At 40.9% G+C, this 72,089-nt stretch overlaps 1 long non-coding RNA gene across 1 annotated transcript; it reads right to left on the bottom strand.

The window, feature by feature from the left end:
* Nucleotides 1-18,587: 18,587 nt before the first annotated feature.
* LOC133475870 (uncharacterized) lies at nt 18,588-60,421 on the bottom strand. The gene is made up of 5 exons (XR_009787960.1): nt 60,325-60,421; nt 38,840-38,912; nt 34,236-34,314; nt 18,972-19,051; nt 18,588-18,887 (listed from the first exon to the last, which is right to left on the bottom strand). It is a non-coding gene; the product is annotated as an uncharacterized LOC133475870 (long non-coding RNA).
* Nucleotides 60,422-72,089: the final 11,668 nt, after the last annotated feature.

Genomic DNA, 72,089 nt, shown 5'->3' with positions numbered 1-72,089 from the left:
CAAGGTTGGTAGTTACTCCCAGTCATGCATATTAAAGGTTGCCGTCAGATGCAATTTAGGAGCTCACAATTAACAATAGTTTAATAGTACAGCAAACCAGGTTAGCATCAGGTGTACTGTTAGCTATAAGAAATAACCGGTTGTAACAGATTTGATGCCAACACCAGATGGCAATTCCAACTCAGATGGCGGCAACCCAAGGGCCACATTAAAGGAAAGAGGCCGAGATGACGCCCAGAGTCAGGAGTCCACAGACGAGGAAGGGGTGAAATGAGGGCCCTACTCCTTCATGTGACGAGCCAAGTCAACAATTCATCTCGACGAAAGAAGCCCCTCATCAAAAGAGGCTCTCCTGCTCACAACACACATTCCCCTCCAAACGTACGAACATGCATCGTGATTATCAGAACTGTGTGTATGTTACATCTATCCATCCATTTTCCATTGAGCTCACTTGGGTCACGGAGGTGCTGGAGCCTATCCCAGGTGGCTCTGGGCGAGAGGCAGGGTACACCCTGAACTGGTCGCCCGCCGGTGTATGTTACAGTCTTCTCATAGTGGGACACAGACGATATAAGGAATATCGTTTGGTTCACGGGTTGACTTAGCCCCAAAAGGCTGAATTATATTGCAGAATGACCTGATGTGAACTCCAACTCAGTGAGGTGAGGTCAAGAGGACCCAAGTGTATGCAACTGTTACGAAAACATGTTCATCAAGAGTTGAATTCTGGGAACGACTGCTCTTACTATTCCAGGAAAATAAAAGGTCCTTCCGTTGCTGATGTGATTGTTATTGGGCAGAAACCCTATTTGAACCGTGTGTTCAGTAAACAAGTAGCCCTTCTCACTCATAGGCAAAACGTGTCTGTATGTGTAACCATTCTTAATACATGACAAACAATACCCCTAACCATAACCCTGACATTAAACCCAAACCCCACACTTTCCCTAACACCACACATAATCCATGACACTGACCTTAAATTAAGTCTCTTAACCCTAAAAGTAACATCCGTTTGGTTCAGGGGTTGAATTAGCCCCAAAAGGCTGAATTATATTGTAGAATGACCTGATGTGAACTCCAAATCAGTGAGGTGAGGTTAAGAGGACCCAAGTGTATCCAACTGTTATGAAAACATGTTCATCAAGAGTTGAATTCCGGGAACGACTGCTCTTACTATTCCAGGAAAATAAAAGGTGCTTCCGTTGGTGATGTCATTGTTATTGGGCAGAAAGCCTATTTGAATTGTGTGTTCAGTAAACAAGTAGCCCTGCTCACTCATAGGCAAAACGTGTCTGTATGTGTCACCATTCTTAATACATGACAAACAATACCCGTAACCATAACCCTGAGATTAAACCCAAACCCCACACTTTCCCTAACACCAACCATAATCCCTGACACTGACCTTAAAATAAGTCTCTTAACCCTAAAGTAACATCCAGTCCTACATAACCCAAAAACTAACATTAAACCATTAACTTTAGCCTAACCCTAAAAGTAACTCCTAATCCTAACCTCGCTCCTAAATGTGAGCTGTTTCATTACATGCAACAATGACGCAAAAAAGGTTGGACTACAGCAGCAAAACGCAATTGACATGGAGGAACATGTTGCATTAATGCACTCTCTACAGTACTGCGAAGTCATCTTCAAAAGCATAACATGCTCTTTACTGGCAGTGCTTGGCAAGCCAACATTTGTGGATGTTCCTCTGGGTCTTAGGGGAGCTGTCCAATTCTTTACACTTCCATGGGTCCAATTTTTTCTCTCTAATGAAGGATAACATGTTTCAATGCTATGTAGTGAAGAAATATGGAGCTTCCATTCATCATAACACTTTGTAGCTATAGAGTCACATTAAACTAAAAAAATATATTAATAGATGGATTCTGTTGATTTACAATGCAGTATGCTACGAATAAATTACGATGTAATTTTCTGACATATTTTTTTCCCCCTCAGGTTTACTTTTAAACACTGTACTCTATTCAGTGTTTTCCATAAATATTTGTACTTCTATTCCTGTCATGAGGAATTGTCTTTAAATCTACATCTCCAGTGCTAGTAACCTACAGATGCCTTGCCACAGGGAGACTCTGTCCTCCTGCTCACACCTCAAAATATGACAGATTCCAACATTTGTTTTCATCCAAACTGTCCCCTCATTTTTTTACTCATGTTCTCCTGAATCCCCTCACTTGTGAGTGTGGACTGTGAAGCTAAAAGAAGAATCAAAGGGAGTGTGAGGGGTAGTTATATTTTGCCGGACGAAAACAGCGACCCAATTTATGTCATTGGTTAATTGATTGGTTAATGATTAAAATTATTGCCAAGCTATCCACACAAGCATACAGTGCACTCTCAATAGGGCAACAGAAAGCTGCAAGAAGACGTGAGCTTGTACGTGGGCTCTATTTTCACCCAATTTAATCACACTCACAAAATTATGAGTGATTGGTTTTTAAGGCCAATACAAAACAAGAGCAGCCAGACCTTCACCAAGGCAAAATTATATGTTACATGTAAAATCAAAGTGCTGGATACTATGGACATATATGAGCACACATCTGTATTTACGTGTATTCTGTTCTTTATTGTTGTCTGTGTATTGAGTGTGTCCTTGAATCTGTCAACAAAGATTCTATTCTACTATTCTAGTCTATGAACACTGTGTTTTTTTTTCTTTTTTGCATCCCAATAAACACAATTTATAGTCTCCATAAGAACCTGAATATGAACCTATTTTTTTTCCCAATCCATTGATAAGTGGGAGAAATTCATCAAGAACATCCATATCCAGGAAGTAGACACGATGACATGAGGTTCCATATCAATGAATAATAAAATACTGATATAACAAAATGAAAATAACACAACTATACATTTAAAATGCAATGTAACAGATATACGGTAGGTATATCACAATAAATTAGACTTAATTTATCTGAATACATTTTCACTCACACTTTGAATTGCACTGCTAAAATAAATGAACTTTTCTAACATATTCCAATTCATTAAGATGCAACTGTATTAAATACACCTGTTGCTTGCAAAACAGGCCTGCTTATCATCCAGTAATATTTAAATAGTATTCCTAAAATGAATTGGCAAAGCATGAGTCTGAAGCTGCTGCCCAGTATGTTGCATTTAGTTTTCCCACGAGGCTATGGTACCACAGAAATTCAGCAGTCAATTTCTAAGCAGTCAATTAGTGTTCTTTTCACATTTCATATTTTTTTCTAATGCTTTTTAATTGTATAGGTCTCAATGTGAAGCTACTTTTTATGTGCATTATACCCAACAATGATGTAACACTAACTAACTAACTAACTAACTAACACTGTAACAATAAAATTCCATCCATCCATTCATTTTCTGTACCGCTTATCCTCACTAGGCATCAAATGTCAAATACGGTATGTGGTATTTATTCACCCAAGTAAGTAATTGAGAAATTTGCAGAAAAGGAAACTGATGTTCCAGTCGAGCAACTGGCCAGTGTATGCTGCTAAGGTACTGTAACATTCAAGTAGTCAGCATTGATAGTAAAAGAGGACAATTACCAACTATCGGCGATTATAGTAGGATCCAGGGAAACTGTCAGCATTTATAATCCCGTCCTATTTTCCCTTTATCTGAGTCACAAGCTTCTCGGTGTGAGATTACAAACATCTGGCAGGTCATCTATTCTCAAGCTGTTATGGCAAACTAGGCAGAAGGGGGAGGGACAATTTACTGATGGAATATCCCACGTAATACAAGCCCAAATGCACTGCTTGCACACTGAAATTTGATCCACCACTTAATGGCCCGCTAGTGTGCAGATGTGATTAAAGAACATAATCTGAGAGGTTTGCATGGGCCGATACGCAGTGTATCACTTCCACAGCCATTCACTCTACAATTAGTAACTAATGTTTAGTGCAGGATGCTGCAGCTTGATGGCGTTTTTGTGTCTTCACGAACTAATATATTCTCCCCGTGAATGTTTTAGTCTAGGAACAGTCATGACCATCTTTAAATCAAACAGCCTGGTGAATCCCTTCCAAAACATCTGAAACACACATTTTGGAAAATGATCAGTCCAAGGGCCAATTGGAGAACAGAGGTTTGTTGGAAGGTTTTTGCAGGGCTGGGCTTTAGGAGAATGTAAAAAGATGTTTATCTGTTTTCGCTAAGCAAGTGTGCTAAATAGTTTGACCGGTATCTCAACGACCACCAAATGGCTCAACCCAATTTAAAAATACCAAATAAAATGAGAATTGCACTTTTCTGTCAAAAATTCACAAGCATACATTTACTATAGTTGGTGTGGGATAAAATATCAATATCCTGAAATACTGCTTTGCTACTCATGTGTCTCATGTTACATTATCTATGCATAAACCTTGGATAGTACTGTCACAGTCCAGGTTTATGTGGTTGTACACTTAATGAAAGTTTGACTTTTTTCAATGTGTTGTTTTATCACCACTGTGTACCACAACAACCCATGAAAATGGTTGATTTCATTAGGTTTTTAACATTTGGCTGTACTGCAACTGGCTACTTTATTATTTATTTTTTTAGACAACCAGCATACACTATCAGGAATGAATTGAGCAGATGACTAACAATATAGATCACATTTAACAACATACAGTGGTGACTGTGAAAATATAGATTTGCATGTCTGATGATCAGTCTTTTCATTGTTGCTTGTGAAAAGTGTCATCATTTCCGTTCCTACATAATATTGCGATGGTGTCCCCCACCTGTCAGTTATAACAAAATTGCTATATTTTGATTTTATAGCATTTGCATTGCATCATCATACACTTCCTCTGTTTCCCCACACCATCTACATGAGTAATAGCATTTATCTAGTGGCGCTCCGATCGATCGGCTGCCGATCATGATTGGCCGATTTCCGTGGAAAACATCAAACGGTGCGATCGGAGCTCATCTATCAATGCCTTTCCGCGCTGATTACAAAAAAAATTATCATGCGGCTCGTACTTTGCAGCCTGAAGAGAATGTGTACAGTGTAGTGCAAGGCTTGGCAATTAATCCAAATTTGAGCATGCTTTAAGATGTTTATCGACGCCCAAGTTGGAGTTTACTGAAAAACTAAACGAACAACAAAAATAATTATCTTCATTTTATATTAAAATACAAGACAGCCTTTTAGAATCGCCATCTTATGCTAAAAATGAATGGAAAACCCTATTGAGGGTCTAGCTAATATTAGCACTTGCTCACGGGAGGGATTTGCCTTCGAATCTTGAATATTCACACACAAACAAGGTAGTAACATAAAAATAGTTAATATAACATTACTCCTGCGGATATATTATTCCTAATCTGTGAAAAACGAGTGTATTTAAATTATAACGCTACTTTCTTCTTTTACTCTTTTATTTTAGCTGACAGTCAACGAGTATCTCCATGCATGCACTGCACCACACTGCCCCTGAGAGACCAAGGCGCGCACAGCAGGAACAACAGCTACAGTCCTTGACTGTATAAAAAGGACACGCGTTTTTGCCAGTGATTGTGACATGAAATCAGACAAAACATTTCCTGTTTTAGGTCATCTAGTATTACCAAAAAAAAATTGGTAAAATTTGAAAATGCCAGAATAATGAGAGGATTTTTTTTTTAGACACGTGGTAGACAATACAGTCATGGCTAAAAGCATTGGCACATTTTTAGCCATAAATATTTGTATTTTTTAAATTATTATTATTTTATTATTATTATTTTAATATATTATTATTTTACTTGCTACTAATTTGTTTACTGGTTCTTTTAAAGCTTAGTTTTTTGTAGTTAAATAGATGTCTTAAAGATGTAAAATAAATGAATAATCATGTTTATTAATTGTGATTTCAATATCAAGCAAAACAATCGTGAGTTTTACTTTTTCCCATAATCACCCAGCCCAAGTGTAGCGTCCCCGTTCACACTGCGCAGATGCACAGCACCTGCAAAGCAACCCCAAACAAACATGTCGGCTCTTATAGCCAATAGCACTCATCATAAATACATTAAAAAAATTACAGCTAATCCATATGAACAGTATCGGCAGTGATCGGCAAATCTCACTCATGGATTATCGGTGTCAGAATCGGCAGCATAAAACCCTGATTGGAGCACCCCTACATTTATCATTTTAATGAGGGACAATAACAGTAATTAGATATTCAGACATCAAGTGCAGCTTTGGGCAATTAATCACATTGTGAGTGTGAAATATGACTGTTTTAATTTAATTTCCCATCTAGAGCGTTTGGGGATTTAAAGGAACAGATGTTCAAAAACAAAGTATGCTCAGCTTCATTGAGCAACTGAAAAGCATATTATATTTTCAGACTATGACCTGACATAGCTTGCTTTATCCTTGCAAACACCGCATATTCATTTAGGCTATTTAATTTCTCCAACGCTAAATATAACTCCCGAGAGTTGCAACCTTTTAAATTATTGCACCTGGCAAGGCACCATGCAAATTTTCGTGTTAGCTCGCACTTTGCAGATGCAAGCAGAACTTCCAGAGAATTCGAAGAGAAGGGGAGGGAGGCAGGGATTAATAAATACATGGTGAATCACCCATCCTGGCATCTTTTATACACTCAGTTCTTCCCGATAATCTTGCCCAAATCTAGCAGCCGGTGGTGCACAGAGAAAGGGTGCTTGTTATGATGTTAGTGTAGAGCCGAAACAGTTTATTGGTCAGGGGTTTAGTGTATCTGAATTCATTGTGGACACCCTCCGATCCAGGAGGTTCAAGGGTTAGGGGGAAAACAAGATTGATTGTTTAGTGTCCCGTCACCTTTTAAGGCTATATATATAGTGTTAGCCATTTTCCAAACAGTTTCTATCCACTCCTTGCCGAATGGATAAGTCTAATTAATTACTTTAAGCAATAATATTACAGTGCATATAGTAAACATTACTGTTGGAACACTTGGTTCATACCTTATAAAGTCTCACAGTTCATAAAATAAGATCAGGTTGATTAATTGCTTCACTTAAAGTAAAAATAGTGATTCCCTTCAAGATGACTGTTTCTCCATGTCCCCTCATCCATCCATCCATTTTCCGTACCGCTTTATCCTCACAAGGGTCATGGGCGTGCTGGAGCCAATCGCGCACACATTCACACCTAAGGGCAATTTAGAGTCTTCAATCAACCTACTGTGCATGTTTTTGGGATGTGGGAGGAAACCGGAGTGCCTGGAGAAACCCGACGCAGCCACGGGGAGAAAATGTAAACTCTACACAGGCGGGGCCGGGATTGGAACCCCGGTCCTCAGAACTGTGAGGCAGATGTGCTAACCAATTGTTCACCATGCCGCCATGTCCCCTCATTCTAAGAAGCAAATGCACAAGTTTCCATAGAAACAATTGCTCCGTGCACTCATAAAATCAAAGACAAAGTGGCTGTTTTTGTAGACGACAGCTTAAGTTGCATCAGACCGAACATGAATTTCACAATGACTGCTGCGAGCTATGTTGCAAATCCATGGAGGGTTTTTGTGGAAGAATTTAGCAGCGAAGGAAGGTCGTCGGAGAGGCATTCACCCCACGAGCCTGTCTTGGAATAGAACACATTAAAGAAGGATGAGCCTGCACTCAGAGATGAGATTTTTTTTTCTTATTGGTGGGTTCAAATATCACAACTTGTCCATTTACCACCATCATGACTAAATTAATTTTGAGATGATGTACTAGTTAAGATAATGGAATGTTTTATTATTAGTGTCATATGTTCATTGTTATTAAAGTTACTACAACAAGGACTCTTATTTCAGGCCAATGTTTTTCTCAACCGAACTCAATCCCCAACTGTATAAATTTGTACTATATTGTGTGTTGGCGCACTGTATGAACTCTATATAGTAATATAGCCTATTTATTGATACATGTATATTTGTTCTCTCTTGCTTCATGCAATTTGGCTACTTGTTCATATATATCGCACTTGTTTCCCATTCACATGTGCATATATAGAATTTATTATTCATGTACAGTTGACACATACAGTGCTGAGCAACACATAGAAATTTCTATCAGTTTTACATCCATTACTGTACTAGCTTTAAGGTTGAGACTTGTATTCAGATCAAATAATAAATAAATTCCTCTATGCAAATTTTTATTGTGCACCAAAATGTATGGGCTCTCTCTATGGCACATGCTCTGCCTAGTCAACAAGTTTCAGAAGTCAGTCGTTTTATTTCTGCAGAATCCTTGCAAAACAACAAACTAAAACACAAACCAAATAAAAGACGTGCGACCATACAGCTCGCCTTTGCTTTTATGCCCTTGGAGGATGAAAAAATGGTGAGTTCTGCCACAAAACATGGTGGAAATGCTTCCATCATGCTGCATTGAAAAAAGATATGTAGGTTGGGAGGGTGGATGTGAGGGTCAGAGAAACCTTGAATTACTGTCAATAATTTTAGGATGACTTCTACTGGATTTTTATGAAACAGAAATTGTCAAATGAAAAGAGAAAAAAAACATTTTCTTATAATGTATTCAAAGAAGATAAACCGCGAGGCCAAATTGCCCAGTCTTTAAATGAGCCTGGGAACTTTATAAATTTGTCTAGAAATTTAAATTTGTTATAGGTGGAGTCTAAGAAGTACACATTTAGTTTTTTTTTTTTTAAAGGAATGGAATCTTATCATTTAATTGACAACTCTAAATTGCCCGTAGGTGTGAATGTGAGTGCAAATGGTTGTTTGTTTATGTGTGCACTGCGATTGACTGGCAAGCAGTTCAGGGTGTACCCCGCCTCCTGCCCGATGATAGCTGGGATAGGCTCCAGCACACCCGCGACCCTAGTGAGGAGAAGCGACTCAGAAAATGGATGGATGAATGAAATCTTATCATGTCTGGTTGGTTCCTGAATGCCCCAGCACACTTTGACGAACTGTGTTACGGTATGCAGAATTTTCAATTTTTCCACAGCTCTATAATTTATGTTACTGTGAAGGTAGTCAGGAGGATAGAATGGCGATTTCCAGAAAGATCATTTCACTAATGAAGAGCATTGGCCTGCGAAAACCTCTTTAACAGCAACTGCCCATTTTGTGGCGCACTGAAGAATAGAAGCTAAAAATATAAAATATATCAAATATAAAAACAATTCCCTTTGATGGGACAATTACAGTTGATCGAAACTGTCTTTTGTTGCAAGAAAAGCCAAAGAAAAAGCACGTATTTATGAGGTGTCGCACAGTTTGTAATTTTATAGGCATATTGTTCCTGAATCGTACAACCTTGGGGTTGTTTGACTTCAGATAGTCCATGAAAACTTTATTCTAAATCCCACTGGAGTTCTACGCAGAACACGCCCTGCTGCAATATGACTGGCAGCTACATCCAGGTAGGACACGCACTAGAATACACAGATAGAATTAAATGACCATTCCAAATATGTATCACGTTTGTGCAAAATAAAAACAATTAAATTGGTTAAGGTAAGGATTATGGTGGATTAAGGGATTCATAATAACACTGATACACTGAAATCAGATACTGGTCTTCCCACCTGGATGCAGTAGGGTATGTGCTATCTAGATCCAGCAGCCAATCATATTGCAGCACGTACGTGTCCTATAGCCAATCATATTGCAGCAGGGCGTGTCCTCCCTACAAAAGTGGGATTCATAAATAACGGCTCTCTGAATTTTTGTTGTCAGGACTCTTACTTCCTTTTTCTGAACAAGCTACAGTAACGCTAAAGGCACAAAATTAACATTACTTATGAAAAATCTCTGAGTGAAACTAACACCACAAAACAGGACATCAGAAGATATATTCCACAAAAGTAATCTGCAATATATTGGCGCTATTCTGTAGTATGTATTACAATGATGAGGCATCAGTAGATGGCTTTCATTCTGTCTCTATCCTTGCAGTGGTGAGTCACTGGGGCCTGCATCATTCATGCCAAATGAGACTCCGTCAAGCTGAAGTCGGGCCTCTCCACCTTGAGTGTCAATAAGAATGTAAACAGTGCGGCTGTCAGCTCATTACTGGAGCCTCAGCTGTTTTTGCCGTGGCCAGCGGTTGCCGCTCCCGCTCGACTCCTGCAATTCATTATGCCATGCGCCAACGCATGGCGGAAGCCGGCAGGAGCTAGCACCCCCATTACCCACAAAATCTTTTGACAAGGGCTTTAACTTGTTGAAAGACACCACTATTGATTAAGGGTGGGTGTGTTGACATGTATCGATGCATACTGCTTTTATTTGAGAAAGACTGAGTTAACTATAGATAGTATCAATAATTCCGTATTTTAAAGCGTCAATATCTGCCCTTAGACCGTGTTGCAACTCTTCTATTAAACTATGTTCGACAAGAAAAGAAAACTACTTGCTAGACAGAACATTACATGTGCTCACTAAAGGGAATGTTAAGGTATTTCTTTGGGGGGGGGGGGGGGGGTATGGGGGGGGGGGGTTTGATTCTGCTTCCATCTAAGTTTAATAATCCACTTTAACACACCAAACAAAAAGATTTTTGGTTATTGATGCCATCTGCCACTCCATTCTCCTCACTCGCCTTTACACGCACCTTGGCTTTGTCAGTACAGTTCTCTCCTGGTTTCATTCATGCATATCTGACAGATGGCAGTTTGTCTCCTTCAATGGCTCCAGCTCCCACTCAACCCCAGTAAATCATGGCATGCTTCAAGGCTCTGTACTCGGTCCCCTCCTCTGCACTATTCACATGCTTCCCGTGGGCCAGATCATTCACAGGCATGGTCTGAATTTTCATTGCTATGCTGACGACACACAACTGTATCTCAGCATTTCACCCACCACCCTCCTACCTCCTCAGTCCATTGTCAAATGCCTTCTCGTAATAAAGACCTGGATCATCGCCAACCTACTCAAATTTGACAGCAAAAAAAACTGAACTCCTGATCGTGGCTCCCAAGGACCTGCGTCATAAGGTTTTTGTCCTCGGCTCGGCTTTGTCCCCATTCCATGAGGTTCACAACCTGGCGGTCTTCCTGGATTTGTCTCTTATGAATCCCACATAAAATCTACTGTCAGATCTGTCTTATTTCAGGTAAAAAAAAAAAAAAACATCTGCCTACTCAGGATTTCAATGTCTGACCATGTTGCTGAGACCTTCACCAGCACATTCATCACCAGTTCAGGCTCCCAAGCAAAATACTGGACAGTCTGCAATATTTGCTGAACTCAGCTGCCAGGGTTCTCCCCTGGACCAAACCGTGGCAGCGCATCAGCCACACCTTGGAACATCTACACTGACTTCCAGGCAAACTCTGCATATATATAAAACACCTGCCAGACAAAGAGAGCTAGATGAAGACCTAAGTCTCAAATCTGAACTGATGTCACACTTGTTCACCTTGGCATTTTGGACCTAGTTTGGTTGTTCTGTTGTTGTTGTTTGTTTATTGACAGCGTCTTTGTTGTCTGCTTGTTGTGATTGTCTAAATGTAATGCTCCCTTGGGTTTCATGAAAGCCGCAATATAAGATATATTTATTATTATTATTATTGTTGTTGTTGTTGTTGGATATTCAAAACCCTCCAATACTACAAACACGGTTGTGATTGGACACCAACTAAACAATGTGAGGAAAACACTTCATAAACACTTTCCTAATTAGTCACAATAAACTTGCATTGTTTAAAGCTATGGTGTGCAATTTCTTAATTACATTTTACACAATTTCTCATCACCTTCATTTTTCTTCATCACGTTGTTTTTTATTGTTATCTGTTTTTTATTGTTATCTGTCCCACAGCTGACATTTTCACTGGCAATGTAAAAACAGAGAGAATAGTAATAATAAATAGCCAAAATGACAATGACAATGTAGTCACTTGCAGAAAGCCTTATAAAGCAGTTTACTGAATGTTTAATTTTGGAATTAATTCAGTTAGTTTGCTTTCTTTCAAGCCATATCATTTGCCATTTACACACATTTAAAATGTTGTTCTATTGCAGTCATAAACATCCCAAGGGCCAAACACAATTTTAAATGTTAGACAGAGTATATGGAAATGGTTGACCTTTACTTTGTCAATTTGTGTACATGCAATTCAAATCTTCATGATAATGTGTACTAAAATTATAAATTATTTTGTTCCACTGAGGAGCAAAGCAATTGTGTACTTGTACTAAACAATATCAACTGACTTAAACAAAATGCGTGTTTTTGAAACATATTTAAAAAAAATAAAAAATGAAATGGACATAATTGGAAAAGAAAATACAGCAACATTATCAGGATATAGAGCTAATTGATTTGTGTACTATACACAGTATATACATTTATTACTCCAGTCCAGGGTGTGTGCCACCTCTCGCCCAATGTCAGCTGGTATAGACGCTTTTAGTCTTGCACAACTTCAGTGAAAGATGACTTTATCAGAATCAGAATCAGAATCAGAATCATCAGAATCAGAATCAGAATCAGAATCATCTTTATTTGCCAAGTATGTCCAAAACACACAAGGAATTTGTCTCCGGTAGTTGGAGCCGCTCTAGTACAACAGACAGTCAATTTACAGAACACTTTGGAGACATAAAGACATTAACAAAAAACAACAACAAACAACAATTGTGCAAAAAGATGCAGAGTCCTCAGTTCGAATGGCTAATATCGCAATAGTCCGGTGCAATGACCATTGTGCAAAGGGCACTGAGACTTCAAGGAGTGTATGCGGTTTAAAGTGACGAGTAGTGCGATAATCTGGGACAATGGTTGTGCAAATGTTACAGATACTCCTCAATCAGTGTGCAAATGGAGCAGATACTACTCTGGCATGAGTGGCCACTATATGCAAATAGTGCAGCACGGCGAGACAACTACAGTGAGCGCACGAGTAATACATAATACAGAAATGTGACAACGAACTCAAGTCAAAAAATTGCCAGCTTGTTGTAATGGAATTGTAAGTTAGCTGTTCAAGAAGTTGATTGCAAGAGGGAAGAAGCTGTTGGAATGTCTACTAGTTCTAGTTTGCATTGATCGGTAGCGCCTACCTGAGGGAAGGAGCTGGAAGAGCTGGTGACCAGGGTGGGGAGGGTCCGAGAGGATTTTGCACGCCCTTGTCTTAGTTCTGGCAGCGTGCAAGTCCTCAAGGGTGGGTAGGGGGGTACCGACAATCCTTTCAGCAGTTTTGATTGTCCGTTGCAGTCGGAGTTTGTCCTTTTTTGTAGCAGCACCAAACCAGACTGTGATGGAAGAACACAGGACTGATTCGATGACCGCTGTGTAGAACTGTCTCAGCAGCTCCGGTGGCAGGCCATGCTTTCTCAGAAGCCGCAGGAAGTACATCCTCTGCTGGGCCTTTTTGAGGACGGAGTTGATGTTGGTCGCCCACTTCAGGTCCTGGGAGATTGTAATTCCCAGGAACTTAAAGGTCTCGACGGTTGACACAAGGCAGCTGGACAGCGTGAGGGGCAGCTGTGGCGAAGGATGCCTCCTGAAGTCCACGATCATCTCTACAGTCTTGAGCGTGTTCAGCTCCAGGTTGTGTCGGCCGCACCACAGCTCCAGCCGCTCCGCTTCCTGTCGATATGCAGACTCGTCACCGTCCTTGATGAGGCCGATGACAGTGGTGTCATCTGCAAACTTCAGGAGTTTGACAGTCGGGTTCGCTGAGGTGCAGTCGTTCGTGTAGAGAGAGAAGAGCAGCGGAGAGAGGACACAACCTTGGGGCGCCCCAGTGCTGATGCTGCGTGTGGATGAGGTGGCCTCCCCCAGCCTGACCTGCTGTGTCCTGCCCGTCAGAAAGCTGTAAATCCACTGGCAGATGGCAGGTGAGACGCTGAGCTGGAGAAGCTTGGATGAAAGGAGTTCAGGGATGATGGTGTTGAACGCTGAGCTGAAGTCCACGAACAGGATCCTCGCGTAGGTCCCTGCACTGTCGAGGTGTTCTAGGATGAAGTGCAGTCCCATGTTGACTGCATCATCCGCAGATCTGTTCGCTTGGTAGGCAAACTGCAGGGGGTCCAGCAGGGGACCTGTGACACTCTTGAGGTGGTCCAGCACAAGACGTTCAAAGGACTTCATGACCACAGATGTCAAAGCGACAGGCCTGTAGTCATTCAGACCCGAGATTGCAGGTTTCTTGGGGACTGGGATGATGGTGGAGCGTTTGAAGCAGGATGGAACTTCGCACATTTCCAGTGATCTGTTGAAGATCTGAGTGAAGACTGGCGCGAGCTGGTCCGCGCAGACTTTGAGGCAGGATGGAGACACGTGGTCCGGGCCTGCCGCTTTGTTAATCTTTTGTTGTTTGAAGATGCGTCTCACATCCTGTTCATGGATGGTTAACGCAGAGGTCAGAGGTGTGATTGTGGTCGCGGGTGCGGCCGGATTGGTGTGTGGTGTGAAACTGTCCTTTTCAAATCTGCAGTAGAAGGTATTCAAGTCGTTGGCTAGTGTGCTATTGTTCTCAGCTTGGGGGGATCGTCGCTTGTAATTAGTCAGCGACTGGAATGCATGCCAGACTGATTTAGAGTCGTTTGCGCTAAACTGTTTTTCCAACTTTGCTGTATAGATCCTCTTTGCAATGTTAATTTCTTTGGTCAGCTGGTTTCTAGCTCGATTATACAGGGCCCTGTCCCCGCTCTGATATGCGTCCTCCTTAGCTTGGCGAAGCTGCTTAAGTTTAGCAGTGAACCACGGCTTATTGTTGTTGAATGTGCGAAATGATTTTGTTGGAACACAGACCTCTTCACAGAAACTGATATAGGATGTAACAGTGTCCGTATATTCATCCAGGCTGCCAGCTGAATTTTCAAAGACACTCCAGTCTGTGCAGTCTAAGCAGCTTTGAAGTTCCATCTTGGCTTCATTTGTCCACTTTTTGACTGTTTTCACTGTAGGCTTCGCACATTTAAGTTCTTGCCTGTACGTCGGTATTAAGTGAATTAAGCAGTGATCAGACGAGCCCAAGGCTGCACGAGGTATAGCACGGTATGCGTTTTTTACCGTGGTGTAGCAGTGGTCTAAAGTATTATTTTCCCTGGTAGGACAGTCGATGTGCTGCTTGTATTTAGGGAGTTCGTGGTTGAGTTTAGCTTTGTTAAAGTCCCCAAGAATAATGAGGGGTGAGTCGGGGTGTTCTACCGTTAATACACTATAATAATTTTTACATGTTTTCATACGTTACTGTATATAACATTTTCCATAGTTTGTATACTGTGTGTGTTGTTCCACCTCCAGTTATGTCTTTATATCACTGGAAATCCATTTCCTTTTCAAAGTGTGCTTCCTGTGGAAGGTAGGACAACCTTGGTGGGCCTGTGATTCATGATCCACCTTGGAAATAAAGCTCATAAATTCTGCAAGATTGGAAAGTATATTGCCCCCCCCCCCAAAAAAAATACTTGAGCGTGTTACGCCGTGTTCTTGCAGCACAGCGAATGCTTGATGTAAATGTGTATTTGCTTTTCAAGAAACATCAATAGAAAATACTGAATGGACACTTCCTGAGGTACACCTCCACAATTGTATGATATACAATAAAAGAGGATAAAGAGGCTTAAAATTGACTGAAAGCTTGGACCTGTCAATGGTTTGTAGGTTATACCTGTATGTGTCCTGTGATTGGCTGTGCAGTCCACAGTCAGCTGGGAGGACAAGCGTTATAGAAACTTGATGGATGTATCCACCATGAATCCACGGTGAAAGCGTTCAAATTCAGCACAGTACCCTAGCTGTCTCACAGTTGAGAGGTTCAGGGTTTGGATGTTCACCCCGTGCTCGCATGAGTTTTGGTCTTCATCAATCCATCCATCCATTTTCTGAGCCGCTTCTCCTCATGAGGGCCGCGGGCGTGCTGGAGCCTATCCCAGCTATCAGGGTACACCCTGAACTGTTTGCTAGCCAATCACAGGGCACATACAAAAAAACAACCATTCGCACTCACATTCACACCTACGGGCAATTTAGGGTTGTCAATTAACCTACCATGCATGTTTTTGGGATGTGGGAGGAAACCGGAGTGCCCGGAGAAAACCCACGCAGGCACGGGGGAGAACATGCAAAATCCACACAGGCGGGGCCGGAGATTGAACCCCGGTCCTGAGAACTGTGAGGCAGACGCTCTAACCAGTCGCTCACCATGCCGCCCGTTTTGGTCTTCATGCATCCGGAAAAAAAAATGCTTGTTTGGCTAATAGAAGACTTCATTTTCCATAGGTGTGAATGAGATTGTGAATGTTTTGTTTGTTTGTTTGTTTGTTTGTTTGTTTTTAGTCTATATGTGCCCTACAATTGGCTGCACAATAGAAAATATATGGATGTAAATTTCACAAACCAATTGCAATGAGCTGTTAAATTGTTTACAAAATTAGACTGAATTGGGATGTCTTGAAAATTATATTTAAAAAAAAGATAGACAGCCCACAATTTCATCATAAATGCCGGCGGATTCAGAGTGTAATACAGCTTCGTTTACTCAAATGATACTGGATTTGATAATTTTTTTATTTTTGTGGAAGAACAGGGTCCCCACTCATTTTTTTCTTCTCCGAGGAGAGGCTTAACCACAAAGTAAAACAAAGTAGCTGCACATATTATTATTATTTTTTTTTGATAGAGAAATGTATTTTCTTTGTTTCTTTGACTGAAATGGTAGAATTCTGTCAGTGTATTCATTCCTTCAACATTTTTAAAAGTGAAGCTTCCAATCCCTTGGGAGTTTGTGGTAGGCGTAGCAGCTTGAGGGGAAAAATAAAAATACATTTAAACGTTAGGCAATGGTAAACGCACAATGGATCGATTTTAGTTGCTATGCTGAGAATGTAGACTGAGCATGGGACGAGCACAAAACCCCAGAAGATTAAAGTCGACGACAGATATTAAAAGTATTTTGAAATGATAATATGGCAACGCTTTGCATGATGAATAGTAGACCTATTGTGGTCTGTTCAAGAATTCTGTGATCTGCAATTTCACAAAAGCCTGTGAGTTTTTGCTGTTGATATTCTTTGCTTATTATTTATTTTTTAATAAAGATATTTTTGCCTTTAAAAGTTGAATACGGTCTTAAAGATATTTAGAGTGACTACCGGGAGATTCAGTATAGAATAGGTTTCTAATTAGTTTTTTTATGGGAGTAGGTGAGGCCGCAGCTGTTCTGAGTCCTGCTGTCTTAACACAATTACGATGATATACAATATTTTTTCCACTTTTGTCAAGATTAACCTTGAGGGAGGGTTGCCCTTGACTTGTGAGTACTATTCAAGTTATATTTATGAAGAGAGACTGTTAAATAGCTTCTCACTGCTCTTGTAGCGGGTGGTGTACTCAAGATGACCTACACACCACAAACATAACGATTCATCCACCGATATTTGTGAGTATCCTCCCCTAAACCACAAATCTGATGTAGTACCGAGACTCACCTGTCAGAGGCAGCATGGTGCCACAGGGCATCCAGACTGCCAAACTTGTGAGGAATGTTGTAACGAGCTCCCTTATTGACTATTGGACAATCACATAATCTTCTGCTCAGCGAAACACAGTGGTGAACACAAACATCGTAAAACCTGAACAGGTTTAACAATTACCATTTTTCTGGTCAGATTTGGTTGGAAAAAAATCACTCTGAACAAACCCCAAACCACAGGATTATCACTCAGGATAATATTTTAGAGACATCGAAAAATCGCGCTTCTGCTGTATTGTTCGGAAGGGACGAATCAGAGTCAAATTTTGCCTGATTGTCAGTATCTTTGTACCCCTCTTCACTTACCTTTGTAATGTGGCATGTACAAAATGTAAAAAAAATATATATAAATGCTTAGCTTTTAGAAGTGACAAAAGTACTCCCATTCTGTACTTGAATAAAACTGATTCTTCTTCACTAAAGTAGAACTAAAAAGTATTTGTAAATTAATAAAAATAAAAAATAATTGTAATAATTTTACTGTCTACTGTTTACTGTCTGTTTATTTGGCAAAATGGAAAAAAACATCTCTAAAAACAAAATAATTTCCCTTTTATTAACTTTCATAGTGCTCATACTGAGAAGGGAAAAAAAAGCTAGCTACCAAAAGACCCCGTTTCCATAGCTTTGCTAATACTGTGACCTGACTAATAACAACAACAACTAAAGCTAAATTAGCTAATGATAACAATAGAAAAAATAAAATAAAAATTTCAGACTGGACAGGGAATGTTTGAACGCCAAAAGCTGGCAAAAGACACAACCGAGAGAACGACTCATTATTGTAGTCGACAACATCAAACAATTCTCCATTGCATCAGCGTCGTTAATGCTCTCTTGTTCAGGTTCTTCATGTCGCTGTTGTCCTTGTTTTTTTCTCCTCAATATGTCTCTAAGATCGCAATCAATCAAAACCTAACTATGGTTGACTTTACGTTCATTTTGCATTGTTTCATCAGCCGCAGAGGTTGAAAAAAAAGCCTTTATTGACAAATTACAGTGTAAAGTACAGATATGTTCTGGAATGTAGGGAGTAAAAGTAAAAAAAAATAAAATAAATCATCCAAAAAATAAATACTCAAATAAAATATAAGATATCTGAGAAATGACTTATTTACATTAATTTCCCACCACCTCATGTATAATTTTATCAGTAAAGACAGCAATAAGAATGACAGACAATACATGCTTTTTCTTTGCCTTCTTTGACCCTTGATATCTCTGCCACTGCCTGGAATCTATCCAACATAGCGACCTTTAGGGCACTATTGTGATTAGCAGACGATAAAAGCTATAGCGGAAGTGGCTGATATGTCACAGATCATTAGATGACACTGTCTGGGGGCGTAACTGTGTCAGCACGCAGCTTTACATCCATCACTCTAGATCCTCCTGTCATCACCTCACAGGTTGGAGAATATCCTCCTCACTCCTTCGATGGTGGAGACACAATGAGTTCAATGATGCATAAGAGGTCAGCTGATGTACAGTATGTGTGTGTGTAAAACCCACGTACATTGTTAGTGTTACACATACGTGACGTGTGTTACCAAACATGACAGACATGCTTAATCTCTTGAAACATCCAGAGTCTAGCTAAAGGGAGGGGGGGAAAAAATAATTCATTGATGTTGGCAGGGTAATACATTTTTTATCATGCAAATAAAGAATGATGTTTATACATTTTGTTTGGATTATATTATTAAAACATGTTTCAGTTGGTGACCAGTGAGCCTTCAGCGTTGATATTGGTGCTCAAGCCACAAGTTGCCGCACTGATGTAGCGTCAAATTGTAATCACTAATCATGCCTTCGGGATGGGGAAAGTGTCCCAGATTTCGAGCGGCCTCTGGCTGACGGATCAATGTGACATTATATTAGTGCGAGCTGGAGCTGCAGTCACATCTAATATGTTACATGCGGAATGAAGAGGCTCAACTGCCTGTCTAAAAATAATTGTTAGTTTAAACAAGAAAGTCAGTCGCGTTATGAGCCCACGAAAGAACAGTTGATGAAAATTAAATATAAACTGACATTGAGTTTGGAGAATTGCTGCACAGTTGCAAGATCCAAAGGACTCAAAAAAAAAAATAATTAATATATCAGTGATGACCTGACCTAACCCATGCATTTGGAGTTTAATTTTTTTTTAGTATTCTTAGTTTGACATAGAATAATTGTCTTTGGAGGTTTGGTTCAAAATTGTGTACTGAAAAAGGTAGGAGGCACAAAACTCTCAGAGCAAAATTTGAATTTGGGTTGACCACTGGGTAGTTTCAGTCAATCGTGTAGTGATTTGAACATTGACCTCAGCTACTTTGGCCATCTTGTCTTGGATATGATTAAAAATGAATACGTTTCCTGAACTGTACATGTTCTGGCTTTGGAATGGGGTCATCCATCAAAGTTTTGATGAACATTGTGACTGCTAAAGCTTCTTCTTCTTTTCCTTTCGGCTTGTCCCGTTGGGGGTGGCCACGGCATGCCATCCTTTTCCAGATAAGCCTATTGTAGTATATTCAAACAGTACTGAAGTCAGAATTCTTTTGAGAGGACCAAGTGTTTTGAGCACAGTAATCAAGCCAACAATCTTTTCTTTGTATTTCTACATCAAAGGAATGCCTACAGACATTTGTGCGTTTATCAGGGTTTTCTTTCTCTTGTCAGACAATAACCTGTCTTTGGTTTACAACAGGGGTTCGGGTCTTCAAAGAGGACCGTTTTGCATCTTATGAGATAAGGGTACCATTTGTTCGCCTGGTTGGCTGTTAGACGCCAGCAGGCAGGTGTGAGTATTTCACGGACACAGAGTGCCACCTTGTAACCAGCAGAACATTCCAAATATGGTCATGCAGAGCGTCCACATTCCGGTTAAAACCTGGGGCTGGGTTAATTCCATGCCCAGATAATTAAACCTTTATAAACTGGCATCCTGGAGTTTTTTTTCTTTTTTCTTTGTTCTGGCTTTGTAAGCAGCTCCTATGACACTAAGGCTTGTTCGATAAATCTAATTAGCCCAAAAGCCAAAGTGTCTCTAAGTCTTCATTCATTCCTGCCCAGCGGAAGCCGATGTTCTCCCGGGACAGCAGTGGCTCAGAACCGCAGGCAAAAAAAATCCACATCACTATCTGCATCTTCCTCTCTAACACCAACTGCCCTCATGTCTTCCCTCACTGCATCCATCAACCTTCTCTTTGGTCTTCCTCTAGCTCTCTTGCCTGGCAGCTCTTTCCTCATCATCCTTCTACCAATATACTCACTATCTCTCCTCTGGATGTGTCCAAACCATCGAAGTCTATTCTCTCTAACTTTGTCTCCAAAACATATAACCTTGGCTGTCCTTCTGATGAGCTCATTTCCAATCCTATCCAACCTGCCTACTCCTAAAGAGAACCTCAACATCATCATTTCCGCCACCTCCAGCTCTGCTTCCTGTTGTCTCTTCAGTGCTACTGTTTCTAATCCGTACATCATGGCTGGCCTCACCACTATCTTATAAACTTTGCCCTTCATCCTAGCAGAGACTCTTCTGTCACATAGCACACCTGACACCTTCCTCCACCCATTCCAACCTGCTTGGACCAGTTTCTTAACTTCCTTAGCACACTCACCATTGCTCTGGACTGTTGACCCCAAGTATTTAAAGTCCTCCACCCTTGCTAACTCTTCAAAACCTGTAGCCTCACTCTTCCCCCACCACCCCTCTAATTCATGCACATATATTCTGTCTTACTTCGGCTAATCTTCCTTCCTCCACCTTTCTAACTGTTCCTCCACCTGATCCCTGATTTCACTGCATATCAGAATGTCATATGCAAACATCGTGGTCCACGGGGATTCCAGTCCAACCTCATCTGTCAGCCTATCCATCACCACTGCAAACAGGAAAGGGCTCCCTGATGCAGTTCCACCTCCACCTTAAATTCGTCTGTCACACCTACAGCACACCTCACCATAGTTCTGCTGCCCTCATATATGTCCTGTATTATTCTAACATACTTCTCAGCCACTCCAGACTTCCGCATGCAGTACCACAGTTCCTCTCTGGGTACTGTGTCATAGGCTTTCTCTAGATCTACAAAGATACAATGTAGCTCCGTCTGACCTTCTCTGTACTTTTCTATCAACATCCTTATGGCAAATAATGCATCTGTGGTAGTCTTTCTAGGCATGAAACCATACTGTTTCTCGCAAATACTCACTTCTGTCCCGGGTCTAGCCTCCACTACTCTTTCCCATAACTTCACTGTGTAGCTCATCAACTTTATTCCTCTATACTTCCCACAGCTCTGCACATCACCCTTGTTCTTAAAAATGGGCACCAGCACACATTTCCTCCATTCCGCAGGGATCTTCTCACCCGCTAGAATTCTGTTGAACAAGGTGGTCAAAAACTCCATGGCCACCTCTCCTAGATGCTTCCATACCTCCACAGGTATGTCATCAGGACCAACTACATTTCCATTTCTCATCCTCTTTAGTGCCTTTCTAAGTTCCCTCTTACTAATCATTGCCACTTCCTAGTCCACCACAATTGCCTCTTCTACTCTTCCTTCCCTCTCCTTTTTCTCATACAGCAACCATCTATCCAGCACCCTACTGACATCAGTGAACACATTTCCATCTCTATTGTTAATCACCCTAACGTTCTCCACATTTTTCCCATCTCTATCCCTCTGTCTGGCCAACCTGTATAGATCTTTTCTCCTTCTTTAGTGCTCAACCTGGCATGCATGTGATCATATTCCTCATTTGGCCTTTGCCACCTTTACCTTCTCCCTACGTCGCATCTCTATGTATTCCTTTCTCCTCGCCTCAGTCCTCTTAGTGTCCAACTTCTTCTTAGCTAACCTCTTTCTGTACATGGTTTCTTGTACTTTAATGTTCCACCACCAAGTCTCCTTCTCTCCTTTCCTACCAGAAGATAAACCAAGTACTCGCCTGCCTGTCTTTCTGATCATCTTGACTGTAGTGGTCCAGTTGTCTGGAAGCTCCTCCTTTCCACCGAGAGCCTGTCTCACCTCTTCTTGAAAAGCTGCACAACACTTTTCCTTTCTCAGATTCCAACACATGGTTCTTCTTAATCATCCTCCCCACCACCAAAGTTATCTCACACACCACCATCCTATGCTGTCTAGCCACATTCTCCCTACCACTACCTTACAGTAGTAACCGCCTTCAGATTACATCATCTGCACAAGATGTAATCCACCTGCGTGCTTCTACCTCCGCTCTTGTAGGTCACTTTATGTTCCTGCCTCTTCTGGAAGAAGGTTTTCACTACAGCCAATTCCATACTTTTTGCAAAGTCTACCACCATCTGTCCCTCCAAGGTCCTTTCCTGGATACCAAACTTATCCATCACTTCTTAATCAACCCTATTTCCTTCACCAACATGTCCATTACAATCTGCACCAATCACGTCTCTCTCTCCATCTGGGATGCTCAGAACTACTTCGTCTAGCTCCTTCCATAATTTCTTTTTCACCTCTAGGTTACATCCTACATGTGTGGCATAGCCACTAATCAAATTTATACATAACACCCTTAATTTCAAGTTTCAGCCTCATCACTCGATCTGATACTCTTTTCACCTCCAAGACATTCTTAGCTAACACTTCCTTTAAAATGATCATCTACACCATGGTAAAATAATTTGAATCCTGCCCCTAAACCTCTAGCCTTACTGCCTATCCACCTGCTCTCCTGGACACACAATATATCAACTTTTCTCCTAATCATCATGTCAACCAAATCCTGAGCATTTCCTGCCATATTCCAAAAAAATTCAAAGTCCCTACATTCAGTTTTAGGTTCTGTGGTTTACTTTTCTCTTTCTGCCGAAGAACCCGCTTTCCACCTCTCCTTCGTCTTCGACCCACAGTAGCTGAATTTCCACCGGCGCCCTGTAAGTGAGGCAGATGTTGTTAATCCAGGGCATGACCGATCCAGTACGGAACTCTTTTGATGAACTCTCATATTTGTTTGGAAAAGTTTTAAGCCAGATGCCTTTCCTGGCGCAACCCTCTGCATTTATCCAGGCTGGGGACCAGCCTCCAGTTTGCAGTGGCATTATTGTGACTGCTAGAGCATTAGAAATAAAAGTCACTGATATGTCATGTGACCTATGACGACTTTAAATTGGTCCTCTTGTGGTAGTAATAATACAAAATCAATTACACACTTACTTTGGTATCAGTCAAAATCCCCCCTAGAATTTGAAATGTTTAAAGCTACTCTGGTCTTGTCTTGATATGATTAAAAAATCAATAGGATTTCTGGTTTCTAGTTGGTCTTACTTTGACATGGAATATCTTGATGGCAGTTAAACTTGCTGATTTGTCCTGTTACATTTATTACTAGTGACTGTGGATTGATCATATTTTGACCAATAGGTTAACAACGCTCTTTGTCTAGTTCATCCACATGAATATTCCCATTGAATGCAGAATCTTTGTTGTGACACCACTGTCATCGGCCTCATCAAGGACGGTGACGAGTCTGCATATCGACAGGAAGCGGAGCGGCTGGAGCTGTGGTGCGGCAACACAACCTGGAGTTGAACACGCTCAAGACTGTAGAGATGATCGTGGACTTCAGGAGGCATCCTTCTCCACAGCTGCCCCTCACGTTGTCCAGCTGCCTTGTGTCAACCGTCGAGACCTTCAAGTTCCTGGGAATTACAGTCTCTCAGGACCTGAAGTGGGCGACCAACATCAACTCCGTCCTCAAAAAGGCCCAGCAGAGGATGTACTTCCTGCGGCTTCTGAGAAAGCACGGCCTGCCACAGGAGCTGCTGAGACAGTTCTACACAGCGGTCATCGAATCAGTCCTGTGTTCTTCCATCACAGTCTGGTTTGGTGCTGCTACAAAAAAGGACAAACTCCGACTGCAACGGACAATCAAAACTGCTGAAAGGATTGTCGGTACCCCCCTACCCACCATTGAGGACTTGCACGCTGCCAGAACTAAGACAAGGGCGTGCAAAATCCTATCGGACCCTCCGCACCCCGGTCACTCGCTCTTCCAGCTCCTTCCCTCAGGTAGGCGCTACTGATCAATGCAAACTAGAACTAGTAGACATTCCAACAGCTTCTTCCCTGTTGCGATCAACTTCTTAAACACCTAACCTACAATTCCATTACAACATGCTGGCAATTTTTTGACTTGAATTCGTTGTCACATTTCTGTGGGGCCAATTATGTATTACTCGTGCACTCACTGTAGTTGTCTCGCCATGCTGCACTATTTGCATATACTGGCCACTCATGCCAGAGTAGCATCTGCTCCATTTGCACACTGATTGAGGAGTATCTGTAACATTTGCACAACCAACATTGTCCCAGATTATCGCACTACTCATCACTTTAAACTGCATACACTCCTTGAAGTCTCAGCGCCCTTTGCACAATGGTCATTGCACCGGACTATTGCAATATTAGTCATTCAAACTGCTCTAAGTGCTAGAGGACTCTGCATCTTTTTGCACAATTGTCAAAAAAAAAAAAAATGTACCGGCATTACCAGATAACTAGCAACGCTTTACTGCTCAGTGACTGGTTTTTTTTTTTTTTTGTCAATGTCTTTCTGTCTCCAAAGTGTTCTGTAAATTGACTGTCTGTTGTCGTACTAGAGCGGCTACTGGAGACAAATTCCTTGTGTGTTTTTTGGACATACTTGGCAAATAAAGATGATTCTGATTCTGATTCTGATCTGCCTTCTGTTCTCATCTTGCCTCCTGCTCACCAGCCGCACACACATTTTGGAACCCGTCCCCTGCCTGTCTGCACCCTGCACCCAGATTCCTCTGAACCTCCTCGCCCCCAAACCTTTCCCTCCAGCCATGGTCATACCCGTCACTCACTAAAAATATTTTTGCACCTGGGTCCTTCTCACAATCGGGACCTTAACAATGTTACTGTACTGTGATTTGGTGTAAAATTGTGACTGGTAGAACCTTAAAAATTTATTGATTTAACCTTTGTTCTTAGCCACAGTCAAGGGAAAAATGTTAACCCTTAGTCAAGAGACAGAAAAATCCCACTGAGAATAATGAGACATACAATTTAATAAAAACTTGCATTCAAGCTGACAGTTTTTAAATACAACCTGATGGCTGCTTTCTAAGAGGTGCATGTCTCTTTTTCTCAATTAGACTGTGTAAGAATAATGGTTCTAGACATTCTTTTCAATCCAACGAAGTGGGCTTGAAACCATAATGGCTACATCTTTTATTTCAAATTTCAAAGGAAAAAGTTGGAACTCATCAAGAAGTGGAGGACCAGTGATCTGCCTCAGTCAGCATTTCAACTTTTATCTTTAAAAGTTCCAAGGATCTTTTGGAACACTGTGTCCAATTCAGTGGCAATTTATTCCTATTTATTATTTGGCAAATTCCTTATAAAGCAGCCACATTGGACCAGGAGTGCACATCTACTGGTGATGTGAAATTAAATTGTAGCTTTTCTCTACAGATAGGACAGTTTATGTTTGGTATATTTCAAATTTTTAGGTTTCTCAGCAGGCAACTGCCTCTTTTAACTTCATATTGTATTTAAACATAAAAGCATGTCAAATTAAATTCACAGATATGATTTTATTATATTCGATGTATACAGGTTAATAAAAGCACCACATTGTTTTCCACAAGATGTCAATGGAAAAAAAAAACGCATTGTATGCAAGTGAGGATTATTATCTAGGTATATAATTATTATTATTTTATTTTCCTCCCACCCCCCTCCAAACTTCCTGTAAAGCATGACAAATGTGACAGGCAGAACCCAAACACATAATTCCTAAAACATGCCCCAGAGATGATACAAAGGAATATTTGATCGAGCACAGCAGGAGCACATTTGTGACTTTTTGACAGTTTTGTTAAAAAAATAAAATAAAATCAAGCATAAAATAGTTCTATTCAAACCCAGCTGATTTTGAGTAAGAGATGGGGAAACCCGGATAGAAAAACAAAAAATATATATTAAGTTGTTTGGCCGTTAAAATTGAAATGCACACTTCACTCCAGAGAGCTAGGATGCGGAATAATAAGGCAGTGTAGTAAATGAATTAGTTAGATAACTTGTCATTGTCTGCGGTATGTATGACAACTACAGTGGAAACTCTAAAATGCAACACAGTCAATCAAGGATGCTGGTAAACCTCTGATTTCTTCAGAATTCTGAAAAACATCTCCACTTGGGAAAAATGAAATCGATATCATCTGTTCCATTTTCAAACCTTAATTGACTGCACATCTAATGAACTACAACCAACAGAACACACTGTTGTGATTTTAATGAAAATGTGAACGACACAGAGGCATAATATCCCATATGATATACTGAAAATAGCCTTCCACGGTCGAACTGTCCCCATCATAAAACATTTTATGACTAAAGAACTAATGTTTTATCATTCTTAATACAAGTGTAAAAAGAAGTTGACAAAAGTTAATACAAAAGTCAAAACACTTAACTTTGACAGGATAAAGTGCCAGAAAATGCCAAAGAAAAGCAAAAGACAGGCAAAAGAGGTAATCCTTTGAAAAAAAGTCAAAACACTTAACTTTGACAGGATAAAGTGCCAGAAAATGCCAAAGAAAAGCAAAACACAGGCAAAAGAGGTAATCCTTTGATGTCCTCTGAAGCGAAGCGTTATTAGGTAATACTTTGATGTCTTGCCAATATGAGAACATCTTGTGTGACATGCATGATTTTGTGTGAAGAGGAGTATTTCTACCAAAAAGATGTGTAAAGTTGTCAGTCAAATTACTTTTTACTGCATGTGACAATATACAAATAGTTGGGTTTCTGGCTGCCCACCCATCCATCCATTCAATTTCAACACCGTTTATCCTGGTTAGGGTCACAGGAGCCTATCCCAGGTGACTTCGTGCGAAAGGTGGACTACACCCTGAACTGGTCACCAGTCAGTCGCACAGCACATATAGACGCGGACAACCATTCACACTCACATTCACACCGTCACTTAGTGGGAGCTGAACCCACGCTGCCTGCACCGAAGTCAGGCGAGTGTACCACTACACCATCAGTGACTGGCTGCCCACCCATTAAGTGTGAAATTAAACAACTAAGTAAATTTTTTGTTAGCTGTCTCAAAAAATTTACCTATGAGTGAGCCGTTTGGCACTTCTGCCTTAAAAGTAGTGCTAATGTACGTAACAACCACCCACACACCAAATTTCTCCACACATGACTCGGAAGCTAGGCTGGTTGAAGATCCAGAGCAACTTTCTAGTGACGGCCGAGGTCCATCCACCAGATGACACTGAAATATTCCATACACTGTCTGAAACTTTCCATCCAAGGTAAAAGGTAGGCATAGTTGCGTTGAGTTTTCTAGGATGCACCGATTAGCAGTAGCATAACTGCATTTACAGCTGATGAGTGACATTTTCTTTGCTCGGTGAAGTTGTCGACAGACACAAGACACCCGCAAACTGTAATAAAACGTGAAAGAAAATAAATAAGAAAATACACAATGTTGCCTTTGAAGTGGCACTAGTTACAATGGAGACAAACCATTTCTAATGAAGCATGGAAGCTTAGAATTCTAAAGTAGTAGTCAGAAAATGGATGGATGGCAGGATGTGCTTCTGCCCCATTTGAGTGTTTCGAATAAAATATTAGCATTTAGATGTAGTTATTTATTTATTTTTCCATAAAACAACCAGTGCCGGACTATATAAAACACACTATGACAACGCAATAGGATTCTTTAAAAAAAAAAAAAGCAGTAGCCCAATGAAATACTATTGGATTAAAACACACAAACCGAATTGAAACTACCCAAATAATTGTTCCCAGCTTGAGGCTTTGACATTGATACTGCTATTTAAACTTTGTTTTGGTGAGGTATTTACCGCTTCTCAGCGGGGTTGTTCCTGGAATTAAGCCAGCATTATCTATCAATACATGGCAGGATGGAGGAGCTTAGAAAACACCGGAGGGGGTCAAGGGCATGCTGCCCTGGGGAGTGTTTTCCTCATTATTTGACTGCAGCTTCGTGCATTATTTTGCAAGTCATCTGTGGATATATGAACATAACCAAATGAAAGATATGAGAGGGAAACCCATACTGTTGTTCACTAAATTGCACACATGCCTCATTTATGAGTCACTCGTTTTTCTTTTTTTTAAGCATGGGAAATAGTCTGATGGACATACATTAGACATCATTTTATATATCCTCTTCCATTTAATGATGTATTTGATTTTACTAATATACATTTTATATATCCAGTTTCAGTTACCAAAAGCTTGACCAAGTGACTCCTACCTTTTGCAGTAGTTCTGCAGATTCCTGAAGCTCAAGTGAAGAACATCTGTGGCTGATGCTAATATTTCAAAACCCCACTCGCCCACAAGAAAACAGCTGAGGTTTTGTCTATCAAGTCCCTAACTGGACCCTCTTGTCCAATAATAACCTCTTCATGGAACAATCAGTAACACCAGAGATAGTCGTGTCGAAATAGAAATGGTCTTGATCTGCTGACACTACAGACCTCAACAGTTAACAGTAGAGTTGCATACATACTTGATATTAGGACTGTTGACACTGTAAAACTTGAGGCAATGGCTATGAGAGACAAATGCAGCAGTCTCTTGATCTATTCTCGTCTACTGGAGTTTCTCTGTTAACGACAGAGTTCCGGTCCTACGGCGTCAATGTAACCCAAATTTTCAAGTATAACACGTATAATGGCGCGTATTATTATAATTTTTTTAAATATTGTTTTATTGAACCACAGAAACATGCCGTGATTGTCAATCGGCAATGATCGATTGGCCCACACACTGAAAGCACCTGTGCACTTCTGCGACACAGACTCTCCACTCTTTGCTTTCTAGCCACAGGTACAGTACATCTGAAATTGTAATTATAGTTGAATATTATTGTACTGTAAAACACAATATACAGTATATTTACTGAATATACTGTATTGGTACGGCTTGGCAGCGCTGGCCGGCTGAGTCTCACTTACACTTAGAACCTGGAAACATCTGTAACATTGCGATGCAGTTCACTAACGATTCAAATTTGGAACTGCAGCCAAAGCGGTGGCCGACGGTCGGCAACTCATGAAAACTAGTTACTAACCATGATCCACACACATGCTTTTAAATGGTCTAAGTGAAAAGCTATCGCTATGGGATTCATTAGAAAAACAAATACGTGTCTTTGTTAACTATATTGTTGTATTTTTTTTGGCAGGTTTTGTGTGCAGGAAAACCTAGGTCAAGCAGTAAAGTACATAGGTGGTGCTGAGGCCCAGTGTAAATGTCCTGGCCAACATCCACGGCCCACAGTGAGTGCACTTTGATTGAGACTATACATCAACACACACAGGCCAGACCAATGCAAGTGACATGCACGGCTATGGCTATGGCAAAGTGGGACAGATGGCAACACCTTTTTAAATTGTGATTCATTAAGCCATTAATGAGGCATTTTACAACATGTCAGCTTGGCAGTGATTGACGAGTTTTCATCCAGGCACAATATACAAACGGCGGCATTATTTCCCAGAACCCGGGCTCACACAGCCAAATGTCTCTAACACAGCAGGGGGAGATTACAAGAAAGCACAGGATCATTAAGGACTAACTGCTGTTGGACCACGTTTTTCCGTCTCTATTCACAGCATCCTATGTTAAAACTGCAAATGATGAGCTACACAGGCAGAATCATAAGAAGCGAATTACTGACTTCCCACTGTCTCCATCAGAAAAACAACTGTAATCTGCTTTAGGATGGACACGAAGGTATCATTTTAAAGCACCCATATGTGTATTTTTTTTTCAATAATAAAAGACGAAAAACCTTTAAAAAGACTTGAGATTTGGCTGATGCAGGGTATAAAAAGTAATGTAATAGCGTCTTTTATACACAGTTAAAGGGGGGTGTTCGGTTTTTGAAACTGTTAGCAAGATCTGAATGTATCCTCACTTCCATAATCCCTCTCCCCTTGAGTCTCTGACCAAACTCGCGCCCCTCACTAAAATGATCATCCACGAGACATGCACTGAATGCAATGTACACTTGCTAATTCAACGTCGCTTCTGAATCCTCAGCTGCCCTAAGTCCCTTGCTCTGCTTGATTTTTGATAGTCTTTAGCCCGGTTGTTAGCAAACAAGGGATGGACATTTTTTTTTTTTTTTTCCAGAGGTGGATCTTCCACCATAGTTTCAGCAAAGATCCTGAAGCCCAAACTAATTGGTCAACGGGCTGCTGCTGGAGTGTGCCAGCTATGTGTGTGCAAATGATTGACACCTCAGTTAGATTTTCTGTCTCTGATTATTTGTTTTGCCTTCTTAAAACTCATATTAGACCAGTGGTGTTAAACTCATTTTTGTCACGGGCCAAATTGTAGTTACAGTTTCCCTCAGAGGGCCATTATGACTGTGAAACAGAAATGCTTAATCGCCTCTCATATTATAACATATACACAACAAATTGATTGGTAGCTAGGTTTGAAATCAGAACTCAAGCACAATACTTTGTTCAACTATTGAACAATATTATTTTGTTTTTGTTATTGTAAAAAGGGATTTTGTAAGAAAATAGTGCTTGCAATATCGCAACGTTAGTATTTATTACATATGGCAATTTTAAATTTTGGTACATATTTTAGCAATAATCACAGAAGTTGATGCACAGGGAGTTTGATACCTTTGTATTAGAGGTACAAAATGTGGCCAGAGAAGGCTTATTTTTTTCACAGTTCATTTTTCTATATACTACTGTCAGGTCCCACTGACAATTTTAAAAATATGACAAAAATTGTTGTTTTTTTAAACTGCAAACTACCCAGTTAAGTCTTAACTTCACTGCCATTGACGGCTTTCGAAGTCAAATATCTATGTTAACTGGGAAGGCTGGCAGTGAATGAGATTTATTTAATAATAACGGCTGTGAATCACTTCAGCGAGTAAGCATACAGGTGAGCGAGAGTGATCGCCATGGTTGAGGATGAAAAGCATGATGGACTGTCTGCTCTTACTCAGGGTGACATTGGATCCCGAGCACACCTTATCGGGCACAACCTCACGAGTAAAGCGAGCCTACCGAAGCTGAACTGTATCGAGCCGTAAATGACAGCAGAAACAGGAGAGAGAAAGAGAGGGGGGGGGGGGGGGGGGGGGGGAGTACAAATTGATTGTAGATTTGCAGAGGGAGAGCTCCATGAACGCCCTACAAATGCCAGGGAACATCATAAGCTGGTTGTCCGCGTATTTTTAAATTGTGTTCATCTGACAGGGGGAAATGGCATGTCAGCGAGAGGCTTGTGATTACAGCACTACAGGCAGCAGAAGTCCTTCGTTACACAAATTGCCGGTAGTTATCTAACATTCGGATCAATACTGTAACACGGCCTCCTTCTGCAGGAAATAGGCCTGCTTTTTAATCAAACACTGGTTTGATCTTTGGACTTGACACTCTCATAAATCCTGCAACATCCTTCCGGTCACACTAATGGGTCTAATTCCTACATCGTGAATGGCAAAAAGGATTATATCAATGATTTATCTGTTCAATAAATAGAAAATATAGTAGAACCACTGAGGTGGAACAAAATGCGTTCAGGAAAATTGGTCTACCTGCGATTAGGAATTTATTTCTCCCATAAGAAATCATAGAAATAAAAATACGGAGGGTCCTCAGTTTACGAAGGGGTTCTGTTCCTGTGACGGCAATGCATCCTGAATCCTTTGATATTCTCGTGAGGTGAGATGACGATCCCTTACGTGATATCATACAAACATGGTGTTTTTATACAATGCCAACTTAATGTTCAATCTGTCAGTGTTACAGTATGCGTAGGATCCCTCTATAGCAGGGGTGTCAAACTCATTTGTGCTGAGGGCCACATCATAGTTATGGTTTCCCTCGGAGGGCCGTCATGAGCGCGAACACATATACAGTAAATGTACAATTGCCTCATGTTATTACATATACACAAAAAAATCGATGAATAACTATATTTGAAACCAGAAGCCAGTAAAAAGTTGTTAATTCAGTTTAATTTGAAATGGGGATTGGTAACAAAAATGTTTGCAATCCACACTATATAATAGGGAAGACGATTTGCAATGTTGTTATTTTAGCAAGAAACATGAAGTCGACGCACTTGATTTGCTTTCGCGGACCACATAAATTGATGTGGCGGGCCGGATGTGGCCCCCGGGCCTTGAGTTTGACACCAGTGCTCTATAGGATCATGCATATTATATAAACTAAGTTGCTTTTATGTTTCCATTAATACATCCATGCGAGGAAGTACATTAAGCCAGAACATATGCTGCACGCATATCCCGATACAATGCTCAATATTTCATACAAGATTCCATTTAGTTAGAGGATACCATCCTCAAGGTTCTTTTTAAATTCGCTAAACCTTGCAAAAGAATATTAAAAAATAACACTCTTCCATCAGTTTACTGAATTAGTAGGTTTGTACGAGCTGTAGCTTTAGTCTTTCCTTAAATATCAAATATTCAAGTCTTGCCTTTGGAGCGTGCTATGAAATTAAAACAATGGCCAGATGATTTTAAATAATTTGCCAAAAGCTTGTGTTAGGAAAGAAATAATAATTTTGAACTTCATCAAATGTTGACGTCTGAAATGTAGCAGGTGGTAAAAAACAACAACAAAACAATTGAAGTCCCAATAGCACTTCCTGTTGATTAGATTACAGCGAATCACCCTTGAAATTCGCCCAAATTCTCTAAATGGTGCAAATAAAAATGAACTGACATCTCACCACCCACTGCATACTCAGTTTATGAATATCTTAACATGCTTATTTGTGCACATGCTGGCATACACAGAAAACAGACAACCTGTTCAAAAATGTTTTGAATACATAAATACTTTCAGACACTCTCTGGGGAGAAAGATTCACATATATGTTTGTATTTACATTTTTTAGATACGTAAATCAAAACTTTTATTTTCATTTTTCATAGCATTCACTTCCAGATCAATTTGGGCAAAAATAATTGAAAATTAATAGTATTATTATTATTGTTGTTGTTTTGCAGCACAGTAGAGTAGTCCAGGTTAGCAGTAGCATTTCTGCCTCACACCCGAGAAGTTCTGCATTCAGATCTCGAGTAATTGGACTTGAAAGTTTTTCACAGGTTTGAATGTAAGTCACAATGTAAGTCTGTGAATGTTGACCAGTCCAGAGTGTACAGTTCACCCAAAGTCAGCTGATGAGGATAAGCATTGTAAATAATGGCTGGATGGTTAGTGTTTTTATTTACAGTGAATTTAATTTCAAAAACGTATGGCCAAATCACTTATTCGAGTCACTACATTTTAAGAATTAAATAGGACAGTTTGGACTTTTTCAAATTGTATTTTTTTGCCCCCTCCTGTCTGGCCTTTTGATGGTGCTTGATTGATCACCTGAGTCGTGCCATTTATCCAAACGGAAGACAAGCAAAAAGAGCTGCAGTCAGGGGTATCAGTTGCCTTTCAGAGGTTGACCTTGGCTGTTTGAGGCCAGACAGCTCTGCCTCAGGCACTTTAGCCTGAGTAGAATAACACCTTGATAAGAATTTGAGCTAGTTGAACATCAGTCCATGTTGAAGAACTCAGGGAAATGAGAGTTTAGGGCTTAAAAAAAAACAGTTGCCAAATTTAGTTTGGAGGGTCGGCATCATATTTCGAATTTCAAACCATTCGACTAAAACTCATCGACGGGTGTGAGGGAGTCGTCGATCATCATTTTGAGTGAGACTGGCATACCTCACTGGAAGTCACTTCAACCAGCATCAAAACATAAATTCAAACTCCAGCATGGGTGGTGGTCCCGGTTGTATGCCATCTGCCAACAAACAACAGAAGAAGTCAAGACCAGGTAGAAAGATCACCAGCCAGTTTGCCGATGCATACCTTGAAGTGTTTTATTGACTTATGGGACAGTTTATCATTGTTATCATGCCCTGGCCATTCGTAATTTAAGAGTGTTAAACTGTTTGAAGACATTATTAATACCATTACAGTAAGTGACTTATCTTTACACAATGGCTGTTGAAAATTTTAATAAAGATTTTATGGGAGTATCATAGATATTTATGACACGACAGTATGACCTTGGTTTATGGTGTTTGCATGAGTTGCATATATAATATTAATTCATTCATTTTCCATAGCTACACCCTGGACTGGTCCCCACTAAGTCACAGGGCACGTATAGACAGACGACGATTCACACTTGCATACATATTTGATTCTTCAGTAAACCTAACATGCATGTTGATGAAATGTGGGAGTACTCTACACAGGACCGACTAAGCCGAGAGGAACCTCAGAACTGTGATGTTGAAGTGCTAAACATTTCTCGATCGTGCTGCACAGTATTCCACTGATAATCATTTACAGTACATGTGACAGGCTACATTTCCAATTTAGTGTCAATAGTATTTCCAGCAGCAGCACGGTGCTCTAGTGTCACTGTCGAGAGGTTCTGGGCTAAAATCTCAGCTGCAGCCTTCCTGTGTGGAAATGTTCTCTTGTGCCTGTCTGGGTTTTCTCCGGGTGCTCCGACTCCCTCCCACATTCCAAAACCATACATATTAGGGTCATTGAAGACTCCATGTTGTCCTTCAGTGTTAATGTTAATGTGAATGGTTGTAGTTGTGCTCTTCGACTTACTGGTGACCAGTCCACGGTCTACCCGCCTCTCGCTTAAAAGTGAGTTGGAATAGGCTCCAGTTCACACTCCACACTAATGAGGACACGCGCCATCGAAAATGGAGGGCTGGATGTTACAGGATACATTTTTAATTTGGGCTCAATAGCATTTCCAGCTTTGTATAATCATTGAACTTGCACATTATCATACATTAACATATATAAGAAGAAAATAGCTTAAAGCCTGTAAGAATCATAGCTTTAGGCCACAAATAATAACAATCATAGAAAAAAAAGCAAGCCTTGCCATTGTGCATTGTGGCACGCATTGCATATACAGTATAGTTTGCTTTTCAATATCGCATGCATCACTACATGTGCGCATCTACATGGGCTGTGTAAATTTACAATACAAGAACTGTTTAAATATGACTTTTCAAACAAAATCATTCTTGTATTCACTGTTTGCACAATGCAAACAAGACAGCTGCAAAGCCTGTCAGCCTGGAGGATTATACAACAGTGAGACAATCAATAGTGTGCACCATCTTTCTCTGCCTCACCTGATATTTTTATTCCCTGTGTGTGCTTCATGCTGAGACTTTGGGGGCAAACATACAATGTAATTGGTTCTCTTGGGATAGGGGGACATCGTGCTTGGCAGTCAGTGACTCATGCCTTTCTCAAAGGTCCATAGTGCACTGGGGCTGGGAATGGTTCCCACAATGCATCCGTGTTTTCAGCAGTGTGATGTAACTGACCTTTTTCAGCAAGCAGCAGCAGTGGAAGATGTGCAATATCTTTTATTTATTTATTTATTTTATGCCACATGCCGGCAACTCTGCACAGAAATGTTCATCCGAGTAGTCAAAGTTAGAACAATGTTTCGCTATGGAAGGGAGAATTCAGCCATTGAATAGCAGTCATTTAAGGTCATTTAATTATTGTACATGGATACAATCTATCAATTTGAAATACTTGAAATGCATTTTGTCATATACTGCCCTGCAGTTCCATTATAGTAGCCTGGAGGGCTCTTTTCGTTCTCTCTGTCTCCCCCCTCCCCTCTCTGTTTTCAGCACCTGTCTCCAATCAGCCTCATCACCACCGGTATTTAAGCCTGCCTGTTCCAGGAAATCCTCGCCAAAGTATTGCAGCCTCTCCTAGCGGTACCACGGCCCACCGTACTCAAGTAAGCCACTTAACTCCTTGTTCCCTTGTTAACTCTTGTGTCTCCTCGTTCCCAGTGCTCCCCTGTGTTCCTGACCCACGTCATTCCTGCCACCAAGCCAGCCGCCTGATCTGTCCACTGCCTGCCACCTGTCCACGGCGCTGCCTGCCATCACATCCAGGATCACCTCCATAACCTTTGCTCAATAAATTGTTCATCATTTTACATCTGCCTAAACCTGCTCTTGGGTCCAGCTACTCCCCACACGTGACACATTTGCCTCATTTCAATGATTATTTCAGGATTTTAACGACCCTGATGCATTGAGTGGCTGTTTTTTCAACTTAGTTGAAAATTTCTCTCAGAGTGCATTCATGCTTTGAGGTTTAATGGCGAGCTTGATATTCCAGTAACTAAATACCAGATAAGCCATTTATAGAAAGGGATCTCTGTCTTTATAGTAGGGAAGGTAGACCTTGAATTTAATTTTCAGCAATTAAACACAAAGACCGTGCTAGGTCATATTTGAACCATTAATTACAACTCAGCCCAGCAATAACGGCTGTTTCAGTGCAAAGAATGAAAACTTTTTTTAAACAAACAAAAAAGGGAGGTATTCAATGCAACACTGTACCAGTTTGTACAAAGCAAGCCGTCAAGTCATTTCTGGACAGAGCTGTAATATGAACAAATTATCACTATGACAGTAAAACAATAATTAAACAGGCAGCGATGCCTCCAGGCAGGCAGTGTTTCCAAGTCAACGCCATTTTAAATGTGCCTTTTAAGTGCTTCAAAGGGATCATTTGATTCAGTAATGCTTGACTGCAGCATGACAAATATTTGCTTCCAACCCAAAAATTTGTCAGAGCAGATGGACACAACATTTTTTTGCCAGGCCTGTCTAGATTTTCCATCACTTCCTAGATGGATTTGCAGTGTCATCTATAACCAAAGGCAGGCTTTACAATATATGTTGACTAGATGATAATTACTTCTGGTAGAGGCCAAAATGTCTACATGGTCTCAAATACAAATCTATAAATATTTTTTGTGGTCTAACGCCATAGTCACACCAACATTGAGTATTAGAAAAATAAATAAAATTAGATTTGACCCGGCGGCACGGTGGCCGACTGGTTAGAGCGTCTGCCTCACAGTTCTGAGGAGTGGGGTTCAATCCCCGGCCCCGCCTGTGAGGAGTTTGCATGTTCTCCCCGTGCCTGCGTGGGTTTTCTCCGGGCACTCCGGTTTCCTCTCACATCCCAAAAACATGCATGGTAGGTTGATTGACAACTCTAAATTGCCCGTAGGTGTGAATGTGAGTGCAAATGGTTGTTTGTTTATATGTGCCCTGCGATTGGCTGGCAACCAGTTCAGGGTGTACCCCGCCTCCTGCCCGATGATAGCTGGGAAAGGCTCCAGCACGCCCGCGACCCTAGTGAGGAGAAGCGGCTCAGAAAATGGATGGATAGATTTGACCCACCATATCATTTTATGTGGCCCGCAAAACCAAATCATGTGCATCAACTTCATGTTTCCTGCTAAAACACCAAAAACTGCAAATTGTTTTCACTTTTAATAACGTTGAGATACTGCAAGTGTTTTTTGTTACGAATCCCCCTTTCAAAATAAACTGATTAGAAGTTGAACAAAAACTTTTGAATGGCTTGTTATTTAAAAACTATCAGTTAGCAATTTTTTGGCGTATACTGTCTATAAAAATATGAGGCAATCATACATTTATATGGGTTCACAGTTATAACGTCCGTCTGAGGGAATCCCTAACTACGATGTGGCCCGCAACAAAAATGAGTTTGACACCCCTGATTTAGAGGTTTCAATGAACGTAGCATGCATATTTTTGGAATGTGCGAGGAAGCCGTAGTACACGGAGAAAGCCCACGCAAGCAAGGGAAGAGCATGCAAACTCCATACAGGAGAGCTCGAGATGAAATTTGAACCCAGAGACTCAGAGCACTGAGTAATGCCATAGTGTGAATAATAGTTTTGAAATCAAAGGTAAAAACAAAAAATGCAAAAGAAAAATCATTATGCAAAACATAATTTTAAAAATTAAGGGATTTCATCATCTATGGTCCATAATATCATCAAATGGTTCAGAGAATCTGGAGAAATCACTGCATGTAAGCGGCAAGGCCGAAAACCAATATTGAATTCCTGTGACCTTCGATCCCTCAGGCGGCACTGCATCAAAAACCGATATCAATGTGTAAAGGATATCACCACATGGGCTCAGGAACACTTCAGAAAACCAATGTCAGTAAATACAGTTCGGCACTACATCCGTAAGTGCAACTTGAAACCCTACTACGCAAAGCAAAAGCCATTTATCAACAACACCCAGAAACGCCGCCAGCTTCTCGGTGCCCGAGCTCATCTAAGATGGACTGATGCAAAGTGGAAAAGTGTTCTGTGGTCCGACGAGTCCAAATTTCAAATTGTTTATGGAAATTGTGGATGTTGTGTCCTCTGGGCCAAAGAGGAAAAGAACCATCCGGACTGTTATTCATGTCAATCTCACCTGACAGTGCTATCAGATGTCTGTGCACACATGCGACTGCAGAGATGAATTGAGCCAATTTTATTTGATTTTGCTGAAAACACAAGAAAAAGTTAGAATTACTGAACTGACACTCTGATTTATTACATCTTAAACTAGCATCTGTTCCACCAAAGTATAATTATTCATGAGTGAGCCATGAAATCTGTCTCATGGAGTATTCTGTATTTTTACTTTTTATTTTTTTTACTTTTGAGGCATAACTTTTATTTTCACAATTTTAAACGAGGTTAGTGATCTTGGCTTTTGGAAGGATCAAGAGTATAGTAGATTTCTTAAACTACTGTAATTTCTCGTGTATAATGCATATTTCTCCCCCCAAAAAAAGTCAAATGTCAATAGTGCGCATTATACATAGGTATAGGGGGAAATGGGGGGGGGGGGGGGGGGGGGACTTCACATTTTATAAATATATGCCGCGACCTAGTGGTAATGAAAAAGCTGTACACTTTCATTTCAATATTCCTTCGCAACCCACCGGTTAGGAAAAAGGTGTACACTTTCATTCTTGTATGCCAACGCCACCTACAGGTTATGAAAAAGTGTAGCCGATACTTTCATTCCAATATGACAAGGGTACATATTCCTGCATATTTATAGAGTTGTATTCATAAGTTTACATACCCAGGCAGAATTTGTGAATTATTATTTTTTTTTTATTTATTTATTTTAAGTATGACTGATGACTGAACAACAGCTATCATAAATTTTTTCATGGTTATGTTTTGTTTACTGATAATGCTTTTCTCAAATGCTTGACAGTTTAATTTGAATCCCATTAAAATAAAATTAAATGTGTTTTGCCTGGTCCTTCATGTTTTCTTTAAAGAATTGTATCCATCTTTCAAATTCTGCCTGGGTATTCAAATATATGAGCATAACTGTGTGTTTTCTCATTTACTAAATAAAAGTAGGGCTGCGAATTTAAAAATTAAGAGAAAGTAAATGAAAAGAAAGTATTACATGTTCAAATAAAGTGCTTAACTTCAAATAAAGTGCTTAACTTCAGAATAATTATAATAATTCTAATACAGATAATATTTCATGTTTTGATCATATGGGTAGAAGCAAAATCATGGATTGTAAAAATGCATTATACATAGGTAGAAGGGTTTTCCAGAATTTTGAAGTAAACTTTGGGGGTCCTTATTATACATGGGTGCACATTATACACGAGAAATTATGGTACTTGTATTTTTCTTGTCTTGTTGAAAACAGCTTGTTTGGAGAGGGCGAGCGCTGCAAGTGAGTGCAATTTTGCACCGAATGTAAACAATGGACTGCGAACTGCAAAACCCTAGCAAGAGCTCAAAAAGGAAGCATGGATTCTATTTTCCCTCATGGAGGCAACACCAAGCCACCCAATTAGACTTTGTCAGTTACTGTGTGGACTGTGCATGTTGGCAGCGTTTTTTATTTGTTTCCATTCCCGTCCGTCGGTCTTTACATGAAACCTGTCCGTAGTGCAAAAACTTTGGGGAGCACTGTACTGTGCTGAAAATAGCAATTATGTCATCAATTAATAAACTTTAACTCATCTTTCAACACATCACAGTTGACTACAAAAAATCTTGAGCCTTAATGGCTAATTAAACCATACCCCCCAATTTCACATTTTACCAAATCTCTATTGACGTGCATCATTTTTCTATGCTGAACATAAAAAATACAATACAATACAATCGCTCTTGATAAGACATAAGCCACTTTATATGTCTCGGTGTGTTAGTTTTAAATTGGATTTTGTCGATCCAAAGTTTTTCATGAGTATCACCTAAAGTCTACCGTATAGAGGCTATAAGGGGAGGAGTGATTCTCGTCTTCTGGAAGATGACTGATCTTAATGTAGGCGAATAGTGTGCACAGTTATGCTGTCAGCTGTCTGTATTGCAGGAAGGTGTATTTTTTGTTCTTGACTATAGTGGCTGCTGGTGTTGATTTGGTACAGTCTAACAAAACAGAGATGCTGTCAAACAATATCTTCCTGTCGAGGCAGTTCCGCACAATATTGCTGCACTCTAACAGCTGCACCAAACCACTTGGGTGTGTGATTTACCTCACATTTACACCCAATTTTGCAACTAATGAGAGCAATGCATTTAAAGTTTGCACCCTCCAGGTGGTTGGGCCAGCAATTCACATTATGGTCTTTTAATTTTTGTGTGATTAATTATTGATATAATGTTTCTGATGTGGCTGGAATGGAGGAAACATGAAGTGAGAGCAGGTTGGCACATGAAACTAATTCCGATAAAGTTGAAATGATGCTCGTGTAATATGAATACAGTACTTTGCATGCATTCTGGGGTTCCATGCCACACATTCAGAATAGTGCAAAGATGGACTGGCTCTGAAAAAGGTCATTAAATAAAAATGAAGATGGAGCCAAGGGTCCATCTGCGACATGGTTTAATCCATCCTCTGAGTAGGTTTCAATCCCTCCGGGAGCTTTTTAGAAGCGGATCTGTCCGTTCGTTCTCGCTTGTTTGGACATTTTTGCTTGAAGGTTGTGCTCCTGCCACAGATCAGAAGGCTGTCCAATGTAAAATGTTTCCCTTTTTGTCTGATTTAATGGTGGTAGTTATTGTTATGTCGTTCTTTGTGGCGCAATGGCCTGCACAGTTAAGGCCGTAAAGTATCAACATTTTTGAACCAGTGTTGCAATTTTGGTGAGAGCTTACAGTGAAAACTTCAGAATCAGAATCAGAATCATCTTTATTTGCCAAGTATGTCCAAAACACACAAGGAATTTGTCTCCGGTAGTTGGAGCCGCTCTAGTACAACAGACAGTCAATTTACAGAACACTTTGGAGACATAAAGACATTGACAAAAAACAATTGTGCAAAAAGATGCAGAGTCCTCTAGCACTTAGAGCAGTTCGAATGACTAATATTGCAATAGTCCGGTAGTAAGGTCTCCAAAGACGGACGAAAAACACAAAAACAAAGACAATACTAGAGAGCGCGTTACCGAGGCGACCACACTGCTAGGCGCCATCTTGGATAAGGTCAAACACAATATTGTCCACGATGCTGGACGCCTTCCGATTGTTGAGATTACCCATTCTTTTGGACTAAAGGTCACAAAAAAAGTCACATAAAAAGCATACCCAAGGTTATTTCTATGTTGCTTTCCGATCTAAAGTCTCACGAGGGATGTAGACATTTGTCTTAATACAGGTTTCAACTATCGAGACATTTTTATTATTGTATTTATTATTTAGAGGCATTTGACTTTAAAGGTTCCTTTGCTTTATCCATTCGAAACATTTTGGAATCATCTCAACAGCAGCGTATGCGATGCAGGTAAAATAACCTAGACGTTTTGTAGGATGCCACATCTTTGACGAGCGTCACTTCATCAGATAGAAACCAAATTTAAATGGGAAAAATGACCGCAACCTTGGAAGCCAAAGTCATTTTCTCAAGTGTCTATAGTGTATTGATCAGTGTTTGCTAGAGAGCCTGTGCCTCCATTATAACACCGCCTCGGTACATTTGAAGTTATCATTCTCCACATTAGGTGGGGAGAACTCTCAATTGGGTTGGATGGGAGGAATTTGCACAGAAATGAAAAAACACTGACCTCCCTGAGAATGAAGTGCCTCGGACTTAAAAATAGATAAATCTAGTCGTATTTCTGAGCTTTTCTTTTCTCTCTTTAGAGTCATCTGGGATGTGCACCTTACATAGCAACATTAATGGAGCTCATTTATCTGAATTACACAGCATGTTGATGCATTGCACAGTGATTCATGTGCACCAAGGTTTGTAGTGCTGCGTCACTACAGGGCATTTAACCACACAAGAAAAATAGATCAATTCAGGAACAAAAAATGATAACAGATTAAAGTCATAAGAAATCTTTGATCCTGCGAGAAACAAATTCTAATTTACGTGGAAAAAAGTATCACTTTTTGAAAGACAAAAGATGTCATACTGGAAGAAAAAAATATTTTATTTTATTAAAGCTTCTGCAAAGTGAATTCCAAGTGTTTTTAAATAGATTACACGTTTGAAGATAAATAGATTTGAAGCCACATTTTATATTCTTGCCGAATTTTTAATCCTTCAAATTTGGTAGGTTTGCTAACAACATTCTTCTCTGTGTTTAGTCAAGTTTATTTGACATTTATTTTCACTTCATAGGGACCTCAAACTGATTGTATTGATGATGATGTTGATGCAACGAAACATTGATTGATTTCATTGTTTGTAAGACTTGCACACCAGTCCTTAGCTTAACGCACATATATCTTCATGCTACGATACATATAAATTCATTCTTTTAAAATGATCTTTTATTTCCAAGATATTATTAGATATTATTTTATTGTTGTCCTTGTTCTAGTAGTACCACTTTCATTACAGTGTGGCCCTGATATTCCTCCATACAACATCATCTCTAATGTATGTAAATATGATTATTCCATTTATCATCCACATGGTTTATAGTTTGCAATATATATTTTATTTTTGGGAGTATTTAATAAATAGTCCGGCACGGTGGACAACTGGTTAGCACATCTGCCTAGCACATCTGCCTCACAGTTCTGGGGACCGTGGTTCTAATCCCGGCCCCGCCTGTTTGGAGTTTGCATGTTCTCCCCGTGCCTGGGTGGGTTTTCTCCAGGCACTCCGGTTTCCTCCCACATCCCAAAAACATGCGTGGTAGGTTAATTGAAGACTCTAAATTGCCCAGAGGTGTGAATGTGAGTGCGAATGGTTGCTTGTTTTTATGTGTCCTGCGATTGGCTGGCGACCGGTTCAGGGTGTACCCCGCCTCCCGCCCGAAGATAGCTGGGATAGGCTCCAGCAGCCCGCGACCCTAGTGAGGATAAGCGGTAAAGAAAATTTATGTATGGATTTAATAAATAGCTGTCGATGATGTATGATTCTGAGCACATTCTAGATCATAGGTGTCAAACTCAAAGCCCGGGGGACACATGCCGCCCGCCGCATGATTTTGTGTGGCCCACGAAAGGGAATCGTTACTTTGTTTCTCGGTAAAATCTGTTCCAAAATTGCAAATTGTCGTCACTTTTAATAATGTTGAGATTCCACGCATGTTTTTTTACCAATACACTTTATGTTACATATGTTTATATATAAATATTAAGAAATAAAAAAAATAAGTTATGTTTTCCTTGACTTTGTATTTCAAAACTACTTATCAACATGTTTTTTTGGGTATACTGTATGTAATATGATGATAGTATGGTTCATTGGTGTGACTCATCTATTGAGCCAAGTTCGAGTTTCAGTGTCCAGCAGGATGAATGAGCCACACACTGCTGTTTGACTCTTATTCAAAATAAGTCAACCTTGCACTGAGCGCAAACACATTATGGTCGGAGTTCGGTAGTATCTGTTTACGCTCAGCTGAAAAAACAAAGTAAGAGACAATACAAAGACTAGTTTGAGAACATTTAAAAAAAAATAATAATAAATAATCAATGCAATTAATAACTAACGGTGTATGAGAGAGAGAGAGAGAGAGAGAGAGAGAGAGAGAGAGAGAGAGAGAGAGAGAGAGAGAGAGAGAGAGAGAGAGAGTGCAAAGCTGCTATTTGAAATTTAATGGGGTCTCGATTTGACTTGCTTGATTTTTGCGCCAAATCCATTTTCAATCCCGCTTATCCTTTTGAGGGTCACTGAAAAGCTGGAGTCCATCCCAGTCGATGTGGGGCAAAAGGCAGACTACACATGGGATTGATTGCAAGTCAATTAAGGGCAACAGTGAAGAGTGGACTGGCTGATCCCCCACCAGCTGCTGTATTGCTGTATGAAGTCATATTTCAGTTACTTACTAGCAGTGTTGACAGCGATATTTAGTAACTTTTCCAACCCCTCTAGCAACTGATTTCCCAGAAAGTGACAAGCGGCAAATCTAGTGACTTTTGTGGCGTTACTGGAGACTTTTTAAGATTCTATCCAGAGCAGAAGACGTTCAACCCTCCACCTCTAGTGAGGTATGCCAGTCTCACACAATGTCTACAACTCCCTCACCCCCATCTAAGTTTTAGTCGAGTGGTTTGCAACTCAGGATAGCACGATGAGCCAGCGGTTAGCATATCTGCAAATTCAGGGTTTAAATTTCTTTGTTATGCTGCGTGGCGCGTTCTGCCTATACTCGCGTGGGTTAACTCCGGTCTGACTGTCTTCTTACTACATCCTAAAAACATTCATGTTAGGTTAACAGAAGACTTGAAACCCTCTGTTGGTGCTGATAAGTGTCCATATTTGTCTATATGTGGCCTGCAATAGGCTGGCTCTTACATAAAGTCAGCTGGGATAGGCTCCAGCTCACCTGCAAATCAAATGAAGAAAAGTGCCATCGAAAATGGATCAAAGGATATTTTTCTTCTCTTCTCCTGGTTCTGAATGTGTGTCAAACCTCACACGTCAAAATGCTTTATATTATACATCTATATTTATTTAGATACCACCCACCAATGCGGCAAACTATTGCTGTGAAACAGCATATGTGTCCATGTTACAAAGTACACTTTTTTTTCCCCTAATCGCTCCATTTCTCCCTCCCTTGTGTGGAGGTGAAGAGCAAGCCTGTCGATCAGTTCAAGAGAACATCTGGTTGAAACACTTTGAAGCCCTGGGCTGTTATCTGCCATGGTACAGTAGTAGTACTGATTGAGTAGCAGTCCAGTGGGCTGTGTTTATTTCCAAACGATCACTTTCACCTTCCCTACTGCATCACATTGTGGGCCAAGAGGCAATGATCCACTTGGGTTGCTGCAAAGCCATTTTCTCTCCTCTTCCACATCTGACGCTGTCTCACTCTGTCACTCTTGGATTCTTTTCATCCGAACAAGTACTGTTAAGATAAAGATCTGAGTGTGCAAGAGAGCAAGTCGGCTTTGTGATCTACCACTTTGCAAGAGGTCACAGACTCGATGTCTTTTGTTTGCTTGTCACACTCATCAGAGGAAGCGAAGTATCGGTCCTTGCTCAAGAGAAGCATTCAGGAAGTGAACTGACCTCTTTAGCATCCATCCACCCATATTCTCTACTGCTTATCCTGTTCAGGGTCACGGAAAAGCTTGAGGCCATCCCAGTTGACGTCGGGCGAAAGGCGAACTATACCCTGGACAGGCCACCAGTCAATCACAGGACACATAGGGAGACAAACAACATTCTACACTGAAAGAAACCAGGGAACTAAATACAAACAGATTGACGAGGCAACGAGGAACACCTGGACAAGACACGAGTGGCTGGACGGAGCTGATTGGTTGACACAAGGTAGAACGTTGATGAGAACAGGTGGACACAATAACTAAATGAGCACACAAGACATGAAAAACATGGAACACAGGAAAACATGAAACAAAACAAAACACAACATAAACCAAAACATAGACCATGACATCCAAATTGACTTAGATTGCTTATTTTGATCTTTAACTGCTGGTATTACCATACACTCTGCGACGTTCTACACCCAAAACAACAGAAGGCATTCAGTAATTATCAACTTTGTTCTCAAACCTTCTACATATTACAGAATCTGAACGGCTACTTAATGGTCACTTCACAACCGTGATGGCTTATTCCAAGCAAAACAAGAAGACAAAACCCTATCACTGATTAGTATTTACTGTCTGTTGTAATGTTCCATTGGTATGCGCAACCACTGTACCTTCCTCAAGAACATTTTTCTGAAAGTAAAAATAGAAATATAAAGAAACAAAAAAAGATCTATTGACTTCAAAGGGGATGAGGAGATCTTGATGAGTCCAGGACGCTCGACATTATTGCCAAAGAAACCGTTCTCTCTCTGGAGTGTAAATCCTCAGCAAGTACGTGGAGGGAATTTAAAGATGATGCTCATGTGTGGAAACTTGTGCAATCTCATCTGGAACGAGGTTGCTCCCAGATGTTGTTGAGGTCGACAACCCCCTCATCAGCGTTTTAATCATTGCACCTCCTGTGAATTTTAAGGAGTTTTCTCAAGTTCGTTGCATTCATGGAAGGGTACTCTCCCTTCTTTTTCAAGAGATTTGCTTTTGTCGGCTAAATTACAGAAACTAATGTGAAACTAAAGAGACCTTTGTTAGGGTTAAAAAATGCCTTGGAAAGGTGTGTCAATGCAACTCTTAATCCACATTTAGCATAGGTCATTCCTGACCAACTTTAACAAAAAGATATTATGCACATTCCTTTACGGCATCAAAATATAAAGCAACAGGCCACCAATTAAGTTTTCTGACTCTCCAAAAAGATGCTCGAGAACACGGAAGTGGAAAAAAAAAACACCTATGGAGAAGAAGTGACGAATCTTGAGTATACCGTCGTTATGATACAAAGACAATCATAAATGGAAATAGCATTATGTGTACTGACTTTATCCTCACCGTGTGTGGGGTTTCCCACGTTTTAAAAAAATGTATTACGATGCCCAAAAAAAGTATGATGTACAAAGCCAATTAAACAAAATTCAACCTAAAACACTACAAAGCAACACAAAAATGAATACTGACTTGTCATCAATGCCCTTAGTTGTGGTTGACAGGTGCCACTTAATTTTAATGTGCATTTTACACAAGGGATGAAGCAAAAAAAAAAAAAGGTAGGTGCCCAGTCGATGCACACATCAAGGAATAACACAACAGAATGTAACAGGACTAAAGTATTTTTTCTTTCACTTCCCAGCATTTTGATTGACAGGGTCAGCAAGGGGCTGCCTATTATTCAAATAAACTGCTTCAAAGTTCGTTAATACAACATTTTACTTTGTAATACCATGCCACCACGTCACTCACACATTAAAATGGTTTGTTTATCTCCCTTTGTTTAGCTCCCTCAGTATTTATTCAGGATACAAAACAGAAAAAAAGCAAGGGGAATTTAAAAAGTGGTTGGATAATGAGATTGATTATTAGCTTGGAGCTCCAAGCACAATAGGTAACTTTTTATATTATGAATAACAATATATCACTAATTATTTGAAAACATGGACTGTGAATGGCCCTGTCAGTCATGGATTTGCATATAATTATCTGTCTGCCTAGCCATCCATCTATCCATCCATCCATTCATCAATCCATGCAGTCATCTATCTATCCGAATGAGGCTTAATGTGATTTATTCACTTAGCAACAAATAAGTATTGATGTGTCATAGTTTGGCTGGCTGAGGACCATTTGGGGTGGGGGGGGGGGTGCCATTGGCTGTCTGGCAGGGGGCCACCCCATCTGGGAAGGAAAAGTATGGGAGCATTGTCACTGCTCTTGGCTGGGGTGGCAACAGACAATGTGAGCGGGAACCATTACAGTATAAAATACTCAATGCGCTGGTGATAACCACTGGTGACTTAAATATGTCAGCTCCAATCGTTCATATACCCCCCATCTCCCCATAGCTGTGTGCCAGCCAGTGGCAGGTTAAAATAAAGAAATAAATAATGTATTCAATGAATTGAATTGATTTCTACAATGAATCGGAGGGTTTGATGTCCGCTGTTCACATATTTATGAATGGATTACATCTGCCATCCATCACGCATACCCGTGGAGCTCAGAATTTGTCTGCCTGTGCCCCGATCAAATTAACCAAAATCGCATTAGACCAGCAGTCTACCAACTGCGTTTTGACCGACTTTTTTCCATCAAATTGTGACTGAGCACTGGCCCATCTCAAAGGGCATACCCTCCTTGCGCCCAGCTAGGCGCTTGACCGGGCTACCAAATTAGCAAACATGCGCAGCGAGCCTTGTGCTTGCACAAAAATGAAGACATGGCAGGTTTTGCGCTCCAACGCAGATTCGCCGTCTACAAAAACTGTGCCCTCAGTCTTAACATTAAAGATGATAAAGGTGATTTGAATCAAAGCACAGTGGTTCCTTGAGATGCAAGTGAGATGACTTATGAGTTTAACGAGATAAAAGCTATCAGCAGTTTGGCAGATAGTGAAAAATTCTTCAAAACACAGTTGCTAAATGTATGCAGTGGGCAAATCTAAAGCAGAAACTCATCACTAAAAGGCAGAACACCTCACCACTCCATATAACCTCGCTCACTCAGTCCCAAGGGGTCCAATTTATGCAATTTCAAGCATCAACCGCACATTGTAGATGCACAAGCAGATAAAGGCAACGTCTCCACAAACAAGTGGGTTTATTTTCCTTCTTTTTTTTCATAGAATAAAAGCCGACTCAAATGTCATTTTAGTTAATTAAATAATATAATATATCTATATATACACACAGTATGGTCGGGGCGGGGGGTCAGAAATGTTTGCCCTTAAGGCCGAACAAGACGACATGATCACGTTTGTAGTGTGAGCTTCCAACCCTAGCCTACTGTCAGCTGTGTCTTCTTAAACATTAATGCTGTGTTTTCCCGGCCAAGCTCCCCAGGCGTTAAATGTCTAGACACCACATTTGGAGCTCTCGTAGGTAATCAATTATTACTAAGATTTTAAGAATGCTTCCTGTAGTGAGTCGGCTTCTTTCAAATCATCATGTCTGTTTGGTTTCAATTCGCAGGATCCATTTCCTCACCTTTTGACCAGAAAAGTGTTTTCGGTTAAGGCTTCAACTTTTGATTTTCAAATCCATTTCATCTCCTTTGCTTTGTCGATCCAAACAGAAGTCTACCTAAGAAATAAATAAAAAAGATGAACCTCGTCTGCAGGGAGGCGGTTCCACATATAAATATATATTTTCTTCAGTGGTAATGGTAGTGCTTCAATTTGAAATAAGTTATTTGGCCTGTGTCAATGTGTCGTCCTTGAACCGAATCATCATCCCTCAAAGCTTTATTTACCAGGGTCTTGCTTGTCGCACACACACACACACACACACACACACACACAGACACACACACACACACACGCACACAAAGAAGACCTTTAATTTAGCTGTACCACTGTGTCTATTCTTGTGGTCAATCCCATTCACAAGCATTGACGATGAAATCTAATACAGCCTCCACACTAGTTCTTTGGGTGTCATCAGGGGGCAGTATTCATTGATTAGACATGATCCCCCACCCCCCTCCCCCCTCCCCCCTCCTTTCCTAAGAGGCTGCAAGTCCCCGGCCATTACACCACAACTGGCCACAGGGGACGTTCAAGGACAATCAGAGCAAACAGACTTAGTGCTACCACTTAAGTGGGAGTGTATTGGGCGGGATTTGTGCAACTAAAAAGCAAAAGGGTCTGGAGAGTGGCAACATAGATGAATGGAGGACGTAGTTGAACAATAGCTATGATGCATTATGGGATTTTATGGAAGGTCTCTCACAGTTTACAGTTCTGAGACTTAACGTTGTTATAGTGGTGCATCGTTTTTAACAGTTTACTGATGAGCTGACTCTCCACCTTTTGAAAGTGATTGTGGCTTGTTATGCAATACTAACACAAAAGTACTGGAGAATCTTTGTCAAGGTTGTTTATAGCATCTTGTTGAAAGATGTGTTATTTTATAAATACTATCATTCATTGCACGCAGAGAGTCATTTTATTTAGATAGCGACAATTCACAATAGAAATTGTGTCGGGGCACTTTAGATATGGAGCAGGTCTATTACCACCAGAGACCAATTGACGGGCTGCAACACAAAAGCCAACAAGCGGCATTTAGACAAAAAATAGAGCTGCGCCTACTAGCAGACTGCCTTTCGTGGCATTATTCGATGTTGTATTTCCTAACACAGCAAAGCCAAACAACTCCCAAGCTGGTTGAAATTTATTTATTTATTTATGTTCAGAAAATAGCCATATCTGTTGCAGTACAGTAATTTGACAATGAATGGTGCTGTTGCTCCATGATATCTCTGTTTATGACCGAAGAAATAAACTTCTGGGTCTGATGTCAGTTGTGCTTTGCTGTTGCTGCATACTTGAATAAAGCTCACGTGCACATTCAATAATATGCATTTTAATGCAGCTTACATCATTTACACTGTAGCCAGTCACTCGCCCATGCATACAGTATTTACATCATCATGCAGGACGACACAACTAGGTTTGGACGGTTTAGGGTGGCTTAGCCCCCACAAAAAAACTCGTTACTCATCACATCCGTCCTGTAAAAATGTCTAGGTCCATAATTTCTCATTAAGATGCTGCTAATGTACAATCGCTTCGACTGTGCTTCACGGTGAGCGTAAAATATGATAACTTTCAACTGTATTGCCTATGGTTAGTTGCGTAAAACAGTTCAAGAGACTCATGAGATCATTGGTGAGATTGGTTTTAGTGATCAGGTCCGGAGAGTCTACAAGGAGCCCTTCGCCGATGTTGGTCGCAAATAATTGGGTCAACAGGATCTTGACGATAGCAGCAATGGAGAAGAAAATACTAATAAGAACTTTATTTATATAGCACCTTTAAAAACACCTTTCCAAAGTGCTTTGACAGAGAACACAGGAAGATACCAATCGTCATGCTCATTTATCATATGAAACCCCCGCTACAAAATCTGTGCAATCAATGTGATTTGTCTCCTTTCTCTTTGAAGGGTTAGGATTAAGGGTTAATTTAAGTTAAGGTTAAGGGTTAGTGTAAGGAACTCTAGTTGTAGTACACTCAGCTGTTATGAAATTTTATTTACAAAGCATAATACCATTTCAGTGTACTTTCAATCTAATGTGAAAAATGTTCAATGGTTGATATTTGAAAATCACAGAATTATTATTTAATTCTGTGATTTTTCTGGTTTTGCAATGAACTTACATAAAAGACATCTTTGAAAGACTATCAACAAAACTAAATTTTTTAAATTGACTCAGAATAGCCTCCATAAAAAAGATTACTTTTAACATGGAAACCAGAAATTTAATATTTTTTCTCTAAATTCCCAAAAATTGAAATGGCTGCTTTTGCATTTGAACCCCACATGAGCAAGCACTCAGCACCCAAGGCGAGGAAAACTCCCTCTAAGGAAGAAACCTCAAACAGAGCCGAGACTCCATGTGCGGCGCCCATCTGCCTCAATTAGTCGGGTTCAGATAGAGGAAAGGGTAGTAGCTAGAGAGATAGGAGGACTGCATCTGTGATAAGCAGTGTGTACTATACTAATCAAATTAGAATGAATAATGTTATGGTAATTAGCAGTATTAAGGAATTCATATTGCTAAATAATTGCGCTAAAAGATGCAGAAGTAAAATAGGGGGATTAAGCGAAGTTAGTGACACAGTATCTCACAAGACTAGGAACAAGAACTACAGTAAATTAGTAAAAAAAAAAAAAAAATAAAATAAAAAAAAAAGAACATGTAGCAATTGCTGTCTAACTGGAAACCACCACAAGTGGCCCTTAAAATCTAATCTTGACTCAAAATGGGTGACACACCTCAGCATAAGGTTCGATTCCGGCCTCCCTTATGTGGAGTTTGCATGTTCTCCCCGTGCCTGCGTGGGTTTTCTCCAGGTACTCCGGTTTCCTTCCACATCCCAAAAACATGCACAGTAGGTTAACTGAAAACTCTAAGTTGCCCGTCGGTGTGAATGTGAGTGCAAATGGTTGTTTGTTTCTATGTGCCCTGCGATTGTTTGGTAACCAGTTCAGGGTGTACACCGCCTCTCGCCCAGTCAGCTGGGATAGGTTCCAGCACACCCGCGACCCTAGTGAGGATAAGCAGTATGGAAAATAGATGGATGGATTGATGGTTATGGCTTGAAACTCTTTTTCATCAAATATTTACTGAAAATATGACTTTACAAGGGCGGCACGGTGGACAACTGGTGAGCACATCTGCCTCACAGTTCTGAGGACCCGGGTTCACATCTGGCCTCACCACTGTAGAGTTTGCATGTTCTACCCGTGCCTGCGTGGATTTTCTCCAGGTAGTCTGGTTTTCTCCCACATTCCGAAAAATATCCATGGTAGGTTAATTGACGACTCTAAATTGTCCATAGGTGTGAATGTGAGTGCGATGGTTGTTTGTTTATATGTGCCCTGTGATTGACTGGCGACCAGTTCAGGGTATCTTCTCGCCCGAAGATAGTTGGGATAGGCTCCAGCACGCCCACGACCCGAGTGGGGATAAGCGGTACGGAAAATGAACTTTACAGTTGCACAGGTTAGTAAAAGACAGGGGCACATTACATGTCATCGCCATACAAACAGAATTCTATTGTTAACCAAGGACACCCAGTGCTAAATTTGCTGGAGTTCAAATATTTCATTTCCCACTATTTTTATGAGTGCACTATAAGGGGTTAAAAACATCCTTCAGTGTCTTGCCTCAAACTGGTGTTTCACATTTTATGATCTAATTACATTGGGCATTTCCAAGTTACACCTTTACGAGAGAAAAACACTTAATTAGCTCTCCATTGACATTTGGTAAATATTTGTTATAGTTCCAAATCCAACAGAAAGTACGGAAGTATTTTTAAACACAGCGGTGTAAAAAACTAAACTAAACAAAAACAAAAAAATGTTGCGGATGACAGGATGTACCAGGCTCCTAAACTGACAAAAAAGATACAATAATAATGTGACATGAATATGAGGAATCAGTAGGAAGACTGGGAAAACTATGCCACCCTGATATTCAGCTAGCTGCCATTTTTGTCACATTGACATCAAACACTCCGTTTTAGGTGACAGTGTTTGTGCAAGTTAGCTGAAGCACTGTGACACCAGCCACTACTGTTATAAAACAATGTGGCTACATCTCAAAGCCATTGAAAGATTCAAGGATTTAAGGAATTTAATTGTCAGACCAACACGTTACAACCTTTTTGAATGATTTATGACGGCGAAAGGGATTAACATTGAAATAACAGTTTGTGAACATAAAACGTCTTTTAATTCGAGACAGCTGTAAAATACAAAAATTAACTAAACTAATATAGTCAAAACCAAATTGCACCAATTTAATTTTTACAACAAAGTACTGCCATTAAAAAGCAAAGGAAATAAATTTACTAGTATCCCTCCGCAGAAAATGTCACAGGCGGCATGCCAAAGGACAAACACTTGCCCTTAATACGAGGAACAGCCGAACAATATGCCTCAATATATATCTTAAAGAGTAAATTCTCCTACAAATCTCGACTGTTGGCACATACTACACAAAAATTATTTGTATATTGTTAACTATTCTGCAGATCAATACAAAGACAGCGGTACCTTCCAAACAAGAGGTATAGGGACTGACTGTTAACATGAAATTACAGCCAGCCAACACTAAAGGCTAAAGAGTCCTTTTTAAATGCTGTCGTGGCTAACGAATGCAGCACATTCCTGAGGTCCAATCTGCGAACAGGCCTCCTTGCTTGGCACCGATTGGAGAGTTGAATCAGGGATGAAGGCCACCAATAAGGGAGGAACCGTTGGAGATTCTCAGCAAGGTCTAGCACACACAGATTAAACACACTAACACAATGGCAATTGTCCCAGAAAAGCCCAATAAGACCCAAGACCTATGAAATAAAAATAGAATAAGAAAATAAGATACAAGTAAAATACAAGGATAAAAGAAATGTTTCTCCCCAGTTGTCAGTGTGCGCAAATATGGAAATGCAATAAGGATGTGGATGCAGAAGAAATACAAATGCAAGAGGCCTCAATAGTGCATGATATTTACATGGTCATTTGTACATATAAAAGAGAATTAGGTGTTCATCGTGCAGGGATGAACAGGCATGAGGTTGTGACTGAGACAAATTCCTTGTGTGTTTTGAAGATACTTGGCAAATAAAGATGATTCTGATTCTGATTCTGATGTCGGGGCTACAGGGCATTGTTCGAGTTTAACAGTCTGACAGCTTCCAGAAAGAAGCTGTTCCTCAGCCTGGTGATCCTACACTGGATGCTCTTTAGCCTCTTTAGCTTGAGGGGAGAGGATGGAAAAGAGGGTGTGAGGGGTGGATTGGGTCCTTGATGATGCAGGGAGCCCTCTTTCTACATCTGCTGTTAAAGATGTCTATGGTGGTGAGAAGGCTGTTCTCCGCAACCTCCTGAGCAGCATTTACCGTCCTTTCTTGTGCCTTCCTCTCTGCAGCCGAGCAGCTGCTGTTCCACACGTGATGCTGGTGTTGAGGATGTTCTCCACCACACATCTGTAGGAACTCTTCAAAACAACGCTCCTCATTCCAGCACGTCGCAGCTTCTGGGAGACCACTTCCACTGCTACTCCTCTGATGTACCGTTGGATTCGCTTACTACTGTGGCTGTGAAGTGTGCTGTGTGAGCTCAATCATAAGGCAATGAAAAATGGCTTATGCTCACCAAGTGGGTTGACAAATGAGGTTTGGAAAGGTTCATGACCCTGGATAGGAAAAGGATGTCCGACAGCCTAACACATTATGGAGATTTTTTACAAAAACAGCACCATAAGAATTCCGAGAAGAATATGTTCATAGACATCATTTCACAATCTATAAATAAAAAAACATATTGCAAACAAAGACAAATCCTTATGATGAGTCACCACTGTAGTAAAGTATTGGTCTCCTAAGATGTCTCCTTGGCCCAAGTTCTGTGTTTTTTTTTTGGGGGGGTAAGCACATCTGCCTTACAGTTTTGAGGACACGGGTTCAAATCAGGCCTCGCCTGTGTGGAGTTTGCATGTTCTCCCCGTTCCTGCGTGTGTTTTCTCCGGGTACTCCGGTTTCCTCCCCCATCCCCAAAAAAATGCATGGTAGGTTAACTGCAGACTCTAAATTGCCCATAGGTGTGAATGTGAGTGCGAATGGTTCTTTGTTTATATGTGCCCTGCGATTGACTGACGACCAGTTCAGGGTGTACCCCGCTTCTCGCCCGAAGATAGCTGGGATAGTGCTCCAGCACGTCCGCGACCCGAGTGAGGATAAGCGGTTTGGAAAATGAATAAATGAATGAATCCAAGCTATTCTGTTTGTCTGTCTTGTTATATCTGAGCTGTGAAATTTTGTATATCTATCCATCTATTTTCTATAACATATATCCTCTTTGGGGCCACGGGTGCGTTGTAGCCTATCCCGGCTGACTGGGCAAGAAGCGGGGTACACCCTAGACTGATCAAGTATCAGCCAATCTTAGGGCACAGAGAGACAAAAAACATTTGCTCTCACATTCCCACCCATACCCACGAACCTAGTGAGGATAAGCGGTACAGCACTACCCATGGACGCTGTAGAGTTTTCATTGCTGCCGGAGCACCCAGATAGAACCCATACAATTACGAGGACAACATACTGTACTGTGCAAACTCAATACCGGAGGGACTGACCTGAGATTTAAACCCAGACTAGCTAAACACTTCCCCCCCGTGCTGAAAACTTGTTTGTATTGTACAAATATATCCAAATATTTCTTGTTTTCTTTGTTATTAATGACATCAATAACATTCAGACAGTAAGCAATTATAGAAGTTTTCCTGGTCTGTAAATGTTTGTTGTTTTTAGGTATGGATCCAAGCATTAAAAGCCACGTACACCAAGCAATTGTAATCTTTAATTTATAACAATATTCAGTGTAAGTTGTAAAACATTCTGGGAGTATATAGTTGTAAATTGGACCCCAAAAAAAAAAAAATTGATTTCCTGTTTTCAGGAGACGCCTGATGGCATAATTGCTGTTCCATCTCATTTACTCGTCAAATGCGTCACTCCTCCCTCTAGGCGCATGTCCACCACAGGTGACCCTGTAATTGCCCCTCTGTGAAGCTCAGCAATGAGCTGTGGACTCCCCTGCACGATCAAGTATCAAATTATCATTAATTGGCAGGGTCGGGATGGGGTGCACATGACTGGCATGCAAATAGGGAATGTCTCTCGCCGCTGAACAACACGGGAGAAAGCTAATTTAGCTACGGAAAGACAATAATCTAAGAAGTCTCGTCATAGATGTAGGAGGGAAAATGTCGGGTGGGTGTGGGTAATAGCACCGTGGGGATGTGGAAAGATGGGAAACCGCCCTGCTCGAGCACCATATTGATCATCTTTCTGCAGTGTTGACACAACACATAACTCTGCAGAGCAACTTCACCTGCTAGACACCGTAGCGGTTCATCTGAGACCTCCGTGTTTGCTCCCCCTTAGCAACAAAACAAACTGGATTGGTTTGGAGACAATGCCTATTTGCGAATAACACTGGTTTACTTAGTTTTTTTAAATGAGGCACGATTTAACACTCTGGCTGGCAAATTCATGCATGGCAAGGCTTCTCCTGCAGCTTTAATAATAAATGACCACTATTTATATGATAGCTAATTAGAGGAGATGATGCTATATGCTCACACCACAATCTCCACCTCTGTATTGTTCCACTCCATGGCTAAATCTATCCGTACATGACATTATACGCAGATAGGTGATGGGAATTATATAGTGATGATAAAACCACAATGTGTGTCATAATTGTTGTAGCGTGCATCGGTGAGTCAATAAATGGACTTAAATTTGTTCTACGATCACAAAAGGGACTGCCAGCAGTAACTCCCGCGATCACTAGTCAGAAAAAGTGAAACTAAGTGTTGGTAGCTCGAATACGATCTTTATCGTTTTAAGGGGCACCACGTTGCTTTTTTTTTTTTTTTTTTTTAAATGAACAGGTCCTCGCAACACCAAAACCTCGATAAATCAGTCATTTCTGAACGGTTACTACGTTAAAGTAATTTGGTTAGTTCCACGATGTTAGAGGTTCTAATCTTTGATTCAAGAAACACAAAGAGCACAGTGCACATATTTTCTCAGGTTTAATTTCTAATTCTACAAGTACAGAGTAAAATGCAATCAAAGAGAAAAAGGGAGGAAAATATATATTTTACTTAAGAATGCTGAGGCAAATAGCGAGGGATGGATGACACAGGGTGAGCTGCCTAAGCTGAACCGTTACTATGTACTTTCATGGGCCAAGGGTGAGATTCGTAAGACTTTCCCACTCGTAATATTAATCCCAATATATGAGGCACCAATTTGTACTTAATTTTTGTAAATAGCAAAGTTTGACTCACTGTTTGAAGCCGCAGCAAAAGATGAAGGAGGCCAGCAGAGAGAGTTTTCCATGAGCACCGACTTGAAGGAAGAAGAAAGTTCAGCTTTGCTGAAATTCAGTTTTCTGGGACCAATGGTGCCGAGGTCTGGCTGGCTAGGCGAGTCACACCGCCGTGGCTATGTTTGGGACCAAGTGGCTGCTTTGGGGTGACTAAACCTTTTCTTGTATCTCACGCTTGTCTCATTATTTTTTACCTAGTCTTGAGGTACGGAAAACAACTTTGTCATGAATTGTTCATTTCAATCTAAAGATGACTTATTGTGTCATTTTTAACTTCACCACCACCCTAATACTATTCTTTCCTATATTTGTTCATACAAGAGGAAAGGAATACCAGGGAAAATGTAACCCATCTTAACAAACATCAGTAATAAAATCACATTTCATCATCTGCAATATAGGAAAACAAAACACGAGCTTAAGCTTTGTATCACCAGTTTGTCAGTCCCAAGATTCCCCTCTTAGGAGTGCTGTTGCTTCACTGTTCCGCAACACTTTATCACCACAGGGGCTCGCTTATTGTTGATAACGGAACCTTCAAAAGGGACGAATTTTCTTTGATCCACCAGTTTGTGACTTTGCAGATCCAACTTTGTTGCTAATTAAGTTAGTCCATACCTTCTGTGTTTTAGTCGTTGTACCCATTGGGGGTCTTGAGTTACCACTCTGTCTTCAGAAGAAAGGATGAGGTGTGACTTTATTACTGACGGCTGGTTTGGACGGCCATTTGTTCTTTGGTTTGGAGTCGATGATATTCGTTACATTGTATCATGTAGAATTAAGAAGAATAACTATTTAACTGCACAGTAACTGCTGGGCTTTCCATGACATTGGCTATTGATGATTTTCTATTGGTAAAAGCAGGATCCATCAAGTACATTGTGGTATTATTTCTAATACATGTTCAGCTGGTTTTAAGTATGCCGATCTGATAAGTAAACCACTTTTAAGTAAACCACTCATTGGTTGAGAAGATTCTTCATCAAGTGTAACTTAAATACCTTGTAAATTGAATTCAGTGATTTGTTTCTAAATAAATTTTAAATTATGAAATTGTGCAAAGACTGAGAACTATGTTGTATCGGTACTCAATTGTGGAGCCGTAGTGTTAAACTTTTTTACCACTTCAGTTAGATTTTTGTTGGATAACACTTTGGAAACCTTGTGTTTGTTTAATTTGTGCTATATAAATAAAGTGGATTGGATTGGATTAGATTTTTGGTGTGCGTGGCTAAAACTGGCACAATTGCGACATGCAGTTGGATAGCAACCTATGCCTACACCCTGAAAATGTATGTTTTCTTTGGCTAGTCCTGTGCTGTGGCTGATTTGGACTGTAAGCTGTGAATGTATGTCACAGTGAGAAAGGTGGTGTGGCCGCTTTAGAGCACCTCGTTGTTGGCTTTGAGTACGTGCACGTCACACAGAGAACAGCAGAAGAGCAAGGAGGGCAGAGTTTTTGACTTGACAGCCAACATGGGGCTGGCGTGGCACCTTCAGATTGCCTCACTGTTGACAGTGTGTCCATGCACATCATGGAGAGAAGGCGCAAGAGTGAGGGAAATAGTCTGACATGACAGCGACGATGTGGACGGTGCTTTAGAGCACCTTTTGTCACAGCTTGGAAAGGACCCTACAAGCCGGCAGGATATATTCTAGCCACCGGAGGCTTTAAGTGGATATAACTGTATTTTCCCAGTTTAAACATGTAGTTATGTTGAAGCATAAGAAAGATGCAAGATGAAGTAGCATAAAATTTTCCGGGTCATATAAATGTTATTTGATTGACAATTGACAGATGAGTGGGGTGTGGTTTCAGCGCATTCAGTGGGCATGCCCACAGCATTTGAGAGCAGATAGAATGGCTTGATTTTTAATGATTTTGAAGCCTCAATTTATATACCTAGTGATTTTTTTTTTAATCATTAAAATTTGGCAACGCTGTTAACAAAACTCTTCTCTTTGGTGTGTCAAATGTAGAAGACAGTTATTTTCACTTTAAAGTGACTTTAAAGATGCAGGACAAGCAATTGGAAAAACCAACAGGTGAGCTAACGTTAACTTAACCCTGTTACTGTAGCTTACCTCTGCACTATTGTACTTCACAGTCTCCACTTTAGTGAGTGCGTTTTTTTTTTACTGCCCTCAGCGTGCCCTGGATTAATTTTGTCTCCCACTGAAAAGTAACCACAGGAGACCCTCGGTGTCCTGCACTGTAGTCATCTGTTAGCATGTATCGCTTCGACTGAGCAGGTGAAGTGGAAAAATGACAGCCCTAATCTAAGACAAGTAAAGCTGAGTAGAGCTGCCTGTGCATTGTTAAAGGGGCCCAGACCAAGGATGTACAGTCCTAATTTCGATCAACACCCTGACTGAAACCGATCTCTTCGATATGCACCAATTTTTAATTTAAGATGTAAGCACTATTTACTTAGAAGTTCAAAAAGACATCTTGTAAGGTTAGAAAAAAAATCCTAGATCTGCACCCTACCTTTATCTTGTCATGTCCCCGTTCTCTGCTTCTGCTGTTTTTTATTTTTCAGTCTCCAGTTTCCTGGCTGACTGCTCATGGGCGGAGTCTCCTGTTGCACACCTGATGGCAATGATGATTAGTTGGTTATTTAGGTGCAACAGAAACAGGAGGGCGGCGCTGGAATATTGTATTGCATTGCTCTCTTCTATTGGTCCTCGTTGTTACACACCTGTGTGGATTACGCTATTGCTTCTTGTACCTTAGTATTAGGTTTGGTACCTTTCATGTCTGACCCAAACCCTGAGTCACTTCTAATCTGGTGTGGATTAGATTCCCTTTAGTTTGTTTTTTTTCTTGGCGTTGTAGTATATTTTAATAATAACACAATCAGAGTTCCTTTGCACAGGACAAATGGTTGGAGACCTGTATTCACACCAACTATCTTTTCTTTGTAATTCTACATCAAAGGACGTCCTTTAACCAGTTATATGTTTATTGGGGTGTCCTGCTCCTCCCTGACAGAAACCTGTCTGGGGTTTACAACAGGGGTCCCGGTCTTCAAAGAGGACTATTTTGCATTATCGCAGCAAAGGGCCCCAGGGGGGGGAGATTGACCAGACTAAGAGACGACAGCAGACGAGTAGGGTTATTTCACGCACCCAAAGAGGCACCAGCAGGTGAGTGTGATTCCAAATATGGTCATGAGGAGCACCATCCTTCCGGGTGCACCCAGGGAGGCACTAAAGCCACGCCCAGAGAAGGAAAGCTTGACAAACATAGATCGAGGGTTTTTCGGGGGCTTTTTCGTCGTTCTGGCAATGTAAGCAGCTGTTATGACACTAAGGCTTGTTCAATAAATCGAATTAGCCCAAACGCCAAGTGTCTCGAATTCTTCATTCATCCCATGCCCGATGGACGTTTGAGTTCTCCCGGGTGACCTCCGACTCGGAACCACAGGCGAAAAAATCCACCACAGCGTCATTAACAAAGCGGCAGGCCCGGACCACGTGTCCCCATCCTGCCTCAAAGTCTGCGCGGACCAGCTCGTGCCAGTCTTCACTCAGATCTTCAACAGATCACTGGAAATGTGCGAAGTTCCATCCTGTTTCAAACGCTCCACCATCATCCCAGTCCCCAAGAAACCTGCAATCTCGGGTCTGAATGACTACAGGCCTGTCGCTTTGACATCTGTGGTCATGAAGTCCTTTGAACGTCTTGTGCTGGACCACCTCAAGAGTGTCACAGGTCCCCTGCTGGACCCCCTGCAGTTTGCCTACCAAGCGAACAGATCTGCGGATGATGCAGTCAACATGGGACTGCACTTCATCCTAGAACACCTCGACAGTGCAGGGACCTACGCGAGGATCCTGTTCGTGGACTTCAGCTCAGCGTTCAACACCATCATCCCTGAACTCCTTTCATCCAAGCTTCTCCAGCTCAGCGTCTCACCTGCCATCTGCCAGTGGATTTACAGCTTTCTGACGGGCAGGACACAGCAGGTCAGGCTGGGGGAGGCCACCTCATCCACACGCAGCATCAGCACCGGGGCGCCCCAAGGTTGTGTCCTCTCTCCGCTGCTCTTCTCTCTCTACACGAACGACTGCACCTCAGCGAACCCGACTGTCAAACTCCTGAAGTTTGCAGATGACACCACTGTCATCGGCCTCATCAAGGATGGTGACGAGTCTGCATATCGACAGGAAGCGGAGCGGCTGGAGCTGTGGTGCGGCCGACACAACCTGGAGCTGAACACGCTCAAGACTGTAGAGATGATCGTGGACTTCAGGAGGCATCCTTCGCCACAGCTGCCCCTCACGCTGTCCAGCTGCCTTGTGTCAACCGTCGAGACCTTCAAGTTCCTGGGAATTACAATCTCCCAGGACCTGAAGTGGGCGACCAACATCAACTCCGTCCTCAAAAAGGCCCAGCAGAGGATGTACTTCCTGCGGCTTCTGAGAAAGCATGGCCTGCCACCGGAGCTGCTGAGACAGTTCTACACAGCGGTCATCGAATCAGTCCTGTGCTCTTCCATCACAGTCTGGTTTGGTGCTGCTACAAAAAAGGACAAACTCCGACTGCAACGGACAATCAAAACTGCTGAAAGGATTGTCGGTACCCCCCTACCCACCCTTGAGGACTTGCACGCTGCCAGAACTAAGACAAGGGCGTGCAAAATCCTCTCGGACCCTCCCCACCCCGGTCACCAGCTCTTCCAGCTCCTTCCCTCAGGTAGGCGCTACCGATCAATGCAAACTAGAACTAGTAGACATTCCAACAGCTTCTTCCCTCTTGCAATCAACTTCTTAAACAGCTAACTTACAATTCCATTACAACAAGCTGGCAATTTTTTGACTTGAGTTCGTTGTCACATTTCTGTGGGGCCAATTATGTATTACTCGTGCACTCACTGTAGTTGTCTCGCCGTGCTGCACTATTTGCATATAGTGGCCACTCATGCCAGAGTAGCATCTGCTCCATTTGCACACTGATTGAGGAGTATCTGTAACATTTGCACAACCATTGTCCCAGATTATCGCACTACTCGTCACTTTAAACCGCATACACTCCTTGAAGTCTCAGTGCCCTTTGCACAATGGTCATTGCACCGGACTATTGCGATATTAGCCATTCGAACTGAGGACTCTGCATCTTTTTGCACAATTGTTGTTTGTTGTTGTTTTTTGTCAATGTCTCTATGTCTCCAAAGTGTTCTCTGTCAATTGACTGTCTGTTGTCGTCCTAGAGCGGCTCCAACTACCGGAGACAAATTCCTTGTGTGTTTTGGACATACTTGGCAAATAAAGATGATTCTGATTCTGATTCTGATCCTTTTGCTGTGGCTCCGTCCACCTAGTTAATTTAGAACAGGATAGTTGGTACTTGTTTCACGCTAACCTTTTTGTCAGCGTCTCCTATGGTTTGTACTTTTACTACTTCTATTCGCGTGTTACGTGCACTTTTAGTTCCCCTTTCTCCACGTATGTTACATACAACTTTTGTTATTAAATTGAATGTACGCAACCTAACCACGTGAGTCAAGCCAGGTAAGTGAATACTTTTGGCAATATATTGGATGTACAGTATGTCTTTCAAACTGTTGCTACATTCGGGTTCAGTGTTGTCTGAATGCACAGAATGTTACTACCTTGCAATGGAATGGAAGTTGGCAAACTTTTACGAGATGACCTGAGGCACCTCTTTAATTGTTCATTGACTCGAATTCAGTTTGACACCATGGCACACAAGACCCGGCAGCCAGTTGATGTAACTTTAAAGTTTTATGGTCTAATTTGATCAGACAATTCTCAAACTTGAAGCTGTCTTTGATGTGAACATGGATTCCACGTGGGTGCTACAGACATTCCAGCCAGGCATGACTTGTTCAAAACCACCAATATGAAAGAAAATCCTCTGGTTTCAAACTGTGATCTCTGGTATAAAACAAGGTTAAAAGAGTTTATACCTGTCCAGCCTGATCTACACATTTGTCATCTGACAAGGGATCCAGGAACAATAGTATGAGTGCGAGTGATTTCAATAAAAAAAAATTATAAATCTGCAGCTTCTAGAGGGATATAAGGAGGTAATTTGCAGTAATTTCCTTTCAGTATGCAGGCACTCAGTTTTTTGTCATGTCGCAGACTCATGCTAAAATTGTTCAAATGAAGCTTTTAACATTTTGCACACAAAATCCCATAATGATCTATCAAAATTTGTATTTTATAATTTTTTTCCTAATTTGTTTAAATTACTAAAATAGCACATGGAGTCTTCAGACTATAATTTTAATGGAATGCAATTTTGTATTTAATAGGAGGTATTATGCATTGAAAACAATTCCCTGGTGTCTTAATAACACCTCTGTGACATGCTTTAACGAAATACTCCAGGGATCAAGAATTATAGCACAGTTTAGACAGTCCAATTTTCATGCTTAAATTAGTCTGTTTTGATGGGGGTGATCTTGAGCGACTTTAAACCACACCCATATACTACTTGTCTAATTAAATGTATGGATTAAGTTATCATGATGACTGGAGGCATAATTTTGGGGTTGCATATTCAGCTCCGATATTGCAGATCTGTGTATGAGGCACATGGTTGGACACATCACCAAAGAGAAATACCCCACCTTTTACGTTTTGGTTTCAGATGTCCAAGTTTTGGGAAGAGAAACTTGGTGTGTGTTGGTTATTATCTAAATGAGAAACACTGTTCCAGAGCAGTGGGGCAAAAACAGATCCAAATGGCTTGCTCACAGACACATTTGCAAAAATCAGCAGATAAAAAAAAGACACACACTTAATGGGTGGGAAGTCACTCCAGAGTCAAAGGGTGGTCATGTTAAAGAACCTTATGAACACAAAACATTTCCCGGTTTCCCCTTTTGGGATACAATGAAGGGGCTTTGAGTTGTTTGTAGTGTAGTGTTACTAGCCAGTGCCTTGGCATTCTATTAATTCATCTCTGTGGTTGGCTTTCTGTGTTGCTCTTTATAGAACAATGCAAACACCCTTGATCCTTCTCCCGGCACTTAAGAGCTGGGACAGCCGTGTCCAACATCATAGCCTTTTCCAGTGCGTTGTGGAAGCCCAGTAGTCAAATGAATGTCAGAGTGGCTTCTCGAAAAGATTAGGTCACACTTCAGACGGCCAGAGGATCAGAGGTCAATTCGACTGCATCCAATTAGCTGCCTGTGACAGGAGGCCGTGACGGGCCTAACACTGCAGCGACATGTTATTCTTGATGGAGGGATGGAAGAGTCGAAGAATAATAGAAGAACAAACAAGTCACGACTTGGGAGAATACCCAGCACTAGAAGAGAATTTCTCCTCCATCTCCTGCCTTTACGCCCTCCTCCCTTCTTTGCTCCACTGGATGAGATGAGAGGGGGGGGGGGGGGGGGATCATCTTTATTCAGGCTCATTTGAACAGTGCTAGCAATTTTTCCACTTTGCAGAATACACAGCAAGAAGTATTGACAGCCGGTTTGATTGGATTCATTTCAAGCATTTGGAGATCCGCCTGAGGTGACAGCGGATCCTCTTTCAAAGGAGTGCAGTGACACTTTGAGAAGAAACACTTCTTTGGAGTTTTGTGCATTTCTTTATTTTTAAATGATGTCAATTATTCATTCATGAACTTTAACACAATTCTTGCATGGATTGTTAGAAATAGGAGTGAGACATTGCTTTGTATGTGAGCTCTGCTGTGCGTCGTTCTTTCATTAGAGACAAACATTTTTTAAATATAACACCACAGACAGTAATCCATAACGAACCAAATGCAGAACGTCAAGGGTTAAAAACACTATATTTCATGATTGAGACAGATAAAAAAAGGAAAATCATTTTCAACAGATCCAAGTAATTACTGCAACAGAGCAATCGAGCGCCCCTCCTCGGGAACTAAACTCTTCTTGGTAGTTAAGACAGTAAACAAGTGGTGGAAAATGAGGCTGAGGGAACCCTTTGAAGTGATGTTTAAAATAAGCGCAGTAGCTCGCCTGTTCACCGCCGTGAGGGCATCAGCCGCTCAGAAAGGAAGCTCTGTAGTCCTGGCACGAAGCGCCAGTGGCCCTGGACTAGAGCCTTGTCACAGGAACTACTTTGTAACCGACTAATAGTCCCTGAACAAGCGGACTGTAATGCGCAGACACACACACACACACACAGCTGTGTTTGCTGTTCAACCATCACCAGCTGCCATTTGCAAAATGTTCAGCCAAGGTTATGGAAAGGCCACAAGGTCTAAATTCAAAGGTGTAAAACAGCGGCATCAAATTCAAGGCCAGGGGAAGCCGCAACATTTAATGTGTTAAAATTATGTGTCTCTTACATTTGTGGAAAATTATGTACCAAAATTGCAAAATCTCTTCACTTATATGTGGAAATTATGCTTATGTATTATATTTTAGTATGTATTTCAGCTTGCACATCTTGATAGATAACTTATCATACGTAATGGTGACGGGGTACCATTTACAGGAAGTAAGTTCTTCCTATTCCAGCACATGGTGCTTCAGTATGGGATATACTTATTATATATTTATATCACTTCTTTTGTTTTTTGTACTGCATGTTCGAAATAGGTCACTGATGGTGTAGTGGTGCGCTCGCCTGACTTTGGTGCGGGCAGCGTGGATTCAGTTCCCACTCAGTGACAGTGTGAATGCTCCAGCGCCCTCTGACCCTAACCAGGATAAGCGGTGTTGAAAATGGAGGGATGTTCGAAATAAAATAATTTCACAGGGAGCCTCTCCTGCAGCGACACACCAAACCTCAACAGGATCTTCCATTATGTTGCTTTTTACTGTCAAGTCCAGCAGCTATCAGCTGTGGCTAACACTAGCTACTCCTCACCGTAAATTCAATTAATATTTTCCGCATTGCGCGTCTGCAGACTGCTTTGGACTGCACTCTGACCGCAGATGCACATGCGTTTCCATTCATACTGCATTTAATCAAAATAGTGTCTCGTGAAAGATAGATGCGACCTCTGAATGTGAATAGGAAAAGGGACAGAGAATTCAGCACACTGGTGCAAGAAATGGGATGCATCGACAAGGAGAAGCATCAGCAGCACCATACTTTAGGTACTTCCGTTCATCGGTGTTCGCCGCACTTTATCTGCATTTCGTCAGCGCGGTCACAAAAATTGAGCTGTACGCAGTCAGCCGAAGAGGAGTCCGTGTGGACCCTCACACACAGGGGTGGATGATGATATTTACATCACATGGACCAACACGAACTATGCAAACACGCGGATGTGTAAAGTATGAATTGGCCTTAAGAAGGAGTTGGGCTGTTGGGCGGAATCTTAGGGCAGTCTCATCGGACCATAAGACATGGTGCCAGTAAACCATGTCCTTAGTTTGCTTGTTTTGAGCAGTGTGCAGGTGTTCTTGTGTTCTTCATACTTCTTTGTTTAGCATCTGAAGCAAAAAAAAAAAAAAGACCTTCAAAGATGAAACGCAATCCTGTGAGAGTGAACTTTGCTCTGACTGCATTAGAACAATCAGAATCAGAATCATCTTTATTTGCCAAGTATGTCCAAAAAACACACAAGGAATTTGTCTCCGGTAGTTGGAGCCACTCTAGTACGACAACAGACACTCAATTGACAGAGAACACTTTTGAGACATAAAGACATTGACAAAAATAAGTCACTGAGCAATAAAGGGTTAATAGTTATCTGGTAATGCCGGTACATTTTTTTTGTTTGTTTTTTTGATAATGGTGCAAAAGATGCAGAGTCCTCTAGCCCTTTGAGCAGTTCGAATGACTAATATTGCAATAGTCCGGTGCAGTGACCATTGTGCAAAGGGCGCTGAGACTTCAAGGAGTGTATGCAGTTTAAAGTGACGAGTAACGCGATAATCTGGGACAATGTTGATTGTGCAAATGTTGCAGATACTCCTCAATCAGTGTGCAAATGGAGCAGATGCTACTCTGGCGTGAGTGGCCAGTATTGGTCAACAACAGATATGCAAATAGTGAAGCGTGGCGAGACTACTACAGTGAGAGCACGAGTAATGTATAATTGGCTTCACAGAAATGTGACAACGAACTCAAGTTCTAGTTTGCAGGTAGGCACTACCGATCAATGCAAACTAGAACTAGCAGACATTCCAACAGCTTCTTCCCTCTTGCGATCAACTTCCTAAACACCTAACCTACAATTCCATTACAACATGCTGGCAATTTTTTGACTTGAGTTCGTTGTCACATTTCTGTGGGGCCAATTATACAATACCCGTGCACTCACTGTAGTAGTCTCGCCACGTTGCACTATTTGCAGATCTGTTGTTGACCAATAGAGAGAAGTACATGTAGGCCACCCAGGGTCACGAGGAGCAACATGAAAGAGAAACAGGCAAAAAGAAACAATCTTCCAATTTGATCATTAAAATAAAAACAAACAAACAAATGAAACACACTGGGCATACAGTTCACAATGGTCACTTCAAATCATCTTGAGCATAAAGAGATTAAGATTTGTTTGATGAGGCTTCATCACAATATGATAATGATTTACCCGCAAGAAAAATAGCTTTCCTTGCTTATTGAACTCATGTTTACTTATGCCTGCATATAATTAAGCTTAATGAAATGTGTTTAAAAGTATTAAAAGACTAACATGACAATGTGTAATTCCTCTAACAGCTTGTAATCATGCATTCAAGATTATTATTTCTTGCAGAGAATATATTAACACGCAAGGTCCCTATTCAAATACACAAAATAGTGAGGTTGCCATAATTCCATGTAACGACACCAATGTTAAGTCTTGTGGGGAAAATGAAGCTAATGCATGGAGGGCTTGAATTGAGTTGTGAATTTCAACTCGTCCCCTCAACAATCAGCGAGCTTGTCCTGCTAATTGCAGTTTTGAACCAGCTGAGCTTTGATCACTTTAAATGTTAATTGTATTCTTTGTCACATTTGTTTTATTACAGTGTGTAATATCAAGCTTTAAATTTGTACATTCGTGGCTATTTAAAAATAAACACTTTCCGCACTCTCAGTTAAAAAAAGAAAAACTCTGTCCAAATAAAAACGTTTTGGCAGGTTACAGACTATTATGTTTGCCAGTTAGATGCCTGAAAATGTAGATGCCGCATTTGCCTATATAGCAGCAGTACGTCTAATAACCAAACAATTTGTTGCCTGGTCCACAGACCACTTAAAAAACCCCAAAACAGAACAAAAATAAATTTAAAATCACATCACAGAAAAGACTCTTGTTAAGAAGCTCGACAATGAACGATTTTTGGTGAATTTGATCAGGGCACAGGCAGCTAGATAGTGAGCTCTGCAGACAGATTTAAGGCACCAGCGTTTATCACCAGCTCATTCTGTATACCCACTCACATTGTGTGTTGCTACACCTTTCAGAGCAGTGACATTGCTCCACTCACGCACGGATTACTCATCGTCCTTATCTGCACAAGGATGTCTCCGTCGAGACTGTCATTTGCGTCACATTTAAAGGGAATGACAGGAGCGGCTTTAATTGGCTGTATACAATCCCACAGTGGCGCAGTCCACGCACTCTCAGATCTGCTGGACTGCGCTGTTCTAGAAAATTACCAACACCGGTCTACCTCGCCTCTGGCGCATCGTTGTGCCGCCAGCTGCACTGGATTTATGCCGTTCATAAAAATAGGGAGAAGCACAGAATATGACTGCTGTAGTTTCTCTGGTATGAAAGTAGTCTGGGCCCCACCAAGGTCATTTCAAATAAAAACAAATATTTGCGCATTTACACATGTTGCCATGATGTGGGAACAGCAGAAACATTTGTAAAAAGAAAATGTCATCACAAGGTGGTCATATGCCAATCCTCTGTGGATCTTTGTTCTGCACCATACGTTCTCCAGGCTAAAGGTAAGTACTATATATTTCAATGTGAATATGTCAAGCTCGAGGCACTGAGCACGAACAGCACAGTGCAGATAGCAGAGGCAAATTGAGTACAGAAGCAGTTGGGAATCACGCTGAGAGGTTACCCTCTGCGCACACCTCCTCCTGGTGCCTCAGGTTCCAAGGTTGCACAATGCGCTGAATTTGGAGAAATAAAAGATTTTTTTTTTTTTTTCAAACAGCATCCCTCCGTTCAAAATGTCAACTGCTATAATGACACGATATTATAAAAGAGCAATTTTATGTTCCAGTTTTTATTGATTGCTTCTGGCTTTTCTTATGCAATGGGTTATTTGCACAAAGCTTCACTTTTGTTTCTTTTCTCCACCACCAAATTGTGGATGTTTTTAAACTGAAATTACATGCTCGGCTCTTGGTGTTTTATCTGGGAATTTATTTTTGACTTTCTTTCTCAACATTCCCCTGCGCTGTGCTGTACCGCTATAAAACAAATGAGGAATATAAGAGAGTAAAAGCAATTCAGTGGCCGTGAGAGCTCAAAAACACATCCAAAACCCAAACAAAACAAAACAAAAAGCATGTGTTAATCAATGTGACAGCTGTGGATAAGTAAACAGTCAAGTTAGACACATGACAGGAAAGATGTGGAGTTATGTCACTGGAATAGTCAGATGATAGTCTGTTGTAAAGATGTACTGTATCCTTTTGATCTTTGGCCCAGCTACCACAGTCCACCTTGTATTTAATTAATAGAGTTCTTGATTTGACACCAAACAATCATCCCTGACATTTTAGAAAAGTCTAAGGAAGAAGGAAAGACGATTCTGAGATGTTGTGATTGGAGAAGACAATTATAGTAGAACTACGAGTACAATAATAAGTGAACGGGCAAATATCCCAGATAGCCTAATAAGATTACACTTATTAATTAACCAAGTTCATTAATAACTTGGCTCATTATCCATCATGGCAAATGCAGAGAAATGTAGTTTAAAAAACAAAAACAAGACAAACAAAAAAACACCAGCTCTACCTCATTAAGTGAGTTGGGATCATAACAATATCACCTCAAAATGTTAATTAGGCTTATAGATAAGACTAAAGGCAAGATATAGTACTTTGCAAAACATCAGTCGCTAGACAATAGACTAAGACAAAAAAAAAATCACACCAACAATTGCTAAATTTGTCCAACTGTTAGTTAATTAGGAGGCAACTTTTTGCTTCATGGGTGATAAGGAATCGAAGGGAAATACCATTATGATTCTGGTGGGTGGATAATTGCATTGATTGGAGTGAAATGGGCGGCACGGTGGCCGACTGGTTAGAGCGTCAGCCTCACAGTTCTGAGGTGCGGGGTTCAATCCCCGTCCCCACCTGTGTGGAGTTTGCATGTTCTCCCCGTGCCTGTGTGGGTTTTCTCCGGGCACTCCGGTTTCCTCCCACATCCCAAAAACATGCATTAATTGGAGACTCTAAATTGCCTGTAGGCATGACTGTGAGTGCGAATGGTTGTTTGTTTCTATGTGCCCTGCGATTGGCTGGCAACCAGTTCAGGGTGTACCCCGCCTCCTGCCCGATGACAGCTGGGATAGGCTCCAGCATGCCCGCGACCCTAGTGAGGAGAAGCGGCTCAGATAATGGATGGATGGATGGAGTGAAATGAAGTGGTGAAAATAAATGCCTGTATCTGCAACTTTATCCTTATCCCTTGGCCCTTGCACCACTCTAAGTTTCTTATTTTTGTGTGTAAGCCTGCTATCTGTATATGTTCTTCTAGTTACAATTTTGCTGTGTTAAAATGTAGTTATCACATCTGCCTCACAGTCACAAAATTTGGGTTTGACTCTCTATTGGAACATCTCATTGTGGAGTTTTCATGCTCTCCCCTTGTTTGGGTGGAATTTTTCCAAGTACTCCTGTTATAAATGACCCAAATGAGGACAGGTGTTGATTTCAAAAAAGGAAGGATGGACTATGACAAAATAATTGCTGGGAAAACGTCAATTAAACAACAAAGACAGTGAGACGTGACATTTGAAAATTCAGGTGCTTCTCAATAAAGTAGAATATCGTAAAAAAAAAAAAAAAACTACTGTACTTCAGTAGTTCAATTCAAAAAGCAAAACTCATAGATTCATTCAGTCTTGCTGACACTACTGTGTTATGTTCGTGTTCGAAAGTCCATTCCAGCGGCATGGTGGAAGACTGGTTAGCACATCAGCCTCACAGTTCTGAGGACTCGGGGTTCAAATCCCGGCCCCACCTGTGTGGAGTTTGCATGTTCTCCCCATGCCCAAAACATGCATGTTAAGTTAATTGAAGACTCTAAATTGCCCGTAGGTGGGAGTGTGAATGGTTGTTTGTTTCTATGTGCCCTGCAATTGGCTGGCAACC

The sequence above is a fragment of the Phyllopteryx taeniolatus genome, chromosome 3, assembly GCF_024500385.1.
Source record: "Phyllopteryx taeniolatus isolate TA_2022b chromosome 3, UOR_Ptae_1.2, whole genome shotgun sequence".
NCBI lineage: Eukaryota > Metazoa > Chordata > Actinopteri > Syngnathiformes > Syngnathidae > Phyllopteryx > Phyllopteryx taeniolatus.
Note: the sequence above shows the minus strand (reverse complement) of the source record. Positions and strands in the feature narration are given on the sequence as shown.